The 70409-nt window shown below is 37.1% G+C and overlaps 5 protein-coding genes across 7 annotated transcripts; 3 read left to right on the top strand and 2 right to left on the bottom strand.

Annotated features, from left to right (window-relative positions):
- Positions 1–609: 609 nt before the first annotated feature.
- On the bottom strand, positions 610–5477 carry LOC132307933 (uncharacterized). 3 transcript variants are annotated; one of them, XM_059805831.1, is made up of 3 exons: positions 4916–5477; positions 4483–4644; positions 610–3818 (listed from the first exon to the last, which is right to left on the bottom strand). In XM_059805831.1, exon 3 carries the CDS (start codon positions 3796–3798, stop codon positions 757–759), a length of 3042 nt encoding a protein of 1013 aa, XP_059661814.1. In that variant the 5' UTR covers positions 3799–3818; positions 4483–4644; positions 4916–5477; the 3' UTR covers positions 610–756. The 3 variants fall into 3 exon arrangements, with proteins under 3 accessions (XP_059661814.1, XP_059661816.1, XP_059661815.1); XM_059805833.1 differs by having other exon boundaries at positions 4483–4579; XM_059805832.1 differs by lacking the exon at positions 4916–5477 and adding an exon at positions 4794–4898.
- A 19122-nt stretch (positions 5478–24599) lies between these two features.
- LOC132307930 (puromycin-sensitive aminopeptidase-like) lies at positions 24600–33889 on the top strand. Its single transcript, XM_059805830.1, has 28 exons — positions 24600–24715; positions 24815–24890; positions 25166–25242; positions 25532–25645; positions 25734–25808; positions 25904–26011; positions 26094–26306; positions 26408–26469; positions 26590–26617; positions 26702–26788; positions 26895–26920; positions 27210–27273; positions 27365–27445; positions 27655–27702; positions 27803–27844; positions 28144–28314; positions 28405–28514; positions 28600–28680; positions 28772–28955; positions 30317–30465; positions 30584–30722; positions 30812–30958; positions 31087–31168; positions 31250–31425; positions 33016–33126; positions 33305–33421; positions 33509–33580; positions 33730–33889. The coding sequence occupies exons 1-28, from the start codon at positions 24653–24655 to the stop codon at positions 33808–33810; spliced, it is 2784 nt and encodes a 927-aa protein (XP_059661813.1). The 5' UTR covers positions 24600–24652; the 3' UTR covers positions 33811–33889.
- Positions 33890–35817: 1928 nt separating this feature from the next.
- On the top strand, positions 35818–45896 carry LOC132307929 (puromycin-sensitive aminopeptidase-like). The gene is made up of 33 exons (XM_059805829.1): positions 35818–36089; positions 36780–36860; positions 36997–37041; positions 37186–37326; positions 37426–37501; positions 37675–37751; positions 38048–38161; positions 38249–38323; positions 38419–38526; positions 38605–38817; positions 38927–38988; positions 39076–39103; positions 39188–39274; positions 39381–39406; positions 39688–39751; positions 39845–39925; positions 40127–40174; positions 40275–40293; positions 40491–40495; positions 40605–40616; positions 40713–40769; positions 40872–40981; positions 41080–41160; positions 41288–41471; positions 42420–42568; positions 42690–42828; positions 42914–43060; positions 43201–43282; positions 43361–43536; positions 44973–45083; positions 45207–45323; positions 45412–45483; positions 45670–45896. Exons 1-33 carry the CDS (start codon positions 36012–36014, stop codon positions 45748–45750), a joined length of 2946 nt encoding a protein of 981 aa, XP_059661812.1. The 5' UTR covers positions 35818–36011; the 3' UTR covers positions 45751–45896.
- Positions 45897–50356: 4460 nt separating this feature from the next.
- Positions 50357–58877, top strand: LOC132307928 (puromycin-sensitive aminopeptidase-like). The gene is made up of 29 exons (XM_059805828.1): positions 50357–50494; positions 50594–50669; positions 50918–50994; positions 51283–51396; positions 51487–51561; positions 51656–51763; positions 51846–52058; positions 52168–52229; positions 52352–52379; positions 52464–52550; positions 52657–52682; positions 53105–53168; positions 53256–53336; positions 53594–53641; positions 53735–53753; positions 53953–53957; positions 54178–54234; positions 54338–54447; positions 54544–54624; positions 54714–54897; positions 56340–56488; positions 56635–56773; positions 56856–57002; positions 57128–57209; positions 57292–57467; positions 57894–58004; positions 58119–58235; positions 58325–58396; positions 58660–58877. The coding sequence occupies exons 1-29, from the start codon at positions 50432–50434 to the stop codon at positions 58738–58740; spliced, it is 2652 nt and encodes an 883-aa protein (XP_059661811.1). The 5' UTR covers positions 50357–50431; the 3' UTR covers positions 58741–58877.
- A 4904-nt stretch (positions 58878–63781) lies between these two features.
- Positions 63782–64835, bottom strand: LOC132309842 (F-box/kelch-repeat protein At3g06240-like). Its single transcript, XM_059808106.1, has 2 exons — positions 64494–64835; positions 63782–64195 (listed from the first exon to the last, which is right to left on the bottom strand). Exons 1-2 carry the CDS (start codon positions 64833–64835, stop codon positions 63782–63784), a joined length of 756 nt encoding a protein of 251 aa, XP_059664089.1.
- Positions 64836–70409: the final 5574 nt, after the last annotated feature.

Here is a 70409-nt window from a genome sequence, read left to right as displayed (position 1 = left end):
ATATCACACGAATGAAATGGATTTTATACACCGTTGTTGATCCAATACTGCCCGAGTTAGATGTAATTAGGCACAGAGGCCTCACGTTTGTATAAAGCACTTGATGATAGATAAGTCATCTGGAATTAATAAACTAAACATAATGACATTAGACCTTCGATATTGAAAATTCAAAATTACCTGCTTGTCCAGCTCTGCTTCTGAAATTGAATGGGAAGAAGTTTTTACAATTGGTTACTGCAACAACTGCTCCTAAAGGAAGCAGGAATTGTATAGATGAAAGCTTCAAAAAGGGAGCATAGTCCAGATATTTACAGAACGCGAGTTAATAAAACTTGATGCAACTCCTCGATGTAATTCTGAACAACATTGCACCATATCAGTCTGTCGCGTGGGTTAAACTTCCACAGCGGGGTAACAAAAGGCTGCAAACTGTTTAAGATTGGTTTTCACTCAAATTATCCTAATATTTAGCAGAAAATCTTGAAAGAACCAATTGAATAGTGCGTCCAATATTTCAGATTCTACTAATATCATAATTAAAAGAGTTCACATATATGTGAGAGAGAATGCATGGATATCATATCTAAGTGAACAATGAAGGCATGATTCACATTATAATAGCAAACATAAACATTGAAATATGGAAGGATATCCCACTAATATCAAAACGGAACAAAAGAATTTTCTGAATGCAGTTTTATTCAGACCTTTGTATAATTCTAATGTAATCTCTGCTTACAAGAAATTTAGAATCTATGGTGAAGTATGAATTTGAACATTGGCGAGAAGTCTTGTGAGCTTGCTCAGAGTTTTGCGAGCAGATATGGTGTCTGGATGATCCTCTCCGGAGATGGAAGTTCTTATGAAAATAGCCTTCCTAATTAGATCATCCCCAATGTCGAACTGTCCCCCCCTTAACATTAGCTTAGCCCTAGTTTCCAGCAAAGTGGCTCTTGATAGTGCTAGCTCCTGCCAGAGGCAAGGATTCAACTGGGCATTTGTCTGGATGGGTTTCCAGCAAAGTGATTTATCCAACCACTTCTCAACTGGGGTGACAAATGCCTGATCTGCTGCTTCCAATGCATCAGTACATAGGCGAAGGAGTTCTAGAGCAGCACTGCACCTTGAGAATGTAACAAATGTCCTGATTGCGAGCGGTAAAATCGCTTCTTTGACAAGAAATAACAGTTCTGACACCTTCACCTCAACAACTACAGGGTCATTTCCAAATCCAAACAGCAAGAAACATGCTGCCCATGTATGTTCTGAATGCTGGGAAACAGACCCCCGACTAATGACAGCTTGAACCATGGCTCGTGCAACTCCAGTGGCTCCTCTCTTTCGGGCATAGAGTTTGATGAGCTCACAGAACTGGATATGACCTTCCTTTGTACAACTTCTTGCAATATTAAATCTTACCAACATTAAAGATGCTTCTGCTTCTGATTTCCTATTATATGATGACGTAAATCCACAAGTTAGGGAACGCAAAATCTTTTGCCATAACCGAGTACGTTTGTGCTTCACGGGTAACTTGTGAGCAGCCAGAGCTAATAGTGAGATTGGAATTGGTGCAGGTGCAAACCAACCAGTTGCCTGAACCATTCTGCTTGCTAAACTCCTAGGTCCATCCGCATGGTCAAATATTGAGAAACAAACTTCAAAGAGTTGCAGAAGGAAGTTATTTCTCCTCAGTAAATGACATTCCCTACCACTCCCTGTTAAGTCCCTCGAAGGCATTCGGTTAATGGTATCCAAGAGCCTACTTGGATTTATGGGAAGCTCAGATAAAATTGCTCCTACAATAGCAAGGCCTAGGGTTAGCCTTCCAAGTTTCTCCTCGATAACCCGGAGAGCATCAATTTCCACAATTGGGTAGTCTCTGATACTTCCCTGCATTAAAGACATCGCCTCTACCCCTGATAGGTAAGAAAGCTTTAAAGGCTCCAAATTCATTACACGAGAGAGGCGTGTTGATATAATAAAGTGGGTTTCTCCGCCAAATCGGGGAAGTAGATCCATTACGAGTTTATGATCCCACCAGTCCTTTTCAGTCTCTAAATTATCTATGACCACCAAAAATGGAACGTTTCTCATAAGCTCCTTCCGCACTTTAGCTATGGCTGCCTCTTCCAGCTCTTCAAAGCTCTTTATCCTGCTTTTCTCCAGGCCACTCTCAACTCCAACATCAACCTCCAAGAATGACCAGAGGTTCAAATAATTCTGGCGAATATATCTGCTTTCCCCTCCTACCCATAAGACCATCTTATATCTCTGGTGGAATCTGTATGCAAACTCGAGAAGCAGCTCTGTTTTGCCAATACCTGACTCTCCCGAAATGCAACCAATCCCCTTGCCGTACACAATTTTCATAGATCTTCTTCTCCTTCCATGCCTACCACCACTCTTTATCTTTAATGCCTGGTGCTGTGTCTGCGGAAATACAGTGCTTTGCATCTCAATCTCCTTTTCAGACTCCTTCCACACAACAGGTTCTTTTCCCTTCCTCTTGCCACTCTCCATCTGCCGTTCCCTTCGTCTTTCATCTACTGAACTGCTCCTACCCCAACCAATCGTCAAGTTCTTACGCCTGGGTCTGGCCTTGAGTTCAAAATAATCTCTTTCTGCTTCTCCACTAACATCACCAAAAAGCATAAATTCCAGCTCAGATAATTCCTTCTTCCTACCGACAAAATTCTCATTTCGAGGGAAAGGAAATTCATCTTTCTCCACCTCCTCCCTCCATTTTGTCAATCTATCCACAACACTTCTCCTCCCCAACCTCAATGCCAAAAGGGTGACAGCCCTCAATATGCAATCTCTCCACCTACCATCATGAGCTTCCAGTTTCCAATCATCAACGCGAGAGAGGATACTAACTGCATCTTTCCATTCCTTCTCCAACCCTCCATATAGAAGCCAGAGTTCTCCCCCATTCTTTTCCCAAAGTTCCCCCCTTCTCTCGACTATATCCCTGACAAGGCAATCGTCTCGACCCAAATCAAAGTATATTGGAACCAAATTCTTCTTGCTTGAGAAGAACCGCAGCTCCTCAATGGAATATGGATTCCTGAAGGACTTTTTGGTTAAGATAACAACTCCAAATGTGGCAGCATCCATAGCCCTCTCAACAATTTCATGTTTTCGAGAGTTCCGACAACGAGCTCTGTCTGTTACAAAGCAACTCACCCCTTGAACTTCCAACTCTGTTTGAAGCCAATTAGTAAATCTTAGCAACAAAGGTTTGCGACCATGGAAGCCTATGTACACATCGCAGCTCCTCAGTCTGCTAGAGGAAAGTGAAGTTGAACTAGGAGTAAATGAGGTTCCGTGGCTTCTCCCAGGTTTTTTCTGCTTTTCTCTGTGCCTCAAGTATTCATTGCCACGGCCATTACTACAACTATATAGAGTGCAATTAGAGATGTTAGTGGAGAAAGAAGCTTGATCAAACGTATGAAATTCGCTTGAAGTACTGGCCGCAGGGGCATGTGAAACATCTGACAATGTGAATTTGACATTTGTCAGAGATTCGAGGCCTGGATATCCTGAAGCGGAATTTAGGGGATTAATGCTTGTGTTAATTTTGTCACATGGAATATCGGCACGTGTCAATTGTTGACACTTTGGTGATCTTGGAGAGAAGAAGGGTGACTGATTTGCCGAAAAGAATGCAGACGAAGAAGACGACAAATTTCTCAAAGTCGTGCTGGGTAATGACCCAAACCTCGCGCTGTCTTCTCTGAGATCCATATTCATAAGACCATTCTCTTCTGCGAGACATGAAATCCCATGCATTCACTATACGAGAAGCATCTCTGAAAATGGAGAGGATGGTATTAGGCCTTTAGTCAGTGATAGAACCACTAAAATGCAAAATATCAATATATAATATAGGTGCAATAAAAGCATTAATATCTGTAATTATGTCTTCAAGTTAAGAAAATAGTATCAACATTCTAGTAAAATTAATAAATACAATCAGAAATTCTTTTGGAGAAAAAATCAACTCCAAATGCTACAAGCAAGGAGAACACAGAAGTGGGCAGCCTCAAGAATTAAGTAATTGCTTAATACTTCATACATATTCTATATCTGTATGAACAGAAGTACAAGAAAATTTTAAAAAAATAATAATACACAAAGTAAAAACAAAAAAAGTTTCTTTTTGGCACTAAAAATGCAAAAAATCGAAAGGGAAGATCACAAAATATCTACCCAGTATCCAAAAAGGGTATAAAATGCTAATGACATGACAACAGTTTGAATTTCAACCTTATCTCATCGATGTAAAACCATTCAAACATACCCTACATCTAAAAACAAAGAAGCCATCAATGAAGCTTGAAATTTCGGGCATTATAGATCTAAAGAAACACTTAAGTAACAAAAAAAAAAAAAAGCTTTAAATCAACAAAGGCACTTCCAAATGAAACAGAATATATCATAGGTTCCATAAGAATTCAGATCTGAAATACTTACTTGCTGCCAAATCATGAATTTAGTCTCAAAGATTCCATCTTTTTTCATCAAATCAAGCCAACCCACTTTCTCAAAAATGAATTATAAGCCAAAGAATCTGTAACCATGAACAACCCAAATCTCTGAGTACGCTCTACAATCAACAAAACTAACTTTAGCAACCTGCCAATACAAAAATGAATTTAATAAAGATTAATATTTAGATGGACCCAAAAACGCAGAAAAGTAAATTTGAACTATATACATAGATGAGGAATTAACAATGAGAGTCACAACCCTCGATAAGGAAGTGAAAAAGAATTCAAATTTACCAATAACAGATTGATAGATTTGAGAGAGACCCATTTTTGAAAAGTGAGACAAAAAGAGTAAGACTTGATTGAAAAATCAACTGCGTGAATGAATGGAAAGTAAAAAGAAGAAAAGGGCTTACCTTTTCAGAAATTTTGAAAAGGTTTCAGACCCTCGAGCTGTTTTCTCTGAGTCCACCACACTCAATCAAGTCGTGGAAATACTGAAACCTCACAAAAAGTCTCGATTGATGGGAGTGACACTAAAACGGTTAAATCTATAACTTTTTGATGAGAGTGATGGTAAACAATTGACCCTTTTCTTCTTCTTCTTCTTCTTCTTCTTCTTCCTTCTTTTCTTTTTCTTTTTCGATGGAGAAAATGAGAAGCAAAAAAAGAAGCACCTTTGGAGTCGAAGACTGTGGGACCCAAACACAAAGGACGGATCTGACGAGGATATGGTTGCCACTGTTATGGACTCCCTTTATATACACTATTATCACACACAAGAACAGCCTGTGTTTTCTCAAGCAATTGGATTGGGTTTTTCACACACACCCCCACCTATTTTGATGGTTGGTTTGTTCATGTTAGAAATATAGCAACGTTTGTACTATAAAAAATGCTAATTTGACCTAAAAGTCTTACTAAAATCAAGGGCATGGAAGCCCCGGCTGGCCTTTTTGCTAGCCATATTATACAAATATAAGTGTCACCAGAATTCTCTCATCAGAAGCTTGTATAATGAAAATTACTAACTTAAAGTAAAAGGCTGGCAAAATTAAGAGTATAGAAGTCATCGGCCAATTCATTTGGCCCACCGTATCGGTACTAATAGTATCATCCTTATACAATTATAACTGTCATTAGAGTTTTCTCGTCGGAATTTGACACTCTCTGTACAACAAAAATACTAATTTAACTTAAAAGACTAGCCGAAATCAAGGGAGACTATGAGTTCGAAGATGTAAATTTACATGATATCACTATCTGTAACTTTTTTACAGTACGATGTTTTGTAACATGAATGTACAATTTTACTAGTCATGATATAAAACTTGTAATATGGTATGAGATGATATATCATGTGGGATAGTAAAATTGAACAAGAGCATTTGGATTATCTCTGGTGATCATGAATTCAAACCCTGAAAGATACCAGTCTGTCACCAAGAAGTGATAGAGGGTAATTATCTCCATCACAGGTACCACTCTCATCATTGCATTCGTTGCAGTACATTATGATATTTTATCATTTCATGGGATAGTTTTAATTTATTGATTGGTACCTTCATTGTTATGACTAATGTGTTGCCCCTCTCTCTCAGGCACAAATGTAAATTGGTTGCACTTTACTTTGAAATGAAATTCCCATTTTGGTTTTTATTTAATTTTGGTTAAGTACAATATTAAAGGGTGATTTTATGAAAATTCGTAATTACAGTATCAGGAACAATCGCGGTGTAATGAATTTCGACAAAAATCGATATAAATTAACCGAATCGATTAATTCATGAAAATGAGTAACGATATCGAATCCTTCAAAAATAATTACGAATCCGATAGAATGAATTATGACAAAAATTAATTGAACCACTCTTAAGCCAAGTCTTGGGTCTCTTGGCAATCATTTTCAAAATCAATTTAAAAAATGTTATATATATATATATATATATATATATGTATTCGAGATCTAGTTGTTGATTAGAATAGATTATGATACCAGATGCGATATATGCTAGGTAGCTAGCATTGAGTTCATGGTTTTTAAAAATAGAAGACAATTTTCATTTTCAAGTGATTTCGAATTTTCATTACTCTAATTAATGACTTAGTCCAGAGGACACAGCTAACATTCTTTTCCATTTTCAAATGAAAGCAAAATAGCATTTAATGCTTGAGGTTGTGTATTCAAAATGGTGGGTGTCCATCCCGTTTAAAAGCTATTGAAAGTCACAGCCTCTCTCTACTCATTCAATGGTTTTAGTGAGGTCCCCATAAGTTGAAAATAAATATAGATTAATTGTTAATAACATTTTTTTGTCACGACTTGTGGTACTACATAAATAATATTCGCTTTGTATATTTTTTGTATTTATAATTTTTAAAATGTTTTTACATAGTTAGAAAGTATTCACATATATATATATATATATATATATATGTCAACAATTTCTCTCCTGAGCAATATCCAAGCAATGTGGGAATTGAGAAGTCACATTTTCCGATTCAGTTGCTAAAAATGCAAATTTAAGTAAAAAGATAAAGTACATTGATCTTTACTGAATTTTGAGCAAAATATATACAGTAAGCCGTTTAGCGTTTATTATTTTAATCTCTCCTAAATCATTTGCCAATGTGTCGAAAGTGATTTTGATTTTTGAATATAAAAAGTCAATAATACCTCAAAATTTAGTGACTTTTTACATCTGAGATTACTTTTAAACAAGCTAAACAGTACCAAACAGATTTAGAAAAAATCATAGTAATGTTATAAACGTTAAATAACCTACTGATGTGTAATTTACTTAAAATCTTAGAAGAGGGTTTGGTCAAGCCACGAGTATGATTGTGTTTTTTAAAAATGAATAGTTAAATTTTATACTAGTAAAATTATTAAAAAAAATATTGTCAAAGTTGGAAATTATTTGTTGAGATGGTTTGTGAAAAGGTTCAAAGAATAAAGTAAAACAATGTTTACTGTAGCCAAATATGATTTGGGGGACAACAGAGGTCAAGTTGATCTGACTGCACTACTGAAGAACAAACACAATTCTTCTGCATCTGAATTTCAAACAGCATCTCTCTCTCTCTCTCTCTCTCTCTCTCTCTCTCTCTATATAGAAATCATTGATGTAATGAGATAACAACCCTTTCTCTCCAAAGGAAGTGTTCAGTTGACTTGAGTGATCTTGAATTTGGCTCTTTCAATATCAGTCCAAAACACTCTTTTGGTACTACTTGTGACCACATGCTTGCATGTGAAACCCACTCATATATATGTGGATGGCTCTGATTTGCTCACACAAATTCATCCAATGGCTAATACTGTGGCGAGAGATCAGAGAGATGGATATGAGTGGAAAACAATCCTACAACTACCCTATAAAAATGTCCTACAAACTTGTAGACAATTTGAGAGTACAAGTTTGTAAAGCATAAATAAGTATAAAGTTCTTTTCTTTTTCCAATGTTTGATAGCTGTTCAAATGACAAAAATAAAAAAATAAAAAAAAAAAGAATAAAAATTTAGTATTGTTTTATTTTCTTCTGGACCCACAACAATTAAATATGTGAATGTCTATATTTTGCATCTAAGGTGGGTCCTTAAGGAAAAGAAATGTCACACCATATATATAAACCACTTGTCCACTTTTGAGCAACATGCCTGTCTATATAATATATATTCTAAATTGGGCATTGTTAATATGTTATCAATTAATCTCAAATTAAGTACATGTTGGGCTACAAACCAACAAAGAAACCAAGTAGCTTTAGTGGTCTAACCCCCATATGCAGGTTTCAATGAGTATATTTATGTGTGTGTGTGTGTGTGTGTGTGTGTGTAGAGAGAGAGAGAGAGAGAGAGAGAGAGTAGGGCACCAAGTGCATGCACTGGAATCCACCTGGAAAGTGTAGGTTGAAGGTCATACTAGTGCACTGTTTCATTACTTACTCATCATGAGGCCCATAATCAGGAAATTGCCTAGGGTTGCTTTTTGGTTTGTTTAACAAAATATTGTTGGCAAACCCAATAAATAATCAAAATTAAGGGCCAACTTAACAGCTCTGTTATCAATCCTAAACAAGGTTTAATTATATAACTCATATGTTTTTTCTAATTATAATAATTTAGGAACAAATTTAGACTTCTGTATATCATAAATCTTATCACCTATCCCACCAAATACACACACACACACACACTAAACAACTTCAAAATATATTAGTAATTGTTATCTTCACTTACTGAGAACTGTAAAATTTAACAGAAACTGACATGAGGATTTAAACTATGTGTGTGTATTAGTGTATACCATACAAATATAGCAGTAGTTAACTTTGGCATGTGTATTAAAAATATTTTAAGTATATGAACGTGCAACTATGCCTTAAATATCATATTAAAATTGGCCGAAGGCCAAGTGCTAAGTCCTCTGATGGCTTTAGAAAATATTTTAATTCAACAAAACTCCATAATTGATAATTTATTATTGCAAAATTTAGTGTAAATAAAAGCCTGTGTGTGAGCAAGCAGATGCCTCAAAAGATACACCTAGAGACTTTTGGGTCATTTAAAAGTATAGCATGCCCCCCTTAAAATGTTATAATAACAAAAGTAAATAATTAATATGGAATGTACCTTAGGAAGGTGCAAGAGGTTCTGTCATATTTTTATACTGGACGAGTTATAAGTGCATAGTCCCATATCGTTTTAGTAAGGGAAATATGAAGTGTTTATATGTAATGATGTTATCTCCAATTAATACGAGATCTTTTGGGGTAAAGTTCAAGAGTAAAATTGTGCGGGCTCAAGTTTAAAGGTATATGACAATATCTTATTGTGTGATGGAGTGGGTATAAAAGCCTGACCTAGCCGGAAGTGTTACAAATGTTATCAAAGCGTGTGCCCACGAAAACGTCGCATGCTAATAAGTTGAACTCCTTTACGTTATTAACGGATCAGTGATCTAGCGGTATTAGATCTTTACTTTTCAAAGGAAAGTCAATGGTTCAAACCTTCATGGAAGCATGTTTGTGTGAGTATCAACTAAAAAAAAAACTTTTTTTACTTCTCAAGACACTGATCTGAAACAATTTATTTTTTTTTGAATGGATCTGAAACAATTTATTTGTTTCTATACAAAGTAGAAAAACATAAACTTATCTTATTACACTGGCCAAATGAGAAGTCAATGAAATGGTTATATCATAAGATCTATTAATGGTAGGATGTTTCAGCTACTAAGTAAAAATAACATAAAAAAAAAAAAAAAAAAGCAACTGAAACAATCAACAACCTGTTTGAATTTTTTAACACTTAAAACCTTTAAAATAACCATACTGTATAAGGAGATAAGATGTTAATGTTGACAGTGTGATAGACTATTGTAACAAGGGTTATTTATCCCACATCAAAATTGAATGAGAAAGTGATTGGATATAAATGGGTGGGTATGCAGCACGACTGAAGATGCAAGAATTCGTTTCTTCTTTCTTTCTCTCTCTCTAGAATTCTTCCAAAAAATTCCACCATTCTTATCCACCTGTAATGGTTTATTTATAGACCATTGCAATTATTATTGTTAACTGATTACATTGGGCCTATATTCAAAAGTTTTCTTCCTTCTGGGCCTGATCTTCCAATGGGCTTGATCTTCCTCGGTGGATCCTCCAGGTTCGGCCCATTCCGGGGTGCTTTGGCATGGGTCATACTTCAATTGTTCGACTCGATCCCGTTCCAGCAAACTATATCCGGCCCATGCCACTTGCTGCATCCTCAACTGCCCCCATAATTACCCCTTATTGATTAGGGGGTAATTATTAGAGGTTGCTAATGATAATCTGACGGCTCGAGAAGATCGCGTGGGAGAATGGACGGTTAGATTTAGGGGTCGGCGTTTCGAGATTCAAAAAACTCATCGCTTTCCTAACTCCTCGGCCCTTGGGCTCACCTTGTCTTTATAAGCTTCATAGATGTTCCATCGATCCTCTTTACCGTTTCCATCTCACTTTCTGTTGTTCAAATCCTCTCCGGCGATCTCTTGCAAAAGATCCTCCTTCCAGTGGCCTTGCAGTACTTTTTGCCGTTCTCACTCTCTGATGTTAGTTTCATTTGCATTTTTCTTTTGGAAGACTTCTTTTTCCTCCTCGAAATCTTCATTCATTCTCACCATGACAGTAGATCTAGACGTTATTCGCCTGAAACTTCACCTCCCTGACGATGTAGAAATTAGAAATTGCCCCCGAGAGGTGAATATTAGAACCGGTGCTGGCCTTCTTCCCGGCGAGGTCCTGTTTTCACTCCTCCATCTTAATCTCCTTAGGTTTCCTTTGGATCCCTTCTTTTGCTATGTTTTCAACAAGCTAAATCTTTCCCCTTTGCAAGTAAACCCAAATCCTTAGGATTTTGTCTGTTATACTACTCCTGATTCGTGACAGAGGTCTGGATCTGGACATCGTAGATCTTCTCCTCTGTTACAAGGTTAGCAAGATCAGAATTGATGAACCGTTTTACCACTTTTTCCCCATTGAGAAGAGGTCCATCTGCACGGATAAAATCAAATCCGAGAAGGGTTGGAGGAAAAATATAATTGGGGTTAGGGGAGCCTGGTTCTCTCCAGCTGCGGAGGATTTCCCTATCCCGAGCACTTTTGGAGAGTGCTCTATCTCTTTTTACAAGAAATATAAAAACTATAAGAGTGACTGTCCTTGCGAGATTTGCATTCCTCGTTTTTGTACTTTCTTGTGCCATTCCTTATGCATTCCTTGTGATGATTTGAGCTACGGTGTGTGCAGGGATAGGGATAACTACCTGAAGCAGTACGTTCTGACCAACGTTCCCTCCTGCTCGGACCTCCTCACCTCAGACAATTTCCTCGATATCTCAGTCCTCGGCAAAACAATGAGCCAACTCCAGATCCCTTCCTTCGGCAGGAAGAAAACTGCCCCCAGGCCTGCTATCACCCTTGCATTAAATTCTTCACCAGCTTCAGCATCTTCCTTTGGACCCTTTCTGATACCACTCCTTCCACCGATCCATCCGTGACGGCTGCTGACCCGGTCACTAACACAGCAACCGCCAGTCCGAACGTTACCCCTTCTGTCAGCAATCCTCCTGGTTCTACTACTGCTTCCGCACGGGAAAAGGCAAGAGGAAAAAAACACCAACCTGATAGTGCCCTCAGCGTCGATGATGTTCCTTTGTCTCAGAGGGTTAGGCCCTCTGGGCCGAATGTGATATCCCTAGCGAGACCTCCTCAGACTAGGCCCCCTACCCCTTCTGGGCATGCCTCCGCTTCAGGAACGGCGCCATGGAACCCTCGCTTCATTCGAACAGATGGATCGTCTGTTAAACCGACCGAGACCACGTTCAAAGATGGTCAGACCGCAATGGCTTACTACAGGAGCATGTGGACTCCCAAGGACATTGAGGTAGCTAAAGGTCTGTCTCAGAGGGAAGTGTTCAGCCGATTTCCCTTATCCGCCATGGAGGTAACTTCTACCCCTTAGTCAATAAGTCTTTACATAGTCTTTACACTTATTTTCTTCTAACCATCTGCTCGGCTTAACCAGTTGTCCTGTATATCTCTACAGACCCTGTACGGGATGATGGCTATGTAGAAACAAGTTGAGCTTGTGAATGCCAAGGTCCGTGCGCTTTCTGACAGCCTTAATGCAGCGAACAAAGAGAACGATGATTTGGCTGCTCAGAAGACCGGGTTGATGGTTCAGCTTGGTAAGATTGAAAAGGAGAGGGATTCGCTGAGGAAGGAGACTGATTCTCTTCAGGATGAGAGGAATGCATTGCAGCTCGAAAAGAGTGTCTGGCATACCGAGCGGGAATCCCTTAAGGCTAAAAAGGAAGAACTGCTACGCCTTCTGAGTGGTGAGCAATCTGCTCGGATGGCCTTTGAGAAAAGGGCCTTGGACGAGCGCAACGCTTTACTCGATACCATCAGTAGGGTAAACGGTGGTATGCTAGCTCTGCATGCTCGGTTTTCTAGAGTTGGAGCCCTCAGATATGCTCAGGGGTTCCGAGAGGGTTATGCCGATCGTGTTCCGGATGAGGGTCAGATCGGTTCTACCCCTGATAATGTTGACAAGGAACTGGATATTGACCCTCCTGGTGTTTATGCCGATCCAGACTCCACCGCTGCTGAGGGCATATTTGATGAATGCCAAGAGATTGCCTCTTCTCGGATCACTCCTACTCCTTCTGCTGCTCTGACTTTGGACATTCTTCCTCTGTCCACCTTGACTCCATCTGTTATTACTGCTGAAGATAACCCTCAGCAGAATGATTCTTCCAACGCTATTGAGGGTAGGACTCAACAGAACGATTCTGTCATTCACCTCGACTCTCCACCTCGTGAGAATGGTGATACCAACAATAATGAGGAGACAGCCCAGCACCATCAAGAGGTTGATGAGGCAAACGCCTCTTAGTTAGAACTTTTTTTTTTTTTTTTTTAATGTACTGACTTTTGTATATTCACCATCTTTACACCTCATCTTTTTTGTAACTCTTTGAACTTTATTAATGAGATGGTCGACTTCTGATCAAGCTCTTTATGTAAACTCTTTTTTTTTTTTTGGCAAATGTTTGGCGTTCGGCTCATAGTGCCAGCTGCCACTTACTTTGCTCAGGCGCCTGGCGCTCGGCTAGAATGCCACTTGCCACTTGGCCCTCTCTTTTTTTCTTTTTTTTTTTTCTTAGCAAGTGTTTGGCGTTCGGCTCATAGTGCCAGCTGCCACTTACTTTGCTCAGGCGCCTGGCGCTCGGCTAGAATGCCACTTGCCACTTGGCCCTCTTTTTCTTTTTTTTCTTAGCAAGTGTTTGGCGTTCGGCTCATAGTGCCAGCTGCCATTTACTTTGCTCAGGCGCCTAGCGCTCGGCTAGAATGCCACTTGCCACTTTTCCCTCTCTTTTTTTTTTTTTTTTTTTTAGTAAGTGTTTAGCGTTCGGCTTATAGTGCCAGCTGCCACTTACTTTGCTCAGGCGTCTGGCGCTCGGCTAGAATGCCACTTGGCCCTCTTTTTTTTCTTAGCAAGTATTTGGCGTTCAGCTCATAGTGCCAGCTGCCACTTACTTTGCTCAACTTTTTAAAGAGGAGTATAATCTTTATAAATCTCAGAAACTTGTACATTCGACTGTGTTCAATTGAAAATGAACAAAATTCAGTATTGAATCTCAACTTTTTATTGATAATACCTCTTCAGAGAAGTAGCATTCCAAGGCTTGTTAACCAGCCTTCCGGCCATGGTTTCTAAGGTATATGCCCCCTTTCCTATGGCTTCTGTAATTCTGTATGGGTCTTCCCATGGTGGCATCATCTTTTTGACTATCCCCACCTTCTTTTTCAGAACCAGATCACCTGGTCTAAAGTCTCTGTGCTTTACTTTCTTGTTATGGCTGTTCGCAAACGTCTGCTGGTAGGATGCGAGCCTTACCGTTGCTGCATCTCTTTTTTCTTCCAGCAAATCGAGGTTAAATCTTAACATACTGTCATTATGCTCACGGTTCCATGCCAAACTTCGAACAGTCGGAACTAAGTGCTTGACTGGTATAACTGCCTCGGTACCATACGCCATGGTAAATGGGCTTTCTCCGGTCGGTCGTCTTGGGGTCGTTCTGTAGGCCCATAGGACGTTCGGCAATTCATTTAACCACCTTCCTTTCTTTTCTTCTAGCTTCTTCTTGATACAAGTAAAGATTGTTCTATTTGTAATTTCTGCCTGTCCATTGGCCTGTGGGTGACTTACAGCCGCCAGCTTTTGATTAATTCCATATTCCTCCAACAGCTCTCTTACTTGCTTACTGTTAAGGTTGGTCCCATTATCCATGACGATTGACCTCGGAACACCAAACCGGCAAATAATATTACTCCAAATGAATCGTCTCACATGAGTTTGAGTAACGCTCGGATATGGCTCTGCTTCCACCTACTTAGTAAAGTAATCTATAGCCAGCAGCACATACTTGTTCTGAGCTCTGGCAGTTGGTAGAAGACCAACTACATCCATCCCCCACTGTGCGAAAGGCCATGGTGTGGCCATTACGTGCAAGTCTTCAGGTGGTTGGTGAATCAGTGGTCCGAACCTTTGGCACTTATCGCACCTTCTGGACAATTCTTCTGAGTCTCGCGACATGTTAGGCCAGAAGTACCCTTGCGCCATTGTTTTGTGAGCTAAAGATCTCCTCCCTGAGTGGTTTCCACATACACCTTCATGAATAGCTCGTAGTATTTGCCGAGCTTCTGTGAGGGTAACACACTTTAAGTACGGTCCGGAAAAAGATCTTCTGTACAACTGGTTATGCACTACGGCGTACTTCGCAGCATTCGCTTTGATTTTCCTAGCCTCATCTCTTTGCTCAAGCAGAGTACCATCTCGGATGTAAGTTATGATCGGATCAATCCAACTTGGCTCATATGGAATAACATTCACTTGCCAAGGATCCGAGCCTGAAGGTTCTTCGAAAATGGATGGCTGGTTTAATATTCCTACTGGAATCACCCTTGCCAATGTTTCTCCAGAACCCGAGGCACTACATGCTAGCCGGTCGGCATCTTCATTATACTCCCTTGGAATTTGAATGAATTCAATTTTTTCAAAGTTTTTGGCCTCCCGCATAATAGCAGAACGATATGCTTCCATCGTTTCATCCTTGGTTTCATACTCACCCCTCATCTGCCGAACAATTAACTGTGAGTCACTAAAAATATTCAAATTTTTGACCTTAAGCTCCTTGGCAAGCTTAATTCCTGCCAGCAACGCTTCATACTCTGCCTCATTCTTCGTGGCTCCGAATTCAAGCCGAAGCGCTTGGCTTAAGGCTATACCTTCTGGCGTCTGCAGTTTGATCCCAATGCCTGCACCCATCTAATTTGAGGATCCATCATCGAAGAGTTTCCATAAGCAACCACGAAGATCCTCCTTCACCGCTTGCCCTTTAACTGCTGTTCTAGGTTCGTATGTGATATCAAATGAGCTTAACTCTATGGCTCACTTCGTCATTCTTCCTGAGATATCTGGTTTGTGCAGGATTATTCTGATAGGGAAAGTGGTTAGAACGATGATAGAATGGGATTCAAAATAATGCCTGAGCTTTCTTTTCGCATGCACTAGCGAGAGTATCACCCGCTCTGCTTTTGAATAACGTCTTTCAGCCTCAGTCATTATCTTGCTAACATAGAACACTGGATATTGCTTCCTTTCTGCGTAGCGGATCAGAACGCCACTTGTCGCGATGCTGGATACTCCGAGATATAAAAACAGCTTTTCTCCCGATTCTGGAGCTGACAGTACCGGAAGGTTCAGCATATACTTTTTCAGAGCAGTTAACGCTAGGCGTTGTTCATCCCCCCAAACCTGCCTGTCGTGACTTCGTATTGTGTTAAAAAATGGTTTGCATCGATCTGACAATTTGGAAATGAACCGGCTCAGTGCAGCAATCCGTCCCGTAAGTGTTTGCACTTCTTTGACTGTCGTCGGCTCGGCATTCTTAGTCAGAGCATCTGCTTGGGCAGGGCTTGCCTCGATGCCTCTGAGATTAACCACGTGCCTTAGGAATTGGCCTGAACTTACATCGAATGAGCACTTGGTCGGATTGAGCTTCATTCCATATCGCCTCAACACATCGAACACGTCTCGCAGATGCTTCACATGATCAGCTTTCTTCTTACTTTTTACCACCATGTCATCAATGTAAGCTTCCACTGTCTTCCCTATTTGTTCCTTAAAAATTTTGCTAATAAGTCTTTGGTAAGTTGCTCCGGCGTTCTTCAGTCCGAATGGCATAACTTTGTAGCAATACATCCCGCGTTCGGTAACGAAAGAAGTTTTTTCTTCATCAGCGGGGTCCATGGGGATCTGATTATAACCTGAATAAGCATCTAAAAAGGTCAAGCGTTCATATCCAGTAGTTGCATCCACCATCTGATCAATCTTTGGCAGCGGGAAGCTATCCTTTGGACGGGCTTTGTTTAAATTGGTAAAATTAATGCATACGCGCCATTTCCCATTTTTCTTCGGCACAACGACCACATTCGATAACCAGTCAGGGTAGTACACTTCTCTTACAAACCCCGCATCAAGCAGCTTGTCAACCTCCTCGGCAATAATTCGATTGCGCTCGGGGGCAAATCGTCGCTGCTTCTGCTTTACAGGTTTTGCGTTGGGGTTAACGTTCAAGGAGTGACAAGATATAGAAGGATCGATCCCTGGCATGTCTAGGTGACTCCATGCAAACACATCTGCGTTTTGAGACAAAAAATCAATTAATTCCTGCTTTTCCTCCTCAACGAGTCGTTCCCCCACTCTGGTTGTCCGTTCCGGTCGGAACTGATCGATCTGCACATCAAACAGGGGTTCTTCAGTCAAGCCTACTGGCTCCTCCTCCCCACTCTGCTTGGAGGGAGGCTCCTGTAATTGATATCTCAGACTTGCTGAACGAATGGGAGCTTTCCCCTTTCCGGCATGTTTCAGTGTTACAGAATAACATTCTTTAGCTGCAACCTGGTCTCTATGAATGTCAATCACTTTGGTTCCGTCTGGCCCCAGACATCTCATTACCTGATGCAGAGTGGAAGGAACACCTTGAACTCTGTGGATCCACCATCTGCCCATCAGAAGATTGTAAGAGGGATGAATTTCAACAACCACAAAGGTTTCCATCAAAACCCTCTCGGCAGCATGTACCGCTACCTCCACCGTACCGACGGGCTCCACTCGCTTTCCATCAAACCCTAGTAGTGGATTCCCGGTGGATTTCAGCCGATCCTGTTTGATCTCGAGCAGATCGAATGTATCTCTTGGCATGATGTTCGCACTACTTCCAGGGTCAATTAGAACTCTGCGCACCAAGCATTTGGCCACTATCAAACTTACGACCAGCGGGTCCTCATGAGGGATCTGAACACGCAACAAGTTTGTTACGTCAAACTTTATATACGTTGATGCGCTCTGTTGGTGCAGAGTGTTTACACTGCCTATCATTCTCTTCATCCGTGGCTGGCGAAGGTGTGTTCGAAACAGTTCATCTGACTCCTCGGCAGGTTCTAGCCGACCGTGAATTGCATTGATTACTCGAACTGGTTGCGTGTTGTGAGAATTCGACTTCTGATTCTTCTTCACGTGCTCCATTGGTCGGTTCTGTTCCACCGCTGGTCCTTGAATATAACTTGCGAACTCCCCTCTGGCTATCAGCATCTCTACCTGTCTCCTTAGGTTCCTGCATTCGTCAGTCTGGTGTCCAAAATCAGAATGAAATGCACAGTGCTTAGACTGATCCCTCTGTTCGAGAGGTTGTCTGATTGGTAAAGGAGGTCGGAACTTATCTTTATTTTCTTGGTACAGTCTTACTAGGATAACTTTCAATGGAGTAACCAGCTCTTCCTCTCTGGGCCTCTTCTCAGATTTCCACGAGGAGCGTTGCGGCTGAACCTGTTTTTGCCTAATCTTTGCTTTGGTCTTTTCTTCCGTGGATATGACGGATGTCTTCCGAGCGTTTGCCGCATCTGCTTCTTCCAAGCGCACAAATCCATCGGCTCTTTTGTTAAGTTCATCCATAGTCTTCGGCGTGTTCACCACCAAGCTTGTGTGGAATGGGGTGCCACGGTTCATGGCCAGTATGAATGCTTGAACTGCCGTTGAAGGGTAACATTCAATAACCATGCTCTTGGTAAGGTTAAACCTGGTTAGGAAAGCCTGGAGGTGCTCATCAGCATGTTGCTTCATTATGAATAGGCTCGAAATATCTTTCGCTGGATGCTTGTTTCCATAGTATTGGCTTATGAACCGATCACACAAGCTTCGAAAACTATCCACTGAACCCCTCTGTGGTTCTTGAACCAATTCAGAGCTGGTCCGGCTAGACTCGTAGGAAAGCACTTGCACATCAAAGAGCCATTCTCAGTGTTTAGAGCCATTTTCAACTGGATGTGATACACGTGATCGATCGGATCGGTCGTTCAGTCAAACAAAATAAAAACGGGCATGAAAAATTTCCTCGGACTCGGAGCATTTAGAATCTCATCGGTGAACGGTGAATCAACCGTTCGAGCTGCTGAACGGAGTACTTCATTTTCCCTCTGGAACCCCGCGGTTGCTCTCTGGTCTACTGATCTCCTCTCTGAGCTGTGATAGTCGAACGTCGTCATGGAAGGTCGATAGGTCGGATCGAATGACCTGTCCTCAACAAAGTCTTTGCGCCATGGAGGCATAGCTTTGTGACGATTCAACTCTGTTGCTTCACCTCGGCTGAGCGTTTCTTGATGTGGATCAAAAGTCATTGCTTCGTTTCGCCTGATCTGCTCACGCCGTGGATCCATGTGAGTTGATCCTTCACGATCATCAATACGACGAAGATTTGGAAGCAAACCGTCTCGCTAGATTTCCTCGCGGTGAGGATCTACTAGATTGTTTCCAACCTCCTCACCGTGATGTGCTGCATTGGTACGTGCACCTTCTTTTCCTACCGGGAGTGGTCGTGGAATTACTGGAGCTTCTTGACGCTGCATTTCAGTCCTTAGATCCGCATTTTCTCTCCGGAGAGCTTCGATCATGTTCATCAACTCATCAAGTTTCACTTGCTGGACGTTCTCAACCGTATTGGAGTTGTCACCCCCTATCATGATTCCGGATCGAAGTAAAGGCATGAATTACGAACTCCGAAACAGATCTAAGCGTCACCGATGCAAACTCCGTTAGATCTGGGCTTAACTTCACCGAATCGTGATCACTGTTTGCTAGATCTGAACTTTTCTAGCTTTGAACTCACCGGATCTGACTGCAATTGAGCAAATCACAATTGCGTCATTCCGAAGCAAATGCCTCAGAATCCACAATAAGCAAGAATTCTCTCTGAACAAACTACAATCTCACTGATCTGGATTCAACTTCCAGAAATCACACTGTGTACTCACAAACTTGATTGAACTAATATGGTACTGATCGGGCTTGAATTGATCTTCTTCTCCGTTTCCCACAGACGGTGCCAATTGAAGATGCAAGAATTCGTTTCTTCTTTCTTTCTCTCTCTCTAGAATTCTTCCAAAAAATTCCCCCATTCTTATCCACCTGTAATGGTCTATTTATAGACAATTACAATTATTATTGTTAACTGATTACATTGGACCTATATTCAAAAGTTTTCTTCCTTCTGGGCCTGATCTTCCAATGGGCTTGATCTTCCTCGGTGGATCCTCCAGGTTCGGCCCATTCCGGGGTGCTTTGGCATGGGCCATACTTCAATTGTTCGACCCGATCCCGTTCCAGCGAACTATATCCAGCCCATGCCACTTGCTGCATCCTCAACTACCTAACAGTTCGAGCTTTTGGATAAATGGGCAAGTGCCCACCCGTTACAGTTGGTATATAAGCCAGACCCAATTCTTGATCCGGTGTCACGTCAAGCGCCCAACCTGGAAGGCGTTCGGGTGAGCATCCCAGGTAGGCAGGGTGGCCCGTGCGGTAACGCGGGCGTTGCGAGTTTGGGTGGGGGATAATGTATAAGGATCATTTGTTCCACATCAGAATTGGATGGAAAAGTGATTGGGTATAAATGGGTGAGAATGTAACACTACTTAATAATTCGAGTTTTGGGTAAATGGACAAGTGTCCACCCGTTTCAACTATACATATGATTAAATTTGAATTGCAACTAAAAATTGACAGTTTGAGTAAACAATTGAGACTTAATTACATCTTTAGTGTTTCAAAAGTAGAATGAGACTATGACAGTGATGGTCATGATAAAGAATTAAAAACAACCTTGTGTTTGTGGATTGTGTAAAGTCTCATGCTTTTGTTTTTTCACAGTAAGTTGATGATATATAACTTATTTTAATGTGAGATAGTATGGACATTATCAATGGCTTAGTTGGTAGAGCGTCTAACTCTTTGAATAGGTGTATTTGTGTTTGAATCCTCTCTCTCCTTATGTTGTCTTAGTTAGTAGAACGTCCAACTCTTCAAGTAGGTGCATCGGTGTTCAAATCCCCCTTCTCTCTAGGTTGCTGAGATCAAGAAGAAAAGAAAAAGAGATGGCATGGTTTGGTGTCATATTTGGACTGCAGTTGAACTTAAAGAGTTTAAGAGTTAGACAAAAATCAGTTTGTTTTATTTGGACTAGTTGATCTAATAATCAGATTTACTCACATGGAATTTGAGTGAGAATGGGCTAAACAAAAAATGGTGATCATAATCATGATCCCTTATATTATGTTTGGTTAGAGGGAATGATCGAGGAGGAATGGATGAGAGTAGGGATAAAAGTATTTTTTCGTGTTTGGTTAGAGAAAAGAGAAAAGAGGGAGGAAGCAATATGTGATGAAACATCTTTCATTGCTTTGTATTTTTTTATAGGACCAAAATTGAGAGGAATGGGATAGAGAAAAAGAGGATAGTTACTCTTATTTTTAACCTTCCAAATATTTGGAATGGATATCTAATAATCTAATTTTATATTAAGGTATATGGTTAAAAAATATAAAACCTACTTTCTTTGATTTCAAACCAAAAATAAAATAAAAAATTGACACTCTATTAATCCTTTTTACTATCCATTTCATCTAAGCAAAAGAAAATGAGGTTGACACATTCTCTTATTTGGGGGCTCATTCATCCCTTCCGCTTTCATTTTAATCAATTTTTTCATCACTCCTACCATACGGAACATTAATCTTGATGAAGGTACGCTTCAATAGCAAATATATAATACAACAAAAAAAAAAAAAAAAAAAAAAAAATTACCAACATCTTAAGCGGACACTTTTTGAGTTTGTTTAATTTGTCACTTAAAAAATTATACTTCAGAACTCAAAAATAAAAATATTATTTTCAAAAACCAATAAAAGATGATTCTTTAAAAATAGACATTTATTTATTTTTAAACTGAGTTTTTTCAGAAAAAGTAATGCTTCAAACTAGGCCAAGTCATAGGATGAGATTGGTTCAACAAGATCTTCACTCAGATGCGGCCCAATACTAAACCGGTAAATCAGCTGAGATAAATAATTATATGAGATAACTTCAAATTATATATATCCAGGACTCTCTATTAAATTATCTTCTCTTTCGAATACCTTTCCGTCGTTCCATCCTAGGTCTTCCAGAGGAACCTCTGTTTTGTCTGTGTCACTCTTCATCTTATCATCAAACACAAGGTAATTATTTTCCTTTTCTTTCTCTCTCACACACACACGTGCGTATGTATTTAATTTTTGTTTTTTTCTTTTTGTGAATCTCCTTTTCCATAATTTAAATTATCCTTATATTATATAAACCTTATGAAAACGCGTCACTGACTTCGACCATTTTATGGAGTTGGGTCCTGAAAATGAAACAAAAGTAGCGGAAATGAGAATGCTAAGGTGGATGATTGGAGTGACCAGAAGAAATAGGATCATTATTGACACCCATTATCCAGAAAATTAGATAGAGTATACTTAGATGGTTTGACCATATATATTGGAGTCCTGTATAAAGTAAGAGACTGAGAGGATGACCAAAAATAATATGGATGAGATCATTAAAAATGACTTAAAAAATTTTAAATATAGTAAGTGAAATGGCATGTAATTTGGGGAGGCAATTTGTGCCCTAAGGGTATTCTACGATGTCGATATGACCAGACTTGTTTATTAAACAGGTTAGGGGTGTTAACCTAGTTAATGACCTATTTACCAAATTAGACATTATATTATTTAGATTTTTTATAATACTCAAAAAAAAAAAAAAAAAATACATTAGCTAAAGACCTAATGCATATTTTTGTTAGGATTCATGTTGAAGTGACCTAATTGTCCATAACAATTGGGTCTAAACGGGTAATGAGGAGATACACGAGCGATATTAACACAATTATGAAACTTTTAGTTAAACGGATTACACGTGTTGAACTCCTTGATCCTAACACAACATGATTAATTAAACGGGTTAATCATGTCGACCCGTTTATGACCCAAACCCATTTAAGGTAAACCCAAACCCGTTTATCTCATGTCGCGATTTAGTTGTTTTGGTGGGTCGTGTCGAATTTTGCCACCCCTACATGTAATAGAAATGATTGGAGAAAGAGAATTCATGTGGCCGACCCATTCATATGGTATTAAAACAAGGATGATGACAACAATGAGTCCTTTACTTTGGAAGTAGTCATAGATGGTCTCGACTCACATTGCTTATTAGACTTTTTAATTTTAGAAATCAGAAGCCTTTTGAACTAGTAATAATCACTAGTAGCCTATTTAGGATTTGTGTAATGATGGCTCGGTTGATTCTGCCATTCAAAGGTTCAGGTTTACCCAAGACATCTTCTACTGTGATTATCCAATCCCATTTATGTGATTTTTTTATTATTCGGTTGATTCCTGAAGTAAATGAATAGATGTAAATATTTTAATGCTCTAACTGGTTGGGTTTGAAGTAACTGTTTTGATCTAAGAAGTATGGACACGGACACGGACATTATACGATACGGATACACCGACACGCCAAATTCTAAAAAAAGTAGGTTACAGACACGACATGGACACAACTAATATAAATATAAATTTTCATTTAATATATCTATTGATTAATACAATTATAGAACTTTAATTTATAATTTTTCTACTAAAGTTACATAAATTAGAAGGTGAAGCTATTCAAATATCAAAAAATAAAATATTATATTATATACGATATTACTATCCTATATTGTCACCGTAGTTATTTTTTGTTCATATTACATAATGTGAGATGTGTTTAACGTCAATTATTTATGTATTTAGTTTTAAAAACGAGGTTGGACACTTTGATGTACGTTCATAATGCTGTTTCTAGGACTGTCATATGTTTGTTTTATATAAGAGGAAAAGTGCGGGATATGTTGTCGAGTGACCAAGTTTTCGAGATGTGTTGACCAAATGTGCAAAATAAAAATAAAAAATATTTTTCTTATGCGCAAAAGACCTCTGGAAAGCTTAGTAAATTATGGAAATGGCCATGAAGTGTCAGAGACGTGTCCAGGTTAAATTATGGATATGGCCACAAAGTGACCATGGAGTGTGGGTGTCCAACACGGACACGGCACCTCATAGAAGAGTGTGCCTCTTAGTTTTGATTTCTTGACTTTTCTTCTGCTATGCAAGTTGTATTTAACGATCAAATGAAGCATAAGGGTTCAATATTTGATGCTAATATAAATGCATTGATTGTCACTATATCTGTTGTATGTTGTTTTGGACTGTACAAGTGTTTTTCATGTTTGTTTTTCCTTCATAAGATTGGTTTTATCTCTTTCTGGGATTGTTTAGTGTTTCTTAGGATTTTAGATGCTGTTGGATTAAGATTATTTTGAGTTCACAGTACTTTCTAGCATTTCAATGCAAATTTGATTTCAAAAGCTATAGAAATACTTACAATATGATAAACAAATGATGCTTTAAATTATCGCATGGAAGCTTTAGACACTGATTCTTTTTCTTTTTTTCATTAGACAGATTTTCTCACTGCAGATTACTATTGTCTAGTTTTTAACTTTTTAAATAGAACTATGTGCTAGTATTTCCCCTACCCCGGTCTATGTATTTGCTTTTGGGGAATCGTTTTTTACACATGCACACCTTCTTTTCTCACTCTGCTGCTTTACGATCTGGGACTGTTTTCAATTGGTAATGTGGCTGTTTGATCAATTTGAGGTACAAAATTTGACAGGCAACTCTCATAGTGGTTTCTTTTTGTCCTGTTGCAGCTTCTGGCCACTTGTTGCATTAGTTCCATCAGGAATTCAGCAAAGAATCTCTCTAGATATAGGCAATACTTTGATGTAGAGGTTTGTACTTTTCATGAAGCTTTTACTAGCAAGGCTTTTGATGTGTTATTGTGTTTTTACATTTGTTTTAGTCATTTACAAGCTTTGGAATTTGAATGAGTTTTGCTAAAATCTCATGATCTATTCCTATTACCAGGTTACCCGCTGGAGCACTTATCGGTTTCCATATTTTTCATTGCCTGTAAGATGTTATAGTTAATTCTTCATTACCCTCAGAAGTTCACATTATGCTGCTTCTGTTGATATTTTTTTATTGATTATGTGGACTCTTCATCCTATTTCAGAGGGCCAAGCAATTCAGTGGGAATATACATTACCAAAGCAAGTTGAAGAATCCAAAATGGACACTCCAAAAGAAATCTTCCTAAAAGATTACAGGATACCCGATTATTACTTTGATGCGGTATATAAACACTTATTTGAATTAGAATATACATTGTTTATAAGTTTGGAATAGTGGCATTGGCTTGTATTCTAATGTACATACGGAATTATTACTCAGGTGGACTTGAAAATTTCACTTGGAGAGGAGAACACAATTGTCTCTTCCAAAATAACTGTCTTCCCTAGGGTTGAAAGTGAGATATTGCTTCCTTTTTTGGCCTTTTGTGTTCTATAAAATATATTATATTATTTGGTGTGTTATGTGTTTTTTTTCCATATTCTGGGGTAATTTCCATTTCACTGCACAAATTTATTAGGCACACTCCAAAAATTTCACTTATTTTTATTCTACAAAAATATCAAGTCGCTGTTGATATACTGCTTTTCTGTCCAGGTGTCATTCCTGAGTTTGAATTCTAAGTAATCCGTTGGTAGGTTCTTTCCGTAACTAACTTATATTATGGAATAGGTTGTTCTTCTCCACTAGTACTGGATGGGAAAGATCTGAAGCTGGTTTCAATCAAGGTCAACAGCAAGGAACTAAAGGTATGTTCTCTGTACAGTACCTTATCCAAAGTTTCTGTTTGAATGTTTCAACTGATACCTGTATACATCATTCACCAAAATGGTTGCCAGTGCTTATTTCCAACTTTCTAGTAGAGATGCATTTATTGGTTATGCTTCTCCCTATTTTCATTGCCATACCAACTTATATATGCAACTCAAATCAATTACCATGTATATACCTTGTCAAAGTATATGGAACTTTTTTGAGTTCAAAGTTTACAAGGTCAACTTTACGTTTCCCAACTGCATTATATTTTATATGCTTCAGGAGGAGGATTTCAACTTGGACTCACGCCATCTGACTCTCCAATCACCACCAAATGGTAGATTTACATTGGAAATTGTGACTGAGATATACCCACATAAGAACACATCATTGGAGGTGGAAACATCCTTTTGTTATTCATATTATCTTATTGTGCTGTATGACTCTTTTCTTTCCTTACAAACAACAAAAATTCCTACTGCAGGGGCTTTACAAGTCGTCGGGGAATTTCTCTACACAATGTGAAGCAGAGGGTTTCAGGAAAATTACATTCTATCAGGTTATTAGTTGGAGCAGTGATTAATTGTGGATCATCATTTTGGGAGATGTTAATCTGCTATGCACTTAGTTGATGATTTCAATTTAAATTATCAGGATCGTCCAGATATTATGGCAACATATACTTGTCGAATTGAAGCTGATAAGTTGTTGTACCCAGTGTTGTTGTCTAATGGAAATCTAATAGAGAAAGGAGACCTTGAGGTGAATTTCACTTAATTGTTCATCAAATAGATGTTTGTCATGCTATATTACTACTACTGTTTCTAATTTCGTTCCACTTCAGGATGGCAGACATTATGTTCTTTGGGAGGATCCCTTCAAGAAACCTTGTTATCTGTTTGCTATAGTTGCTGGACAGTTGGAGAGCAGAGATGACACTTTTACCACTTGTTCAGGCCGTAAGGTGTCCCTGAGAATCTGGACCTCTGCACAGGACCTACCTAAGACTGCTCATGCCATGTATTCTCTTAAGGCTGCAATGAAATGGGATGAAGATGTCAGTATCACTTTTCAGCTGTCCTTTGGATGTGGAATTTAGTTTACCTCATTAGCTTTACTAATAATTAATTCTCTCTCTCTCGTTGCCTTTTCAATCAGGTTTTTGGTCTTGAGTATGACCTGGATCTCTTCAATATTGTGGCTGTTCCGGATTTTAACATGCAAGTTGCAAAATACATTACACTTCTCACACATTACCTTCTTAGGGTGACCAGAATTTTGATGTTTTGTGGTTTCTTTTTTTAAGCCGCTGAACCCCCTTTTCCCCTTCTATTTGCCAGGGGAGCCATGGAAAACAAAAGCCTGAATGTATGCTTCCCCAGATATATTAACTCATTACTTGAAAACTTCTGTTTCATCTTTCTAAGAATTTGCTTAATTGACATTTGACAGATTTTCAATTCGTCACTCGTCTTGGCATCTCCAGAAACTGCTAGTGATGCAGATTATGCTGCAATTTTGGATGTTGTTGGTCATGAGGTAGGTCATTTATCTCGTAAAGGGCGTGAAATTTGGACATTACTTTTTCTTAGTGTTGATGAATTCAATTTATAATGATTTGGCTTCATTTTTTGTTATATTGCAGTATTTTCACAATTGGACAGGCAACAGGTGTGCTTATATCCTTAAGTACTTGCTTCAAGTACTAAAACATGTTCTTTGGATAATACTTTTTATCTTGATGTTCCCCAGTTCTCCGATTGTGTGCCTGCACTTCTCTGATTCATGATAAATTGTCATTATATCATTTTGTGTGTGTGTGTGTGTGTGTGTATGTCTTGTAACTCTCACGATCTGTTTATGGGGATTGAAATATGTATCTTTCTTGAGGTGTTCTTTGATTTGTTTTACTGGACTTGACAAAGCTCCTGTTAGGATTAACAGCTACTAATTAGTGCAGAGTTACATGTCGTGACTGGTTCCAGCTTAGTCTAAAAGAAGGTCTTACTGTTTTCCGTGATCAGGTGCAAGCACATTTTTAGTTTCCAAGTGACAATTGCAAACCACCAGAAGTTCTAGTCTCACTTGGCTTTCTCGTTTCTAATGCTTTGGCAGGAATTTTCATCTGACATGGGGAGCCGCACTGTAATACGGATCGCTGATGTTAAGAGTCTTCGAAATTATCAGTTTCCAGAGGTTTCTTCTCTCTCTTTCTCTCTCTCTCGTGTGTGTGTGTGTTGTGGGGGAGGGGAGGAGTACGGGGTGAGTGGGTTGGTTAGAAAATCACATTTCTAATACCGTAGAAGGACTACTTTGAGTGTCCATGAGTGTGCAATTAATGTTTTGGTTTATGGAGTGGGTTTAACATGCTGCATCGAAGTGTTGATGTACTCCTGATTTTCTAGGATTCTGGTCCCATGGCTCATCCAGTACGGCCACATTCTTACATCAAGGTTTGATGTCTTTTCCTTTGTTTAAGGATTCCTTTAGCAAATTATTAGTGTGCTCATTACTCAGTGCCTACCCTGACATTGTTGCCAACATTGTTTACAGATGGACAACTTCTATACAGGCAAAATTTATGTTCTTAGACTTGTAAAGATTGGCTTTCTGTTATCTGATATCACTCAAATTACATGTCTTATTTTGGCGACTTGGGGATGCTTTTGCTTTTAACTGGGCATCTACAAATGTTTGGCTGGCTGTTGTGTTAAATGGTGGGATATTATGGCTAATTTGAGACTTCTGCTACCTCATCTTGCAGCGACGGTATGTTCTGACAGTTGCTCTTTGCATTTTTGTACTCTGTTTCTTTTGAAAAAGATATCTAACTGTTGTTTCTTTGATTTCTCTTGTATCATCCTCTTGTTTATAGATTTATAATAAGGTATGAGACTCTGATCTCTTTGTTCTATTCTCTCTCTCTCTCTCTCTCTATATATATATATATATATTGTGTATATGTGAGTAAACAAGGACCATTGTTAACCCCTTATTCTTCTTATCAGGGACCTGAAGTTGTTAGGATGTACAAAACCTTACTGGGAAGTCAAGGATTCAGAAAAGTATGGATGGGGATGTGTCCTGAGACTGATGATTATTTCTTTCAACGCCTCATCTTCATGATTTCAATAAACTTATTGTTCACGTTTCAGGGGATGGATTTATATTTTAAAAGACATGATGGGCAAGCTGTCACATGTGAAGATTTCTTTGCTGCCATGCGAGATGCAAATGATGCAGATCTTTCTAATTTCTTGTTGTGGTATGTCACTGGCTTTTACTACTTTTGTAGTGAGTTTTAACTTTTTATGATGCTATACTTTTTTCTGAAAAATAATAATAAACAGGTATTCCCAAGCTGGGACTCCTCTGGTGAAAGTTACTTCATCCTACAATGCTGAAGCTCGTACTTATTCTTTAGTGTTTAGGTACAAGCTCTCAAGATTTGTTGCAATGTTTTCTGCCTTTTTGGCTAATGCCTTTTTCATAACCCTTGTGTTTAATTGGGGATTTTCTCAGTCAAGAGGTGCCACCAACCCCAGGGCAGCCCGTGAAAGAACCCATGTTCATTCCTGTGGCTGTAGGTCTGCTGGACTCAAGTGGTAGCGACATTCCTCTCACTTGTGTTCATCATGATGGGAAGTTGGAGTCCGTTGCTAGCAATAATCAACCTGTCTACACTACAGTTCTTAGAGTAACAAAGGTTTGTTCAGAATCCCCAAGAATTCATGCTTGCTCCTACTGCACCTCTTTATGCTGTCTGCCCATGATCTAGGACTTAGTAATGGTACCTGTTTCAGGCATAGGCTTTACATTCTTTTCCAGCATCGGAATTCCTTTAATCTTGGGGCCAAATGTCTAATGGGTAGTTATATCGTATACTATTTAATATATTTTAATCAGGCACATGAATCTTGAGCTACAGCTTGGTTTGGTTGGGCTCAACACGAGAAGCTGCTTAAACCCATACGGTTGATCATCGGTTGAAATCAACCCGAACAATTCTGCCCTAGCTCTGGCCACTCCTAGACATGGCTGAGATTCATGTAGCTTTATGACCAATTTTCCTTAAATCATGAGATGATCCATTGTAACAAGTGTGACCCAAGTCTTCTGGGATATTCATCACCTTGTAGACCTTTTTCTCTGTACTATTGTATAAGCAAGTGCTATATATATTGGCTTGGTCACTAGGAAGCATGAGCAATGGTTGTTAATCAAGCAATGGACTCTCTAGAGATGATATTCGGGCTTTTGCAAGATAGCACCAAGAATGATTGACTGCTCTGGCACGAAGCAAGTCGACGGCCGAATCGGTTTAGGATTGATTCCCATAAGTCGGTGTGAAGTCCAGACCAATCTGATGATAATGTTTTTCTTCTTTTTGTGGGATGACCCAAATGGGTTTTGTTGGCAATCGTTGTCGTGTGTCTAGGCTTCAGTTGATGTGCAAAAGAAGAGATGAAAAATAATAGTTTCTAAGGTTTGAGTATGTTTTTTTTTTATAGGTAAGGTTTGAGTATGTTGAATGTTATGATTCTTAGAAATAAGTTGGTGTATTGAATGAGTACATGCAGTAGCAGAAAATAAAAAGGTTACGCCTGAAATAGTGGAGAAAGATGAGCAAAGAAGAGACCTTATTGAATCCCAGAAGATTTGGCATAATCTGAACACAAAAACATTAAGGTCCTTCTCTACCCGATTCTAGTTTGCTGACCCCAATACTGAAATCAAATAAAGTCAGTCATTTCTGTAGTTGAGCAATGGACAAATTCTTTGCTTCGTAACCAAATTTCTCATGAATGATGAGAAAATATAATTAAAATATTGCTATCAAAATCTTTAATGGCCGTATTTGTTAAATATCAAGCACCAAAAGAAGATTAAAACATTCTTTCAATGAAATATATAGAGAATCTCTTCTACCTTATGATATTAGTTTCAGTAAACAAGATGCAGATTGCTATTAATAGCCTAGGTTCCACTCTAATCATTGACGAATAGGTTAATGGTTTTCCCACTCGTATCTTCAATACCAACTGAGTTTTTGTTGGTATTAAGCAGAAAGAAGAAGAATTTGTATTCGCTGATATATCTGAGCGGCCGATTCCATCTCTATTACGGGGATATAGTGCTCCTATCCGTCTCAACTCTGATCTCACTGAGAGCGATCTGTATTTCCTCCTTGCTCACGATTCAGATGAGTTTAACCGGTATGCATTTACCATAGCAATCATTTCTTTTCTGTTCTGCAATTAATTAATGGACTGATATTTAACAGATATACCCTTTTTTCCTGTATGTGTCTTTTTTCTTTTTTGTGGCTTTTAGCTGGGAGGCAGGGCAGGTGCTGGCAAGGAAGCTGATGCTGAGCCTAGTGGCTGATTTCCAACAAAACAAGCCATTGGTTCTAAATCCACAGTTCTTGCATGGGGTCAAAAGCATGCTCTGTGACTCAAGCTTGGATAAAGTAATAGTGACAAGTGTTTTTTCTTTTATATTTTTATTGCAAAGAGAAGTGAATGTGCTAATCAACTTAATATGCTAATTATTATATAGGAATTCCTTGCAAAGGCAATAACTCTGCCTGGTGAAGGGGAGATCATGGACATGATGGAAGTTGCAGATCCTGATGCTGTTCACGCTGTCCGGTCTTTCATCAGAAAGCAGCTGGCTTCTGAGCTGAAAGAAGAATTTCTCAGCACGGTATGCATATTTCAAGAAGACAAGAACTTGTATAAATATTAGATTCTCACTTTTCTAGTTATTTATTTATTTTTAATATTTTACTTAAGTTATCCCTGGAGATTTAACTTGGGTTCCAAACGTCACAGGTCAAACACAACAGAAGCTCAGAGCAGTATGAATTTAACCATACCAATATGGCAAGGCGTGCTTTAAAGAATATCGCCCTTGGTCTGTGTTGTTAGAACTCTACATTGTTAGATTGGTGTAGTAAAGCTTAATTAACTAATTGTATCTTTGTTTTTTGTATAGGATATCTTGCGTCACTTGAAGATCCAGAACTCACCGAGTTGGCATTGCGTGAATATAAAACTGCCACTAATATGACCGACCAATTTTCAGCTCTAGCAACCATAGCCCAGAACCCTGGTAAAACCCGTGATGAGGTTCTGGTTGACTTCTATAGCAAGTGGCAAAATGACTTCCTGGTAAACCTCTGCTATAACAGTTCTTACGTCACCTGAATGAAAATTTGAATGTGCTATGAAAGTGCCTTACAGAGCTGAGCTCTTGGTAAACCTCTGCTTTAATAGTTCTTACATCACTTGGGGAAGAGATTTTCCCTTTATTGTTTAATTTTTTTCCGTACATATTAAAGTGCTTGTAAAGCATAGTTGAGCTTTTGGGCTTGCTTTTGCTTTTCCTGTTTGTCTGAAAAATGTGACTTTTAATGTGAGATCTTTATGTACATTGACCTTATTTAGTTGTCAGCATACATTGAATCATCAAATTTGCTTGTGTTTTTCTAAACTGACGATTAGCATCAAGTTAGCAGGTTACTTAGAAGATGAGTTATGCACTTATTAGCTTTAAGGCATGTTTGGAGGCAACTTTTAAGGAAGAAAGGCTTATTATAACTTTTACGATGAAATTTAAGTTTTTCTCAAGTTCCGATTGACAATAGGATGTTTTGAACCCTTGACCATACCCCTCCATTTTAACATATCTTAAAGCTTCATCTTGGGGCTTGGGGACATGGTTTGGGGAGTGGGTGGGTTAGGTTGTAAGGTTATGTTGTGGGGTTAATTTATCTTGTTGAATTTGAATGACTGCACCCCTTCACACCCACCAAGACCCCAAACCCAACCCAATAATCCTTCCCTCCATGCATGAGAAATTCTTTTTAATTTAAGTTGCTACTGGATGCTCTGTTTAGAAGTCATTCTTACCGCCAGTTACCGGACTTCTGTTCCATTTATAAAACTCTGATCCTAGTGCAGTGGTCTCTAGTAGCTACCTTGTAAAGGCAGCTTAGCTTAAGTGCTGCATAATTATCAATAGGATTCATAACATAAAAAGCTAACAAATCCTCACTTACAAATGAACTAGCTTTTCATTTTCAATTTCTTTTTGGTCCCATCAATCTTATAACATACAAACCCCCAACATGCGTGCACACACACACATACATATTTTTATCAGGCAAACCAAAAAATCTAGTAATGCTAGGGGGAGGGGAAAACTAATGTTAACGTGGGTAGAGTTTGGAAGGAAGGATATGATAACAATTGGTTTGACTGATGCTATGGCCTTGGATAGAGAGGAATGGAAATTAGAATTCATGTAGCTGACCCCAAGTAGTTGGGGAAACGGCTTTGTTGAGTTTGAGGCAAACCAATAATCTGCATCATACTAGTATTAAGTTACCATCAGGTATAGCTGTTTGTCATCTATAAACTTTTATTGATTCAAACATGAAGTAGAATTCTTCTTCTTTTATTGTTTCTTGACACTTTTTTGATAGATAACAATGGTGTGAAAAGCATTTCTCTCCTAGTATTAATTTGATTTTAGCCGATGTTTATGCCTTTTAATTTTCATGTACTTGGAAACTTTGTGCACATTGTTTCTTAATGGATTTTTATTGCCTGTTGATATTGACATGTTTGTGGTAAAAAAATAAATAAAAAATTTAGAGCCCCCCAAACAAAAGAAAAAAAAAAAAAGAAAAGAAAAGGAAAGAATGTCAGAGCTTCTTGGCTATTCTTGAGAAATAATTTTGTTGTCATCCTCTTCAGGTTGTAAATAAATGGTTTGCCCTTCAAGCTGGGTCTGACATTTCTGGTAATCTTGAGAATGTTAAGAACCTCCTAAAGCATCCAGCATTTGACTTGCGTAATCCAAACAAGGTACGCGATCTCTTTCTCTTTCACACACAAATGGAAATGTGAGTGCATGTGCTCGTGCATACACATGGTGTGTGTGCTTGCACTCACGCACACTCTTATAGTTAAACTACTCCCTTTCCACATGGATGTTACATTTTACTTTATAACTATATTGAACTCGACTCCAAATGTGCAACAGGTAGATTCACTTATCGGAGCCTTTTGTGGATGTCATGTGAATTTCCATGCGAAAGATGGGTCAGGCTACAGATTCTTGGGAGAAATGGTGGTGCAGCTTGATAAACTGAACCCTCAGGTCTGTTGAGAAGTCTCTTACATCAATTGATTCTCTCATCTTTCCTTGCATCTCATTCATAATTGAATCTCTCTTCGTGGATTGCAGGTGGCTTCCCGCTTGGTGTCATCCTTCAGTAGATGGAGGCGCTACGATGAAACCCGGCAAAGCCTCGCGAAGGTATTAAGTTGTTGCCACAATTGTTCCATATTTGTGATGGTTGATTTATATATATATATATATATATATATATATATATATATATATATATCATATTCTTGTTTCCATATTCTGCACACTCTAAACTAACACTTAATTGTTTCTATCAGGCACAGCTGGAGATGATCATGTCAACCAATGGACTTTCAGAAAATGTGTTTGAGATTGCCTCAAAAAGCTTAGCTGCTTAAATATTTTAAATATTTTCCCTTCTACTTGATGCAAGTTGCCATGTGTGTGTGTGTGTGTGTTGTGTGTGTGGTTGGGGTTGTGGTGGGGGGGAGATGGGGGGGGGGGCAATAAATTTTGTGAAGGGTTCATTTAGTTAAATAAATGGATTTGAAATCAAGAAATTTGAGTTTAGATAGAAGGTTGGTTGTCGAAGTTGGATTTTAAAATTCAAATGGGGTTGCAATAGATGTATAGGAGAAATATTTTATTAAGAAAACAACTTGAATTCTTCATGTTAGTTTTTGGATGGAACTTATATAAAATGTGTATATATATATATATATATATATATAAAAGGTTATGTGAACCAATTTGAAATGTTATTACCAATGGAATGATATGATCTCCCATTTTCAAATAGGAGAATCTTGAGATATTATGAATGCATTAAATTATGAGTTCCTATAACTACATTAAATTAAAATTAAAGAAGTCTTATTTTTATTTATAGAAAGATATTTGTGTAGACCAGTATTTCTTTATAAGTATAAGGGAGAAAGTGGAGAGAGTTCAAGTCTCCATAAAGTATCCAATAATTTTTCCTAATAAAATAAAATGTTGATATATGAGCTCTTTTGATGTGTGATATCATGGTTAGCTGTCATATTTGGACTGCAGCTGAACTTGGAGTGAGTAATGACAGTTTGTCTCATTCGGATCAGTTGAACAATCAGGTTTGCTCATGTGGAGTTTGAGATAGGACTAAACCAAAAATGTTGATCAGGTCAATTGGTCATGTCCGCACTTCACACCCATATGCTATGAAAATAACAAGCACTTTTGTCCGAATCATATTATCCATGCCTCACCTGTCAGCACATGTGGTCCTGCGTCGAATGATTATGAAGTAAATTTTTTTTTAATTTTTTTATTTATGGTTGAATTGAATTGTTTCAATCACGTAATTTCTGAATTAAAAAATTATGTTTTCGAAAGTAAATTAACGACATATAAATTAATTACAATTATAATTGAGTTTTCAGAATCAAACTGAGTTTTGTAAAAAAATTTATTTTAAAATTATTTTCAAAATTACAACCCACTGTTACCAAGTCCTGAGATGGGACTGGTTCATACTCACTTTTGAACCTCAAACCCAAGCACACCACTGTTAGAGTATTTCTAATGGGCTCTCAAATTCAAAATATAACATGTGGATGAAAATAAGGTACTATAATGGCCTCTCATATTTTGAGATTCTCAAATATAACAGCTTTCAAATAGTCTCCCAAACTCAAAATATAACAAGTGGAAGAAAACAGACACTCCAACGGATTCTCTCAAAAGATCTCACATATTTTGAGATTATCAAAGTTGATAAAATGAAAATAAGGCACTTCAATAGGCTCTTAAAACATGAAACGATTGTTATGTCAAAAAAATAATATTTTGAATGAAATGCACCATTGTAGTGCAAAAATATAGTATTTGTGGCTCCTCTCATAATATAAATTTAGTATGTAAATATAATATTTTGCATTGAAGATACTCTTATACCAAGTTTGGGTCCATTCACTCAAATACGGCCCAATAATAAACCAGCAAATCCGCTCACATACAGTAAGAAATTGGATAATTATTGGCCCAAACTCCAAAGAACTTCAATGATATATTGATATATATAAATATATAAATATATATATATATATATTCAGTAATGTATAAGTGTATAACACATTAACACAGTATATATAATATCTATATCCTTAAATAAATTATCTTCTCTTGGTGGGTATTTCATTTGTTCCATCCTAGGTCTTGGAGAGATCCTCGGTTTCCTCTGCGTCTCTCTTCATCCGATCATCAAACAAAAGGTAAACACGCTACGGTCAACTTATCTTCAACTCTATTTTCATTTTCTCATATATATATATTTATTTATTTTCATTTTCCTTTTTGTGAATTTTGTTGTCCATAATTTAAATTATCCATATCTTATATAAAGATTATGAAAACGCTCACTGACTCCGCAACACTCTTTATGTGTTCCCTGATGAAGGGTTTTTGGTTTCAGTTTGTGAACATCTTTGGGTTTTGACCATCTGGATCATTTTTCTTATTTTTATTTATCAAAATATAAAAACCCTTTTGGGTGTTTCTATTAATTTTGATTTTTGAACTAGTAATAATCACTAGCAGCCTATTTAGGATTTGTGTTTTGATGGCTCGGTTGATTCTGCCGTGCAAAGGTTCGGGTTTATCGAAGACGTGTCTCTTGGGTTTGATCTCCTCTGCTCCTGTGATTACCCAATCTCATTTATTTTAATTTTTTGATTATCTGGTTGATTCATTAATTATCCAAATAAGTGTAAATGTTTGAATTTGGATATTTTGAGTTTTCTTCTGTTCTACGAGTTTTATCTTACAGTCAAATGGAGCATAAGGGCTCTACTTGTTAATGATTTGACTGTCATTGTGTCTGTTGTATGTTGTTTTGGACTGCACAATCATTTTTTATGTTTGTTTTTTCTTCGTAAGATTGGTTTTATCTCTTTCTGGGATTGTTTAGTCCTTAGGATTTTAGATGTTGTTGGATTAGATTATTTTGAGTTCATAATAGCATTTCAGGGCAAATTTTGCTTTCAACAGCTATAGAAATACTCACAATATGATAAACAAATGGTGCTTTAAATTACCGCATTAGAGCTTTAAACTCCAATTCTTTTTTTTCTTTTTTTTTCACTAGCTAGTGTTTTCTCACTGCAGATTACCATTGTCTAGTTTTTAGCATTTTAAAGAGAACTATGTGCTTTTTCCCCCATCTCGGTCAATGTATTAACTTCTCTCTCTCCCACACACACCATCTTTTCCCACTCTGCTGTTTTACGGCTTTGGACCATTTTTAATTGGTAATTTGGCTGTTTGATCAATTTGAGGTAAAGAATTTGACTGGCAGCTCTCAGAGTGGTTTCTTTTTGTCCTATTGCAGCTTCAAGCCACTTGTCACATTAGTTCCATCGGGAATTCAGCAAAGAATCTTGCTAGATATAGGCAGTACCTTAATTTAGAGGTTTGTAATTTCCACGAGGAAGCTTTTACTAGCAAGGCTTTTGATGTGTTGTGCTTTTATATCTCTTTTAGTCATTTACAAGATTTGGAATTTGAGTAAATATTGCTAAAATCTCATCATCTATTCCTATGACAAGGTTACCCGAGGGAGCAATTATCGATTTCCATATTTTTCATTGCCTGTAAGATGTTATAACTAATTCTTCATTACCCTCAGAAGTTCACATTATGCTGTTTCTGTTGATATATATATATATATGTATATATATATATGTATATATATGTATACGTATTATTTATTATGTGAACTATTCATCCTATTTCAGAGGGCCAAGCAAGTCAGCAGGAGGCTAATTTGTTCAGTTGCAACAGACACATTATCAAAACAAGTTGAAGAATCCAAAATGGGCACTCCAAAAGAAATCTTCCTAAAAGATTACAAGATGCCTGATTATTACTTCGATGCGGTATATAAGCACTTATTCGAATTAGAATGTGCATTGTTTATAAGTTTGGATTAGTGGTATTGGCTTGTATTCTAATGCACATTTGTAATTATTACCCAGATGGATTTGAAATTTTCACTTGGTGAGGAGAAAACAATTGTCTGTTCCAAAATAACTGTCTTCCCTAGAGTCGAAGGTGATATTGCTTCCTTTTTTGGCCTTTTTTGCTCTAATACTTCAAAAGTTTCACTTATTTTATTCTGCAAAAATAATCAAATCGATATTGATATATTGCTTTTCTGTCCAGGTTCCATTCCTGAGTATGAATTCTAAGTTATCTTTTGGTAACTAACTTGTATTATGGAACAGGTTCTTCTTCTCCACTGGTGCTGGATGGGCAAGATATGAAGTTGGTTTCAGTCAAGGTCAACAGCAAGGAACTGAAGGTATGTACCCTGTTCTGAACCCTACCAAAGCTTCTGTGTGAATATTTCACCTGGTACCACTACCCGTATACCCCATTCTCCAAAATGGTTGCTAGTGCTTATTTCTTACTTTCTAGGAGAGATGTTTTTATTGGTTATGCTTCTCCCTATTTTCATTGCCCGACAAACTTACATATGCAACTTAAATTAAACACCAAGGATATATACCTTGTCAAAGTATATGCAACTTTTTTGAGTTCAAATTTTACAAGGTAAACTTTGCATTTCCTAACTGCCTTATATTTAATATGCTTCAGGAGGAGGATTTTTACTTGGACTCACGCCATCTGACTCTCCGATCACCACCAAGTGGTAGATTTACTTTGGAAATTGTGACTGAGATACTCCCACATATGAACACATCATTGGAGGTGGAAACATGCCTTTGTTATTCATAATATTTTCTTGTGCTGTATGACTCCTTTCTGTCGTGAAACAACAATAAATTCTTACTGCAGGGGCTTTACAAGTCGTCAGGGAATTTCTGTACACAATGTGAAGCGGAGGGATTCAGAAAAATTACATTCTATCAGGTTCATTATTTGGAGCAGTGATTAATTGTGGTTGTTCATTTTGGGAGATGTTAATTGCTCTGCACGTAGTTGATGATTTCAATTTACATTATCAGGATCGTCCTGATATTATGGCAAAATATACTTGTCGCATTGAAGCTGATAAGTTGTTGTACCCAGTATTGTTGTCTAATGGAAATCTCATAGAGCAAGGAGACCTTGAGGTGAATTTCAATTAATTTTTCATCAAATAGATGTTGGTAATATTACAACAACTTTTTAATAATTTTGTTCCACTTCAGGATGGCAGACATTATGTGCTTTGGGAGGATCCCTTCAAGAAACCTTGCTATCTGTTTGCTTTAGTTGCTGGACAGTTGGAGAGCAGAGATGACACTTTTATCACTCGTTCAGGCCGTAAGGTGTCCTTGAGAATCTGGACCCCTGCACAGGACCTACCCAAGACTGTTCATGCCATGTATTCTCTTAAGGCTGCAATGAAATGGGATGAAGATGTGGGTATCACTTTTCAGCAGTCCTTTGGATGTTGTATTTAGTCCACCTCATTTGCTTCACTGATAATTAATACTCTCTTTCTCTGTCTCACGTTGCCTTTTCAATCAGGTTTTTGGTCTCGAGTATGACCTGGATCTCTTCAATATTGTGGCTGTTCCGGATTTTAACATGTAAGTTGCAAATACATCACACTTCTCATGCATTACCTGTTTAGGGTGACCGGCATTTTGATGTTTTCCCTTCTGTTTGATTGCCAGGGGAGCCATGGAAAACAAAAGCTTGAATGTATGCTTCCCCAAATATTTTATCTCATTACTTGACAACTTCTGTTTCATCTTTCTAAGAATTTGCTTAACCGACTTTTGACAGATTTTCAATTCCAAACTTGTCTTGGCATCTCCAGAAACTGCTAGTGATGCAGATTATGCTGCAATTTTGGGAGTTATTGGTCACGAGGTAGGTCATTTATTTTGTAAAGGGAATGAAGTTTGGTCATTCTTTTTTCTCAGTGTTGATGAATTCAATATATAATGACTTGGCTTCCGTTTTTGTTATATTGCAGTATTTTCACAATTGGACAGGCAACAGGTCTGCTTATATCCTTAAATCCTTGCTTGAAGTACTGAAACATGTTATTTGGATAATACTTTTTATCTTGGATGTTCCCCAGTTTTCCAATTGTGTGCCTGCACCTCTCTGATTCTTAATAAATTATCATTATATGATTTTTTTTTTTTTTTGGGTGTGTGTGTGTGTGAATTGTAACACTGGGAATTGCAATATTTATCTTTCTTGAGGTGTTCTTTCATGTAAATTTGAATTTCTGGACTTGACAAAGCTACTAATAAGTTAAGCTGAAATTCCTGCAGGGTAACATGTCGTGACTGGTTCCAGCTTAGTCTAAAGGAAGGTCTTACTGTTTTCCGTGATCAGGTGCAGGCACATATTTAGTTACCAAGTGATATAATTGCAAACTGCCGGAAGTTCTAGTCTTACTTGGCTTTCTCATTTCTAATGCTTTGGCAGGAATTTTCATCTGACATGGGGAGCCGTCCTGTAAAACGGATCGCTGATGTTTCGAGGCTTCGAAATTATCAATTTCCACAGGTTTTTATTTTTATTCTTATTTTTTAAATCACATTTATTTTTATTTTTATATTTAGTGTAGTTGGGTAGGGGAGGGGGCTTGGGTGAGTGGGTGGTTTGGAAAATCAAATTAGTTACTAGAGCTGGAAAACTGAGCACTACTTTGATTGAATGGTTTAACATGCTGCATCGAAGTGTTGATATATACTCCTGATTTTCTAGGATGCTGGTCCCATGGCTCATCCGGTACGGCCGCATTCTTACATCAAGGTCTGAAGTCTTTTCCTTCGTTTAAGGAATCATTTAGTAAGTTATTAGTGTCCTCATTATTCAGTACCGACCCTGACATTGTTGCTAACTCTATTTACAGATGGACAACTTCTATACAGGCAAGTTTGTTATTTGAGTTGTAAAGATTGGCTTTCTGTTCTCTATTATTTGATATCGCTCAAGTTTGCATGTCTTATTTTTGTGACTTGGGGATGTTTTTACTTTTAACTGGGTATCTACAAATGTTTGGCTGGCTGTTGTGCTAAAATGTTGGATATTATGGCTAATTTGGGACTTCTTCTACTTCATCTTGCAGTGACGGTATGTTCTAACAGTTAGTCTTTGTGTACTTGTATCTCTCTGTTTCTTTTGAAAAAGATATCTAACTGGTGTCTCTTTGATTTCTCTTGTATCATGCTCTTGTTTACAGGTTTATGAAAAGGTATGGGACTCTGATATATTTGTTCTATTCTCTCTCCCTATATATCGTATGTGTGTGTAAACAAGGACCAATGTTTTCCATTATCCTTCTTATCAGGGAGCTGAAGTTGTTAGGATGTACAAAACCTTACTGGGGAGTCAAGGATTCAGAAAAGTAAGGACGGGAATGTGTCTAAGCCCGAGACTAATGATTATTTCTTTCCATGTGAGGCTGCTTCATCTTCATGAATTCAATAATGTATTGTTCACATTTCAGGGAATGGACTTATATTTTAAAAGACATGATGGGCAAGCTGTCACATGTGAAGATTTCTATGCTGCTATGCGAGACGCAAATGATGCAGAATTTTCTAATTTCCTGTTGTGGTATGTCACTGGCTTTTCTACTTTTGTAGTGAATTCACACTTCTTATGATGCTATACATTTTACGATGCTATACTTTTTACTGAAACATAATATACAGGTATTCCCAAGCTGGGACACCTCTGGTCAAAGTTACTTCTTCCTACAATGCTGAAGCTCATACTTATTCTTTAATGTTTAGGTATATGTTCTCAAGATTTGTTGCAATGTTTTCTACTTTCTTGGCTAATGCCATTTTTGAAAACTTGCGTTTCATTACTTATCCAAAAATAATAATAATAACTTGTGTTTAATTGGCATTTTCTCAGTCAAGAAGTGCCCCCAACCCCAGGGCAGCCCATGAAAGAACCCATGTTCATTCCTGTGGCTGTAGGTCTGCTGGACTCAGGTGGCAAGGACATTCCTCTTACCTCTGTTTATCATGATGGGAAGTTGAAGTCCGTTTCTTGCAATGATCAGCCTGCCTACACTACAGTTCTTAGACTAACAAAGGTTAGTTCAGAATCCCCAAGAAATTTTGCTTGCTCCTACTGCACCTTTTTATGTTTTGTGTCCTTGATCTGGAACTTGGTAGAAGAACCTGTTTGAGGCATGGGCTTTACTTTATTTTCCAGCATCCATATTCCTTTAGTCTTTCAGGCCAGATGTCTAATGGTTAGTTATATCTTATACTATTTAACATATGTTAATCAAGCACATGAATCTTGAGCTACAGGTTGGGCGGCTCCAACTCGAGGCTTGGTTGGGGTCAGCACGAGCAGCTGCTTATAACTTTAAGGTTGAACATGGGTTGAAAGCAACGCGACCAATTCTGCCCTAGTTGTGGCCACTCCTTGACATAGCAGAGATTCATGTAGCTTTATGACCTATCTTCCTTAGATCATGAATTATCTCAAGAATCAAAATAATCTAAGGTTTTGGTACTTTCAGTTTCCCACTTGTCATAATCGGAACACGGGAACATCGAGGTCCATCTTTACCCGATTCTAGTTTGCGGGCCCCAATACTGAAATGAAATAAATTCACTCATTTTTGTAGTTGAACAAGGAACAAGTACTTTGCCTCCTAACCAAATTTCTCATGCATGGTGAGAAAATATAATTAAATATTGCTATCATTATCTTAACGACCATATTTGTTAAACATCAGGCACCAAAAGAGGAGGAAAACATACTTTCAATGAACTGTTAGTTGAAAAGACTTGCCCAGGGTACTCTTAAAACAAAGTGGAAAGATGCCATATTTATGTTGTCCAAGCACCCCCAATATTTTATATTCAATATATAGAGAATCTCTTCTACCTTATGATATTAGATTCAGTAAACAATATGCAGATTGCTATTAATGGCCTAGGTTCCACTCTAATAATTAATGAAAAAGGTTAATGGTTTTCCTGCTCTTATCTTCATTACCAACTGAATTTGTGTTGGTATTAAGCAGAAAGAAGAAGAATTTGTATTCTCTGATATATCTGAGCGGCCGATTCCATCTCTATTACGGGGATACAGCGCTCCTGTCCGTCTCGACTCTGATCTTACTGAGAGCGATCTGTCTTTCCTCCTCGCTCATGATTCAGATGAGTTTAACCGGTATGCATTTATCATAGCATTCAGTTTCTTTTCTATAAAGCAACTAAGTAAGATGGATATTAAACAGATAAACCCTTTTTTTCTGTAATTTTTATTTATTTTTTTTTTTTTTGGGCTTTAGCTGGGAGGCAGGGCAAGTGCTGGCAAGGAAGCTGATGCTGAGCCTAGTGGCTGATTTCCAACAAAACAAGCCATTGGTTCTAAATCCACAGTTCTTGCATGGGGTCAAAAGCATACTCAGTGACTCAAGCTTGGATAAAGTAATAGTGACAAGTGTTTTTACTTATTTTTCCTGCAAAGAGAAGTGATTGTGCCAATCAAATTAATCTGCTATTTATTATATAGGAATTCCTTGCAAAAGCAATAACTCTGCCTGGTGAAGGGGAGATCATGGACATGATGGAAGTTGCAGATCCTGATGCTGTTCATGCGGTCCGATCATTCATCAGAAAGCAGCTTGCTTCTGAGTTGAAAGAAGATTTTTTCAGCACGGTATGCATATTTCAAGAACTTATATAAAATATTAGAAACTATAACAATTACACACACACACACACACACACACACACACATATATATATATATTGCTTAATTTATCGCCAGGGATTTAACTTGGTTTGCATACTTAACAGGTCAAAAACAACAGAAGCTCGGAGCTGTATGAGTTTAACCATACCAATATGGCAAGGCGTGCTTTAAAGAATATTGCCCTTGGTCTGTGTTATTAGAACTCTACTTTGTAAGCTTGGTGTAGAGCTTAGTTAACTAATTATATCTTTGTTTTTTGTATAGGATACCTTGCGTCACTTGAAGAACCAGAACTCACTGAGCTGGCATTGCATGAATATAAAACTGCCACTAATATGACTGACCAATTTGCAGCTCTAGCAGCCATAGCCCAGAACCCTGGTAAAACCCGTGATGAGGTTCTGGCTGACTTTTATAGCAAGTGGCAAAATGACTTCTTGGTAAACCTCTGCTTTACTAGTTCTTACATCACTTGAATGTGTGCCATTGGGGAGGTGATTGCCCTTTATTGTTGGAAATTCTTTCGTAAATATTAAAGTGCTTGTTGTAAAGCATAATTGAACTCTTTGGCTTGCTTTTGCTGTTCATGTTTGTATGAAAAAAAAAGTGATTTTTAATGTGAAATCTGTAAAGTATATTGACCTTCTTTAATTGCATTTGTATCATTGAAGTTTCATGTGTTTGTCTTAACTGATGCTTAGCCTCAAGTTAGCAGGTTACTTAGAAGATGGATTATGCACTTATTTGCTTCCAGCAAGGCATGTTTGGAGGCAACTTTTAAGGAAGGAAAGCTTATTATAACTTCTACAATGAACTTCTATAGTTTTTCTCTAGTTCTGATTGACAATAGGAAGACTTGAACCCTTAACCCTGTCCCTCCCTTTTAACATATGTTGCACATCATCTTGTGTGCTTGGGTGGGTGGGTTAGGTTGGAAGGTTATTTTGAGGTGTTAAATTTGAATGACTGACCCCCCACAACCCAACAATCCCTCCCTCCATGCGTTAGAAATTCTTTTTAATTGAAGTTGCTGCTGGATGCTCTGTTTAAAAGTCAATTCTTACATGAGTTCTGTTCCATTTATGAAACCCTGATCCCAGAGCATTGAAATCCTTTGTCTTCTGTTCTTGTCTTTTTTTCTTATAATGTTAGAGGAAGGGGAATACTAAAGTTGACGTGGGTAGAGTTAGGAAGGATATGATGATGTGGTTGACCTTAGAGCGGAATGGAAAATTAGGATTCATTTAGCGGACCCCAAGTAGGAAATTGCTTTGTTGAGTTTGAGTGTGAGGCAAACCAATAATCTGCTTCATAGTAGTATTAAATTACCGTCGGTCTATTATCTATCAACAGTTTAAAGTGATGCTTCTTTTATTTTTTCTTTACGCTTTTTTGGTAGGTAACAAGGGTGTGAAAAGCATTTCTGTCGTATACTGATTTGGTTTTAGACAGTGTTGATGCCTTTTAATTTTCATGCACACATGTACTTGCAAACTTTGTGCACATTGTTCTTAATTGATTTTAGTTACCTGTTACTTATCAAAAAAAATAATAATAATTTGATTTTAGTGACCTGCATATTGACATGTTTGTGGTAAAAAAAATTCTTGCCCTCACCCCCCAAGACCAAAAAAAAAAAAAAACAATGTTAAGAACCTCCTATTGACATGCTTCATGTCTATTCTTTTTTTTTTTCTTAGTTGGTACTCACACACACGTCTCCATGGAGGCTTGAACCCCTTACCTCCCAAAGGGAGGTAAGGGCTTGATACATTTTTCTTCCTATTCAAGAAAAGACCTAGGCCCTGTCTATTCTTGCAATAGTAATTTTAGATTCTTCCATTTGGAGAAGTAATTTTGTTGTCACCCTCTTCAGGTTGTGAATAAATGGTTTGCCCTTCAAGCTATGTCTGACATTCCTGGTAATGTTGAGAATGTTAAGAACCTCCTAAACCATCCAGCATTTGACCTGCGTAATCCAAACAAGGTACTCTCTCTCTCTCTCTCACACACACACACACAGAGTTATAGTTAATCCACTCCCTTTCTGCATGTATGTTCATTTTAGTTTATAAAGTTATATTGAATCTCGATTTCAAATGTGCAACAGGTATATTCACTTATCGGAGGCTTTTGTGGATCTCCTGTGAATTTCCACGCAAAAGATGGGTCAGGCTACAGATTCTTGGGAGAATTAGTGGTGCAGCTCGATAAACTGAACCCTCAGGTCTGTTAGATAAGAAAGTCTCTCACATGAATTGATTCTTGTTTTTCCTTGCATCTCAATCATAATTGAATCTCTTCTTGGATTGCAGGTGGCTTCCCGCATGGTGTCAGCCTTCTCTAGATGGAGGCGCTATGATGAAACCCGGCAAAGCCTCGCCAAGGTATTAATTATGTTGCCACAATTGTTCTATATTTGTTTTTTTGTTTGTGTGTGTTCTTATTATTTGTGCATTATCCTTTTTATAGGATGTTATTATAATATTCAAATGCCAAATTACTCTCAAGAAAGAGTAATCTTGTTTCCATATTCTGCACCCTCTAAACTAACACTTCATGGCTTCTATCAGGCACAGCTGGAGATGATCATGTCAGCCAATGGACTCTCGGAAAATGTGTTTGAGATAGCCTCCAAAAGCTTAGCTGCTTAAATATTTTCCCTTCTGTTTGAAGCGAGTTGTCATATATATATGTATATGTATGTTATGGCTTGTGTCATGGGATCACAATAAAATGACTTTTGCGTTTGGCAAACTGGAAGAATGTTTTATTATAAAAAGACCATTTTTCATTTGAAGTGCCAATTTATGAGTAATGTAGTTGAGAATGCTACTGTGTTTGGAGTTTGGGAACTCTGACTTGATGGTTATTGCTGAGGTACAAGCTTTGAGTTAATTGTTGCTTGTAACTAATTAAGGGTTCATTTGGATAAATATATAGATTTGAAATCAAAGAATTTGAATTCACATAGAATGTTTTGGTTATTGAAGTTGTTTTTTAAAACTCTCCTTCTCAATAGCCATGAGATGATCATCTCAGGGTGTTATGATAGCGGTTTAGGAGATTTTTATATTTATTACAAAGCAACTTGAATCTTTTTAGGTAACCAGGGAAAAAAAAAAGAAGAAAAAGGGGCCTTATGGGTATGAATTTAGAATAAATTTTCATGCCTCGTCATTTGAAATTTACATATGGAAAATGATAGGGACAGAGAATGGTAATTCCCAATGTGGTTTTGCCACTTGAGACTCTTTAAACAGGGCAAAAAATGTTGGTTGAATATTCACCATCACTGTAGGTTTATGCATGTATATACATATTTTTATATATGGAGGTTCTCCATCCCCGGGCCAATTTGAATATTATGTAGAACTTAATTTTGAATTAGTAGGCTCTAATTTGACTCTAAAATTTTATTGTGAATAATCTTTTCACAGAGAGAGAAAAGGTCGAGTAAATTTTCAGGAGCGAGAATGAATAATATTTAAGTCCCTAATTGTAGAAAGAGGTAATTTTTTTTTATAGTGTGAATTTCAGACCCAGTTTTAGATAGAGAAAATAAAGAAATTTTAAGGAAGAGAGAGAGAAAGTGAAGGGTCTTGGATTGAAGATAAGGTTGAATATTGAGGATATATATATATATTTATTGAACAATTTTTTATTATTATTATTTTTATTTATTTATGTTGAAAACTGTCTAAATAGATTGCTTTTAACACATTCCATTCGGGATTTTTATTGGGTTTCCTGTAACTACTCATTTGAATACAAGCTATATTGCTTCCACAATGAAAAATAAATCTGGAACCTTGTAGCTTTTTTTACAGTATGATCAATATATGATTTTCGTGTGTTACCTTATGGCCAATATTACTTTTTGGAGGGAACTATAAAATTTATTTTTATATTTTTTCATTTTTTCGGGGTTGTGTGAATCCATATTGAAACAAAAAAGTTCTAACCTGCATATAATCGATTCTTGGGTTAGTCAGACTAATCCCTCGTAATAAATAATAATGCTAAAATATAGAGCAGAATTTAGCAAAGAGTTGGAAGAGAATCACATGGCCAGACAAAGTTGGGACGTGGGCTTAAATCATTTATTATTACAAATACATTTTTATCAAGTTAATTCAATTATTCTTTGGAAAAAAAAAAAAAAAATGTCAATTGATCTAACATAGAGTGAAACATGAGCTGGGAGGCCTTGTTGCAATAGTAAAATTATTCCATTTATAACTTGGATGTCACGATTTCAAAATAGCCTAATGTCAAATTGTCTCTTCCAAATACTGCCTCGAAGCAAAGTAATAATTTTTTATATCAATAGCACTTAAATGACTTTCATTGTACTAGATATCAATCTCAAATTCTTAGAAATCTCCGAGGATGCTCTTGATTGTAAATGCAAAGATAAAAATTACATCTATCGACATGCATTAAACTCTTCTTAATTCCGTAACAGCAGAAGTCTCGTGACTGAATTAGCGCCTTACATTTGACCGACAACTAAAAGGACAAAAAATTTCATCGTTCCTCTTATAATGATATTAATAACATTAATCCTTTCATTTTCAACGTTTTTATATTATTGTTATATAATTATAGATTAGTCTTCTTCTTCACTCTTTCTATAAAACATTGTAGATATGAGTTGCACTAATTATCTTTTTAATGGGGCCGAAGGTTATACATCAAAGAAATCTAATGGGACATCTTTCTTTGGACGGAGTGACTGCAATAAGGCCCACCCTCATTGTCACTGTCACTGTCAAACTCATGGAGGAGTCAAACTCATCCAGTTTTTTCAATTCCCATTTTCTTCATTATAAGACTTAAAAATCTCCATTCAATGCGGGCATATAATTTGGCCATGTCGGCAAAGGTGGATGTATTTCTTCTTCTTCTTCTTCTTCGATGTTTTTAATACATGGAGTAACTCATGAACGAGCAATGGCAATGTTTCATGGATGAGTGTGTTCGGGAGAAACGCTGTCTGAGTTTCACTGCTGAGAAAGAAAACTCAGTGACCGTTGCAACGGTTACATTTTGATTTGAAATAAAGCCATAATCTCACTCCCGAGTTGGAAACCGTGTTGATGGTCTGCTAATTCAGGAGTACAAGTAGAACCGATCACATGCTTGAAGAAATGCGTAGGAGAAACCCTTTGGCATTAGATGAGGAAGATATTTGCTACGGCTTTTGATAAAGAATAATAATAGATTAGATAACTATTGTCCCCAAAGAACTTCAATGATGTATATATAGAATTTTTCTTTATTTAGTCATTGTATAAATGTATATTTATGAATTGTTAATTTTAGCATCATCTATAACTTTATATAAATTTTTCTTTCTCTTGGGGGCTCCTTTCAGTTGTTCCTCCATCCTGGGTCTTCGAGGGATCCTCTGTTCCCTCTGGGTCTCTCTTCATCTCATCATCGAACAAAAGGTAAACATACAACACTCAATTTATCTTCGAACTCTATTTTCCTTTTCTTATATATATATATATATATATATATATATATATATATATGTATGTATGTATGTATGTATGTATTTTTAATTTTTATTGTCCTTTTTTTTTTTGTGAATTTTTTTGTCCATAGTTTAAATTATCCAAATCTTTTGTAAACCTTATGAAAATGCTCACGGACTTGGGATCACTCTTTATGTGTTCCCTAATGAAGGGTTTTTAGTTTCAGTTTGTGAAAGTCTTTGGGTTTTGACAATCTGGGTCATTTGTTTTTTTTTTTTGTAAAATCAAAATTTAGACCCTTTTGGGTGTTTTTATCAATTTTGATTTTTGAACTAGTGATAATCCCTAGTAACCTATTTAGGATTTGTGTAATGATGGCTCGGTTGATTCTGCATGCAAAGGTTCGGGTTTATCGAAGTTATGTCTCTTGGGTTTGATCTCATCTGCTCCCAAACCCATTTATTTGATTTTTTTTATTATCTGGTTGATTCCTGAAGTATATGAAAATATGTAAAATAGTAAATATTTGAATGCTCTACCTGGTTGGGTTTGAAGCAACTGTTTCAATATTTTGAGTTTTCTTCTATTTTGCTAGTTGTATTTTATTTTGATATGAAATTTTTTTTTTTTCCGATAAGGTCTGCAAGTTGTATTTTACAGTCAAATGGAGCAGGGTTCATTATTTGTTGCTGATATAAATGCTTTGATTGTCATTATATGTGTTGTATGTTGTTTTGGACTTCACAAGTATCTTTTAAGTTCGTTTTTTCTTCGTAAGACTAGTTTTATTCACTTTCTGGGATTGTTTGGTGCTTGCTAGGATTTTAGATGCTGTTGGATTAGTTTATTTTGATTTCATAGTAGCATTTCAATGCAAATTATGCTGTCAAAAGCTACAGAAATAGTTACGATATGATAAACAAATGATGCTTTATTTTACATTTCAATGCAAATTATGCTGTCAAAAGCTACAGAAATAGTTATGATATGATAAACAAATGATGCTTTAAATTATCACATAAGAGCTTTAGAATCCAATTCTTTTTTTTTTTCTTTTTTTTTTTTTTTTTTTTTTTTTTCCATTAGCCAGTGTTTTCTCACTACAGATTACAATTGTCCAGTTTTAAACTTTTTAAACAGAACTATGTGCTATTCCCCCACCTTGGTTTATATATTAAATTTCAAGAAATCTTCTTTTTAACAATTAATTATCAACTAAATCAGGATTCATTTGAATAATAATGAAACACCCTCTCTCTTTCTCACACATTCTTTTCTCACTCTGCTGTTTTACGGTTTGGGAATGTTTTCAATTGGTAATTTGGCTGTTTAATCAATTTGAGGTACAGGATTTGACAGGCAACTCTCATAGTGGTTTCTTTTTGCCCTATTGCAGCTTCAGGCCACTTGTCGCGTTAGTTCCATTGAGAATTCAGCAAAGAATCTCTTTTGTACTTTTTTTTTCTTCTGAATACAGGTTTGTACTTTCCATGAGAAAGCTTTTACTACCAAGGCTTTTGATACACAGTGCTTTTACATCTCTTTTAGTCATTTACAAGCTTTGGAATTTGAATAAATATTGCTAAAATCTCATCATCTATTCCTATGACTAGGTTACCTGTAGGAGCAATTATTGATTTTCATATTTTTCATTGCCTATAAGGCTATAAGATTGTATGATTAATTCTTCATTGCCCTCAGAAGTTCACATTATGCTGCTTCTGTTGATAATTTTTTCTACTGATTATGTGGACTCTTCATCCTATTTCAGAGGGCCAAACAAGTCAGCTGGAAGCTAATTTGTTCAGTTGCAACCGACACATTACCAAAGCAAGTTGAAGAATCCAAAATGGACACTCCAAAAGAAATCTTCCTAAAAGATTACAAGATGCCTGATTATTACTTCGATGCGGTATATAAGCACTTCTTTCAATTAGAATATACATTGTTTATAAGTTTGGATTAATGGCATTGGCTTGTATTCTAATGCGCATATGGAATTATTACTCAGGTGGATTTGAAATTTTCACTTGGTGAGGAGAAAACAACTGTCTCTTCCAAAATAACTGTCTTCCCTAGAGTTGAAGGTTATATTGCTTCCATTTTTGGCCTTTTGTGCTCTTGAAAATATATAATATTATTTGCTGGAGTAATGTGTTCTTCAGTATTCTGCAATGCACAATTTTTTTACAAACTCCAAAAGTTTCACTTATTTTATTCTGCAAAAAAAATCAAATTGATATATTGCTTTTCTGTCCATGTTCCATTCCCAAGTTTGAACTCTAATTACTCTTTTGGAATGTTATTTCCGTAACTATCTTATATTATGGAACAGATTCTTCTTCTCCACTGGTACTCGATGGGCAAGATCTGAAGCTGGTTTCAGTCAAGGTCAACAGCAAGGAACTGAAGGTGTGTACTCTGTACAGTACCCTACCCAAAGCTTCTGTTTGAATATTTCACCTTTACCCGTATACATCATTCACCAAAATGGTTGCCGGTGCTTAATTCCAACTTTCTAGGAGTGATGCTTTTATTAGATATGCTTCTCCCTATTTTCATTGCCTTACCAACTTGCATATGTAACTTAAATTAAATACCATGGATATACCTTGTCAAAGTGCATGCAAATTTTTTATGTTCAAATTTTACAAGGTCAACTTTGCATTTCCTAACTGCATTATATTTAATATGCTTCAGGCAGAGGATTTTTACTTGGACTCACGTCATCTGACTCTCCGATCACCACCAAGTGGTAGATTTACTTTGGAAATTGTGACTGAGATATACCCACATATGAACACATCATTGGAGGTGGAAACATGGGCCTTTGTCATTCATAATATCTTCTTGTGCTGTATGACTCTTTTCTGTCTTTACAACAACAAAAAATTCTTACTGCAGGGGCTTTACAAGTCGTCCGGGAATTTCTGTACACAATGTGAAGCAGAGGGATTCAGAAAAATTACATTCTATCAGGTTCATTATTTGGAGCAGTTATAAGTTGTGGTTGTTCATTTTGGGAGATGTTATTGCTCTGCACTTAGGTAATGATATCGATTTACATTATCAGGATCGTCCTGATATTCTGGCAAAATATAGTTGTCGCATTGAAGCTGATAAGTTGTTGTACCCAGTATTGTTGTCTAATGGAAATCTCATAGAGCAAGGAGACCTTGAGGTGAACTTCACTTAATTGTTCATCAAATAGATGTTTGTTGTGCGATAGTACTACAACTATTTTAAATTTTGTTTCACTTCAGGATGGCAGACATTATGCTCTTTGGGAGGACCCCTTCAAGAAACCTTCCTATCTTTTTGCTTTAGTTGCTGGACAGTTGGAGAGCAGAGATGACACTTTTATCACTCGTTCAGGCCGTAAGGTGTCCCTGAGAGTCTGGACCCCTGCACAGGACCTACCCAAGACTGTTCATGCCATGTATTCTGTTAAGGCTGCAATGAAATGGGATGAAGATGTTGGTATCACTTTTCAGCAGTCCTTTGGATGTTGTATTTAGTATACCTCATTAGCTTTACAAATAAATAATGCTCCCTCCCTCTCCCTCTCGTTGCCTTTTCAATCAGGTTTTTGGTCTTGAGTATGATCTGGATCTCTTCAATATTGTGGCTGTTCCGGATTTTAACATGTAATTTGTAAAATACATTACACTTATCATGCATTACCTTTTTAGGGTGACCGGCATTTTAATGATTTGTGGTTTCCTTTTCAAAGCTGCTGACCCCGCTTTTTCCCTTATATGATTGCCAGGGGAGCCATGGAAAACAAAAGCTTGAATGTATGCGTCCCCAAATATATTAATTCTTTACTTGACAACTGCTGTTTCATCTTTCTAAGAATTTGCTTAATTGACTTTTGACAGATTTTCAATTCCAGACTTGTGTTGGCATCTCCAGAAACTGCTAACGATGCAGATTATGCTGCAATTTTGGGAGTTATTGGTCATGAGGTATGTCTTTTATTTTGTAGAGGGAATAAAGTTTGGACATTCCTTTTTCTTAGTGTTGATGAATTCAATTTATAGTGATTTGGCTTCACTTTCTGTTATATTGCAGTATTTTCACAATTGGACAGGCAACAGGTCTGCTTATATCCTTAAATCCTTGCTTGAAGTACTAAAACATGTTATTATCTTGATGCTAGGTTTTCGAATTGTGTGCCTGCTCCTCTCTGATTCTTAATAAATTATCATCATATCATTTTATTTTCCTGGGTGTGTGCGTGTAGGAATTGTAACACTAATGTATTGAAATATGTATCTTTCTTGAGGTGTTCTTTGATGTAAATTTTGAAGTTCTGCTTATATCCTTAAATCCTTGCTTGATGTACTAAAACATGTTAATAAATTATCATCATATCATTTTATTTTCCTGGGTGTGTGCGTGTAGGAATTGTAACACTATGGTATTGAAATATGTATCTTTCTTGAGGTGTTCTTTGATGTAAATTTTGAAGTTCTGGACTTGACAAAGGTACTAATAAGTTAAGCTGAAATTCCTTCAGGGTAACATGTCGTGACTGGTTCCAGCTTAGTCTAAAGGAAGGTCTTACTGTTTTCCGTGATCAGGTGCAGACATATTTTTAATTACCAAGTGATAATTGCAAACCGCCAGAAATTCGAGTCTCACTTGGCTTTCTTCTAATGCTTTGGCAGGAATTTTCATCTGACATGGGGAGCCGCACTGTAAAACGGATCGCTGATGTTTCGGGGCTTCGAAATTTTCAATTTCCACAGGTTTCTTTTTTTTTTTTTACAAAATTTTAAAATCACATTTTTTTATTATAAAAGTATTGAGGGGTAGGGGAGGGGGCTGGGATAGTGGGTGGCTTAAAAAATCACATTAATTACTAGTACTAGAAAACTAAGGACTACTTTGAGTGTCCATGAGTGAACACTCATGCCTCGTCATCTGAGTGTGCAATTAATGTTTTGGTTTATGGAATGGGTTTAACATGCTGCATCGAAGTGTTGATATACTCCTGATATTCTAGGATGCTGGTCCCATGGCTCATCCAGTACGGCCACATTCTTACATCAAGGTCTGAAGTCTCTAAGGAGGAATCCTTTAGTAAGTTATTAGTGTCCTCATTACTCAGTGCTTACCCTGACATTGTTGCTAACTTTATTTACAGATGGACAACTTCTATACAGGCAAGTTTATGTTATTTGAGTTGTAAAGATTGGCTTTCTGTTCTCTGTTATTTGATATCGCTCAAGTTTACATGTCTTATTTTGGTGACTTGTGGATGTTTTTTCTTTTAACTGGGCATCTACAAATGTTTGGCTGGCTGTTGTGCTAAAATGTTGGATATTATGGCTAATATGGGATGATTTCTACTTCATCTTGTAGTGACGGTATGTACTAACAGTTAGTCTTTGCGTAGTTGTATCTCTGTTTCTTTTGAAAAAGATATCTAACTGGTGTCTCTTTGATCTCTCTTGTATCATACTCTTGTTTACAGGTCTATAATAAGGTATGAGACTCTGATATCTTTGTTCTATTCTCTCTCTCTCTATATATATAGTATATGTGTGAAAACAAGGACCATTGTTAACCCCTAATCCTTCTTATCAGGGAGCTGAAGTTGTTAGGATGTACAAAACCTTACTGGGGAGTCTAGGATTCAGAAAAGTAAGGACGGGAATGTGTCAAAGCCTGAGACTGATGATTATTTCTTCCCATGTGAGGCTGCTTCATCTTCGTGGAATCAATTAATGTATTGTTCACATTTCAGGGAATGGATTTATATTTTAAAAGACATGATGGGCAAGCTGTAACATGTGAAGATTTCTATGCTGCCATGCGAGATGCAAATGACACAGATTTTTCTAATTTCCTGTTGTGGTGTGTCACTGGATTTTCTACTTTTGTAGTGAATTCTCACTTTTTATGATGCTATACCCTTTACGGCTATAATTTTTACTGAAAAATAATATACAGGTATTCCCAAGCTGGGACACCCCTGGTGAAAGTTACTTCTTTCTACAATGCTGAAGCTCGCACTTATTCTTTAATGTTTAGGTATGAGTTCTCAAGATTTGTTGCAATGTTTTCTGCTATTTAGCTAAAGCCATTTTGAATAACTTGTGTTTAATTGGGCATTTTCTCAGTCAAGAGGTGCCACTAACCCCAGGGCAGCCCATGAAAGAACCCATGTTCATTCCTGTGGCTGTGGGTCTGCTAGACTCAGGTGGCAGGGACATTCCTCTCACCTCTGTTTATCATGATGGAAAGTTGGAGTCCGTTGCTAGCAATGATCAGCCTGCCTACACTACAGTTCTTAGAGTGACAATGGTAAAAGAACCTTGTTATGCATGTCTCAAATTATAGTCTTATTAGGTTTCTGTTTTAGAGTTCTATTTCATTAGGTAATTTATTGTTAGACAAGTTTTGGGCTCCAAAGATTTGTAATCCTTGTCCAACAAGGAATTAGGTTTGGAGCTCTATAAATAGAGACCAGTGTTTTATGTCGAGGTTTGAATGAACAAAGTTGTGAGAGTAGAAGAGTGTGTGTAATCATCATATTTTGAATAGAAAAGTTAGTCGTTCTTCGTTTGTTGACATAGGCAAAAGTGGATAAGATAAATTCGAAGGCGGTGAATGTTATTCGATTGGCCTTGATAGATGAAGTTGTGTATGATGTAGGAATTGTAATTCTTGTCCAACAAGGAATTGGGTTCTGAGCTCTATAAATAGAGACCCATGTTATGAGTTGAGGTGTGAGTGAACGAAGTTGTGAGAGAGTTGAGTTGAGAGAGTAGAAGAGTGTGTGTCCATGTTATGAGTTGAGGTGTGAGTGAACGAAGTTGTGAGAGAGTTGAGTTGAGAGAGTAGAAGAGTGTGTGTCATCCTCATATTTTGAATAGAAAAGTTAGCCGTTCTTTGTCCGTGGACGTAGGCAGTTTGCCGAACCACGTAAAATCTCTGTGTTGTTGGTTTGTGTTGTTTCTTCTTTCTTCCTATTGTGTGAGTGTGTGCGTAGTGATTCACAACAAACCTGTTTCAGGCATAGGCTTTACTTTCTTTTCCAGCACATGAATCTTGAGCTACAGCTTGGGTGGCTCCAACTTGAGGTTTAGTTGGGGTCGGCATGGGGAGCTGCTTATACCTTTAAGGTTGAATATGGGTTGAAAGCAACCCGACCAATTTTGCCCTAGCTGTGGCCACTCCTAGACATGGCAGAGATTCATGTTCTTTATGACCAATATTCCTTAGATCATGAAATGTCTCAATAACAAAAATAATCTAAGGTTGTGTACTTTCAGTTCCCCACTTGGCATAATCTGAACACAGGAACCTTAAGGTCCTTCTGTACCTGATTCTAGTTTTCTTGCCCCAATACTGAAATGACATAAATTCACTTATTTCTGTAGTTGACACAGGGAACAAGTTCTTTGCCTCCTAACCAAATTTCTCATGAATGATGAGAAAATATAATTTAAATATTGCTATTAAGATAGGCCATATTTGTTAAACATCAAGCACCAAAAGACGAGGAAAACATACTTTCAATGAAGTGTTAGATGAAAAGACTTGCCCAAAGTGGAAAGATGCCATATTTATGTGCTCCAAACACCCCCAATTTTTAAATTCTCTTCTACCTTGTGATATTAGTTTCAGTAAACATGATGTATATTGCTATTAATGGCGCCTAGGTTCGACTCTAATAATTAACGAAGAGGTGTTTTCCTGCTCTTATCTTCAATACCAGCTGAATTTGTTTTGGTATTAAGCAGAAAGAAGAAGAATTTGTATTCTCTGATATACCTGAGCAGCCAATTCCATCTCTATTACGGGGATACAGTGCTCCTGTCCGTCTAGACTCTGATCTCACTGAGAGCGATCTGTCTTTCCTCCTTGCTCATGATTCAGATGAGTTTAACCGGTATGCATTTACCATAGCATTCAGTTCTTTTCTATTCTGCAATTAGTAATGGACGGATATTTAACAGAAAGGAAACAACCCCCTCACCACCCCCCCACCCCCCCCCCCCCCCCCCCCCCCTTCTTCCTTTTTTTTTTTGGCTTTAGCTGGGAGGCAGGGCAGGTGCTGGCAAGGAAGCTGATGCTGAGCCTAGTGGCTGATTTCCAACAAAACAAGCCATTGGTTCTAAATCGACAGTTCTTCCATGGGGTCAAAAGCATACTCTGTGACTCAAGCTTGGATAAAGTAATGGTGACAAATGTTTTTACAAATATTTTTTTTGCAAACAAGGTATTCGAATCAACTTAGTATTCTATTCAATATATAGGAATTCCTTGCAAAGGCAATAACTCTGCCTGGTGAAGGGGAGATCATGGACATGATGGAAGTTGCAGATCCTGATGCTGTTCATGCTGTCCGATCTTTTATCATAAAGCAGCTTGCTTCTGAGCTGAAAGAAGATTTGCTCAGCACGGTATTCATATTTCTAGAACATGTATAAAATATTAGATACTATAACAATATATATATATGTGTGTGTGTGTGTGTGTGTTGCTTAATTTATCGCTGGGGATTTAACTTGGTTTGTATACTTCACAGGTCAAAAACAACAGAAGCTCAGAGCAGTATGTGTTTAACCATACCAACATGGCAAGGCGTGCTTTAAAGAATATTGCCCTTGGTCTGTGTTATTAGAACTCTATTTTTGTAATGTTGGTGTACTAAAGCCTAGTGACTTAATTATATCTTTGTTTTTTGAATAGGATACCTTGCATCACTTGAAGATCCAGAATTCACCGAGCTCGCATTGCATGAATATAAAACTGCCACTAATATGACCGAACAATTTGCAGCTCTAGCAGCCATAGCCCAGAACCCTGGTAAAACCCGTGATGAGGTTCTGGCTGACTTCTATAGCAAGTGGCAAAATGACTTCTTGGTAAGCCTCTGCTTCATGGTAGTATTAAATTACCATTGGTTGTAGCTATCTATTATCAATCAACTTTTATTGATTCCAGTTTGATGTAATTCTTCTTTTATTGTTTCTTTACATTTTTCTGGTAGGTAACAAGGTTGTAGAAAACCTCTCTCTAGTCATATACTGATTTGGTTTTAGACAATGTTGATGCCTTTTAATTTTCATGCACAGATGTACTTGCCAACTTTGTGCACATAGTTCTTAATTGATTTTTATTACCTGTTGATATTGACATGTTTGGTAAAAAAAATTATTGGCACCCAACAAACCCCCCAAAATAATAATAATAATAATGTCATACTGGCATGCATGCTTCATGGCTATTCTTGCAATATACCTTTTAGATTCTTCCATTTGGAGAAGTAATTTTGTTGTCATCCTCTTTAGGTTGTGAATAAATGGTTTTCCCTTCAAGCTATGTCTGACATTCCTGGTAATGTTGAGAATGTTAAAAACCTCCTAAACCATCCAGCATTTGACCTGCGTAATCCAAACAAGGTACTCTCTCTCTCTCTCTCTCACACACACACAGAGTGAAACCACTCCTTTTCCGCATGGATGCTCCATTTTAGTTTAAAGTTACATTGAATCTCGATTTCAAATGTGCAACAGGTATATTCACTTATTGGAGGCTTTTGTGGATCTCCTGTGAATTTCCATGCAAAAGATGGGTCAGGCTACAAATTCGTGGCAGAATTAGTGGTGCAGCTTGATAAACTGAACCCTAGGGTCTGTTAGATAAGAAGTCTCTGGCCTCAATTGATTCTCATCTTTCCTTGCATTTCAACCATAATCGAAGCTCTCTTCTTCGATTGCAGGTGGCTTCCCGCATGGTGTCAGCCTTCTCTAGATGGAGGCGCTATGATGAAACCCGGCAAAGCCTCTCAAAGGTATTAAGTTGTTGCCACAATTGTTATATTTTTGGTTGTTCACTTTCATGTGTTTCATTTTTTCTTTCACCCTACTTACAGTATTGGTCTTTGCAAGGTGGTACTTTCTTAAGAACCTAGTGTTCTTAGTATTAGTGTGTTACCCTTAAAGGATATTATAATATCCAAATTCCAAATTAGTCTCAAGAAAGAATATATATATCATATTCTTGTTTCCATATTCTGCACCCTCTAAACTAACAACACTTCATGGCTTCTTTCAGGCACAGCTGGAGACGATCATGTCAACCAATGGACTTTCGGAAAATGTGTTTGAGATTGCCTCGAAAAGCTTAGCTGCTTAAATATTTTCCCTTCTACCTGAAGCGAATTGTCACACACACACACACACAGGCATGTATCATGGGATCACAATAAATTGTGTTTGGGGCTTCACAAACTAAAGAAGTTTTTATTATAAAATTACCATTTTTCATTTACAGTGCCAATTTATGTAATGTAGTTGGGAAAGGATACTGTGATTTGGTCCGCTATCCCCATCATGATCCCCCTACCCCAAAGGGAAAGGTCCTTCCCTTTTGGTCCTGTTGTGGGCGAGGAGGGATTCGAACCCCTGACACGTGGGTCGTAGCCATGTGTTCTAATCCTCTGAGCTACAGGCCCCACCCCGTCTCTAGTACTTTGATAATTACTGCTAGGGTACATGCTAGACCTAATTGTTGCTGCTGCCTGTGAATGAGTGAGCTGAGAACACAATTTAGGGTTCATTTGGATAAATTAGAAGATTTGAAATCAAAGAATTTGAGTTTACACAGAAGGTTGGTTATTGTAGTTGGATTTTAAAATTCAAGGTGACCTTACAATAGAGGTACAAGAGAAATCTTTTATTACAAATCAACTTGAATATTTTCGAAATGAATTTCAAATAACTTTATCACGTCTTGATCTTGTTATTTATCGTTTGAGAACCGATCTAAAATATCATTGAACATGTTGAGTTTCTTTTCTTGTTATCTCCAACAAAATTTAATAAATATTTTAATAGTATTGATAAACATTTATAGCATACAAAATTGGCCAATTTTAATAGTGTGAATGTATCACTTCTATGGTACACATTGACAATTGTTAAATATAATGTAATGCCACTACAAAATTTAATAAATATTTTAAATTTGGACAATACTTATCAATGATGCAAACACATCAACGCAATGATGAATAAAAAGTGAAGTGAATGAAAAGAGAAGTGATTTTCTATCAAACATTTAGTTAGCGTGAAAATTTATTCAGGAAAATTGTATGAAAATATTAGTTTGTTAGTTTGTACAAAATAATCAGCCGCCCCAACTTTCTCTTCCAACTCTCTCTAACTTTCTCTCTCTAACAGGCAGCTTCGTCTTCTTCACTCTGCCTCCCGCTCCCTTCCATGGGAGTGGGGAGATGAAGGCCGTCTCCCGCGGCTGCAATAAACTCACTGTGTTTCAATAAATGTGTTCCGTGGGTATTTTTTTATGTAGTTTTTTTGTTTTCTTCGGTTAGATCTGTTCACGCTCGGTTCATTTTCGAATCCCATGGGTGGATCTGTTATTTTCTCCGACTAAATCTCTGGTCTATGTCGTTTTTGGTTTTTCCCACCTCGATTTAATCTTTTTTCTCCTTGATTTGATCTTATGCGGGGTTTCTTGGTTGTTGGAGCGCTTTGTAATTGTACTTTTGGATCGGTTGCCGTGATGATGGTCAGACCTTTCGGTCTCTCCTATTTGCTACATTCTCCCATGGTGGTTCCGTTTGCAGATGTTGGGCTCTGTTTCCTCCACAAATCTGGAGTCTGTTCTTCATTTATTTGTTTTGCTTCAAGATTTGTATGCCTTTTCTGGTTTGGTTTTATGCCTCTGTACTGCCATCTTGGCTTTAAGCCTTTGTGCCTTTGAATGACCAAAAAAAAAAAAAAATAAAGACTTGGGGGCTCGTGGAGTCATGGGCTTTCCAACCAGAGAACACAAAAAAACAAAATATATGTTATTCTTTGTATATATAATAGAGGGGTATATATATTGCAAGAGAACATGTTTAGAGAGAACTTGCCTTCTAGAAGTTTACTAAAATAGAAATTGTTAGAAAACTTGGCTCTTTGAAACTCAATAGAAAAGAAAGAAGTTAGTTGTTTTACATGATTGAATTGTTGGATAAAATAGAAACTTCAAATAAAAAGAAGCACTGTTCACGAGAAAATATTATTTCCTCGTATTTTGTGTAAGAAAAGTTTTGGAGGAAACTAGTCTAATGCGGGAAACCATATTTTCTATTACCATTCTTTTTTCATTGAAAAATTTAAAAATTCTCTTTCATTTCTTTTCTAGTTGATTCCATCTAACCAAACGAAGCCTTAAATTTTTTGAATGAAATTGTTTCGTCAATCATCAACAGATGTTTTTGACTGAACAGGTATGATCACTGGTTGGTTGTGGGATGAAAAGATACAATTCAAAACCAACAGACATAACATATTCAATGTGAACCACTGCAACCTATTACAGTGGTTGTGTCTTGTAATGAAAGAGACACATATAAATGGTTGTCTAATGATAAAGAGACACAACCAATCCGAAAATGCACTTTTAATTTCTACAAATACCCTCTTTGGCTGCCATTTGCAATTTGTTCAATTCATTTTCTTCTCTCTCCCTCTCTAGACTTGAATCCAACCCAAGTGGGTTCAAACCATAGATCAAGTGGTCCGAGACACTTTGATCCTAATCCAATTTCATCGAACCATATTAAGATTGGTCTGAACCATTTGGTTCTGATTGCACCCAATTCAGCATTTATATAGTATATATGCATTTTTGAGTCAGAGAGAGTATTATACGTAGGAGGTTCGCCGTATCCACGAGTTTTTAGTATTGCTACTGGTAGATGTAGACCGTTGTATCCTGAGAGACAAGCGCTATAGAGTCCGTCAGTACCATGCTGGACTTAAATTGTCTTAAGACATAGTATCCAATACTAGTATGGTTTATATATTCTTTATTTATTATTATTATTTTATTACTTTAATTTACATATTTAATTAAATATCAAGTTACATATTTAATTAATTATTTATTTTTTAATATATTATTAATTATCTCATTACATATAAGCATAAGGTTACTTATATCTTAAATATCATTTGAAGCCACAATCTTTAAGACATATTTATTATATGAATAAGACCGATACCGAACCATAGTTTACCAAAACTTGTGCAAAATATTATGGGTATATCTACATAGATAGACATGGTCTTTTAAAAAGCATGGGTGAGGCAAAAGAATAAAAGCAAAATTGCATATGCAGGCATATTGTTAGTATGTGTGTGTGGAGAGATATAAAGAAAACAAACTATAATTATAACTCATACAGAAATTTACATAGTCGGTTAGCTGAAAATCAAACCCTACAAATGCAACTGCACAAATTGAGGAGGACGTTAATCAAACTAAATAAATTAAAGAAGAACAAGAAGCAGCAGCAGCAGCAGCAGCAGCTTCTTTTGCCCAATTACGTTATGAAGTCTAAATTTTGCAACAACTGTTATAAAATAATAATAATAATAATAAATAAATAAATAAATAAATAAAAAGTTTGAAAAATAACCCAAAAAATGGAATAAATAAATAAATAAAACAGAATTAGAGAGAGCAAACCCTAGAAAAACATGATAATCGTTACATAAAAAGGGCTCAAACTTACCTCAGCGAGACAAGATTTACAGATTGTAACAATGAGAAACAAACACAGGCACAGTACCCGCTACTGTAAAGCCTGAGTACCCCAATAATAAAGGGTATGGTTGCAATCCAGTTCCAATTTTTACGAATTCAGACAACTGGTTTTCCAATGTGAGTCCAGTCCAAATTTTAAGGTTGCAGTTTCGATTTCAGTCATAATTTATAATCCATGAAATTTCATTAGTGTTAAATATAGTGGTAGCTCATCTTCAAACCAAAATATATGGAAATCAATGTCCATTTACAACGATATGCAGACAAATTTGAAATCTGAAATTCAACATTCTCCCAAATTCAAAAACAAAATTCTATTAGTACATTATAAAGAGAGTTTATTATTAGAAAAGACCCATAGTCGAGGAGGTAAAAGAATGAATGTTTGGACCAAAATGCTCTTATTGCTGTTTTATTTAAATCTTAATTCATCCGAACTATAAAAATTCATATCTCACAAAGTGTACATCAAAAATTTGTAAATAATATATGCATGAAAAGCTTATGAAATGGGGATTCCAGAAATATAAGATTTGTGCAACAAGTCTCTTTGAGAGAAATAGACAATTTAAGATTTCAAGAAAACTTCTATCACATTTTGGGGTATGCAGCATTTTGAAGTTCCTCCAGTTGGTGTGTAAGATGAGTCATGGCGAAGTTATTATCCAGGATAATAGAGTCAAACTATCTGCATTACCTGCACTTGAGGTTCTGTTTTCACTGGGTTGTATGTTAGTGTACTTGGGATTGAACGTGTGAATGCCTTAAACTTGATTGCAGAGGTTGCTGTAAAAGGTAAAACCGCAAACCAGGGGTTTAGATTTCTAGCTGTTAGGCGCAGAGTGATGTAGAGATGTAAGAATTTAACGGGAGAGAAAATATAGGATCCAGAGTTACGTATGTCTGAAGAAATGAGTTGAGGGAAAATTTGTCATTTCATACACGGGGTAAAAGGGGGCAGATGCTAGAAACTCTTGCTAAAGTGCTAATGGTGCTGTGCAGAAAGGATACAGTGAGCAATGATTTAAGTGGTAAAAATTGATTTCACCGAAAAGGAAAAGAGGTGGAAGAGGTTGATGTGATAAGATTGGATTGAGCTCTTAAGGAAGATTGATTCTGTTTTACTTAATATTTGAATATGATAGCTTTGATACGAAAATATGTTCTAAAATAGAGCAATGATTGTTGTTACTTAAATGCTTGAAAATTGAACTTCTTTATTGCCTTCAAGCTACTCAACTACAACTAATAACCTTCCCACGATTTTTTCTTATACAGTTGTGCTTTGGAAGCTGGAACCTTGAGGTTCGAGAGAGAGTTCCCACTTAAGAGGCATTGTTTAAACCATACATGAATGAATAAGAGTATATATAATAATTTCTTGCATGTTAAAAAAGGAAGGAGAAAAAGAGAAAAAAAGTAGTGAACACAAGAAAAAAAAAAAAAAGATAATGCAATTTGAAGGAGTAAAATGCCGCCATCATGGGTGATAAAAACTTACGGACAGATAAATAGCTGCTATGTTATGATGACATGGTTCATGAGCGGTGATAGGAGAGTATCTACATAGCTGATTGCATTAGCATTAACAAACGGGGCATCGGTGACGAGGTCCCTAGAAGTTCCCTCTTGTGTTGTATAAAACAAACTTCTCGAAGTCTATCAAACAGGTATCTTCTTCTTCATCATTCCTCCTCCTCAAGGTAGTCAATGGCTGTAACATATGGAAATAATATGGAAGTTTAATGTGGAGTTTAGCCCAATACTGGTTCACCCCATATTCCCTCATAGCCCAGCAGAATGCATTATCACCACCACATGCTACTATACAAAGGCATCCATCAAACACCCCTAGTTCCACTGCATCATTAAAACTGGTGATGGAAGCCGCAGCAGGCAAAGGAATGGTCCAAAGTTTCTCATCCTCCAATCGAAAAACAGCAATCTCTGATGGCTTGTCGTCTGAACCCTCCAAACAAACCCAATGAATGGCTCCATTCAGCTGCGCCCCCTTCGATATAACACCATACTTCGTAAAGTCATGAACAATTTCTCAGGGAATACACATACATGCCATTGCCGCGGCTTATTTTCAGCAGTTTGTAAGCATCAGAACAATGGTCATACACAAATCCAACTACGCCACCGCGGGGATGATCCCCGCAATCCCGTATCAGCTTGGACTCCCTCGTCGACGGATTGAATACACATATCAATCCAAACTCGTTCACCATGCATATCAACCCATGACAGGAACCAATGATTTCCCACGCATGATGAGTACTAGGATTATTAATGTTCTTAAATAAAAAATCAATCTTTGATACTGCAACATCAATGTCGTCGTCGTCATTATCTGATGACCCCCCGAAGCTTACCGTATAGACACGAAGAGGGCAGAAGGGAGTGGCTACCAGTATCCGCTGTGTTTGGATGTTGGAATTCGTGGTGAGTGATTGATTGAGGTGGGCTTTGATGAAGTGGGGATCAGAGATCAGAGAGCGCCATCGCTTTGACACGCACTTGAATCGTAACAGAGCCTTCACCGGCAGTTTTGAGAGTATTTCAACAATAAGATGTTGGGTAAGGTATGGCGCTCTAGGCATGGCTTCGCATGGCTCCTGATTTCTTCTTTTAATTTCTGCCGCCATCTTCATCTTCATCGCCATGGCTTTGCCTCGATTCCTTCTGGATCTATTCATATTTGGCAACCGACTTCTCTTCATGATAACATATATGCCAATTACTTCTTCAGGTCAAGTAATTGCTTGAATCTCAACCAACACACATGAAATCGGCAGTCAACTAGGCCCTGCTTCTTATAATTATCTCCTCTGTTTCTTATAATTAGGCGCAGGGTTCCGAGTAACACATATTTTTTGTTTTTTCAGAAGCTTTAATCAGTAGTAGTGAAATTGGGCTTTCCACCCGAGGGCCTTCTCCAAAGGTAGGTTATTCGTGTAGTTTGTAGTACCGCTTTTCTTTAAGCGATCGAGCGATGTGTGTACAAGTGAACATAGATTGGACTGGATGGGCTCGACTTTTAAGTTAAAAATATAAAGTCGGGCCTGGTCTTTTATTTAAATGGATTGGCTGAGCTTTGGGTTGCAATTTGGGCGGGCTAACCCAACTCAACCCAACCCCAACCCCAATCCAGAAATTTTGAAATTGAGGCTTAAAATTTACAAATCAGGTTCATGTTCAGGTTAGATTTTGTCAAAACCCAGACATATTCAGGTTGGGTTCGGGCTTAACCCGAACCCAACCCAAAACCCAATTTTTTTTAAAAGAAAACCTATTTTGCGTAGCCAAAAACCCCTTAATAGACTTCAAAGGCCAAAAGTATTTCACCCAGTTCTCGTAAGTGTCGTAAGTATTATAAATTTGTCCAAATCAGTTTATATTAAAAGCAGCAAGTATTACAATATAGACTTCTCAAGAAAGTTGAAACCAAATCTAATGACAGAAGCATTCACTACAAACAACACAATATATATATTGTTTATGATTTCTACCCACTAGAAAACAATTGCTTCACCCACAAAATGAAAGATCTGAAAAAGAAAAAGAAAAAAAGAACAATGTGACAATATCCTGGTAAAATGACTCTACAATATAACTTGAAAATGACTCTACTATATCGTGTTTGTATTTGTATTCATGCTTCACTTCATATTCTATTGCTAGCTTTCCAATCAATTACTGGTTCTTTCAATATTTATTATTGAAGTTACTCTTCGATCCTAAAGCTAAGAATCAAAGCAAAGCAAAGTACTAGTAAAATGAAAAACAAGAACGCTATATAAATATCTAGTACACAAATCCATTCACTTTACATTCCATGGTGTTAATAGGAGGAGGTAGATAGTGTGAAAGATTAATGCAATCCCATTATATTTGAGGAGTCAATTTTACATGTGTACTGTTGGAAACAGGGGCATTAAAAACATAAACTTTGGAAGAGATTTTGAATAGATTCCGCTAAGAATTTTTTGCGGATCTATAGACGAGCGCATTCTTCTCTGCAAGGAGATGAACGTGGTATATTTTCTTTCTCAAATCCTTTTCCGGGTGAATGAGAAATTAGTTCCAAAGTAAAGTGTTTGATAAAGCTTAAATGGGTTTGCAAAATATGGGAAATGTTTGTCCTACATCGAAATATTATTAAAACCAATTTAAGTTTAAATAAACCTAGTATGGGATTTGGGTTTGGGCCTAAGGGTACCCAAGTTTTTAAGAGGGGGAGGACCTAGTCAAGCTTGGGTCCGAACCAACTACCACACGCGCGTGTTGCCCGACCTAACCCAGTCCGGTCCGGTCAGAGCTTGGGCTGGGGTAGGGCGGGGCTTGATTGTGAAATATGTTTAATTTTTTATTAAACGAAATTGGGCTTGTGTGATTGGATTTTAATTTTATTTTGCTGGGCTTATTAAGATCGCTGAATTGGGCCTGTTTGCTAGGCTTCATAATGGATTAAAACAGTTTTGATATTAAATTTAAATTAAAACCATAAAACAGTTTTTTTATGAACCAATGGTTGCAACTTTTTGCAAAATAAACCAACTGCAGTTTTTCCTGAACCATTGTGAACCAATGGTTGCACCCATTCGAAAAGGCACCATCTAGCCTATAAATACCCCCCTTGGGTTCATTCCAAATTACACCAAAATTCAGAGAATTCTTCTGTTCTTCTAAATTTTCTTCTTCTTCCTTCTCTCAATAGTATTTGAGTTCGAGCCTTAGTCAGTCACTTCGAATCCGAGTTCGAGTCAGAGAGTACTACACTAAGCCGATTCGCCTATTCCTTTGGTTTGCAGTGCTACTACAGAAAGAAGACAAGTCGTTGTATCTTGGGAGATAGACGTCATTGAGTCCGTTAGGAGCATAGCGGGGCGAATCTGTCTTAAGGACATATAATCAAATTCTAGCCTCAACTTTTAATCAGGTTCATTTATAGTTTTATTTGATTATATTAAACTATATATTATAAGAAATTACATATTTATAAATTATTATTTTATATTTACAGATAATATTTAAATAAATAATACTATAGTATATAGTATAATTAAACCATTTTTTGGACAACAATCTGAAAACAGAATCGAATTATACTATAGTTTAATTATTTAAATATTGTTGTTATTTTATTTCTGTAAATTTGACTGTGGTTTGTATATTTAATATATATTAGACAAATGGCAAGTAAAGTACTACTATACCCAATGTTCCCGTCAGTCATGGGGAGAAGCCCGAAAAATTCAATGGGGCGGAGTTTAAAAGGTGGCAACAGAAAATGATGTTCTACCTTACAACTAAATCTAAGCAAATATCTAACTGAGACTGCCCCAGTGCTAGATGAGGGTGAGACTGACATTACCAAGCTAGGAGTTGTTGATACATGGAAGTATAGAGACTTCCTATGAAGAACTACATCCTTAATGGATTGGACAACACTTTATATAATATATACAGTCCAATAAATATTGTTAAAGAGCTCTGGGAGTCACCAGACAAAAAGTATAAAATAGAAGATGTTGGATTGAAGAAGTTCGTGGTCGGACGATTTCTAGACTTCAAAATGATAAACTCCAAAACAGTCATGAGCCAAGTGCAGGAGCTCCAGCTGATCCTACATGATATACATGCTGAGAAGATGACATTGAGTGAATCCTTTCAAGTAACTTCAATCATTGAGAAACTGCCACCTATTTGGAAAGATTTTAAAAAATACTTGAAGTATAAGCGCAAGGAAATGGGGCTCGAAGACCTGATTGTCAGGCTAAGAATTGAAGAAGATAACTGCACATCTGAAAAGGAAGTCGGGAATTCTTTAATGGTGTCAAAGGCAAATGTAGTGGGAGCTGGACAGAAGAATAAGAAGAGGAAGTACTCTGGCGAAGGTCTCAGCCAAGGAAACTACAAGAGGTTCACTGGGAAGTGCTTCATATGCAGTAAGTTAGGACACCGAGCTAAAGACTGTCGTAACTGCAAAGCACAACACAACCCCAAGAAAAAGACCACTAAGGTGCATATTACTGAGGAAGATAATTTGATAGATAATGTATCAGAGCTAAATCTTTCAGCTGTGGTTTCTGAAATCAACCTGGTGAGCAATAATAGAGAATAGTGGGTGGACAAAAGAGCTACTCGTCATGTTTGCTCTGAAAAGAAGATGTTCACTACCTATGAAGCTATAGATAATGAAGAACAACTTTACATGGGAAACTCTTCTACTGCAAAGGTTGAAGGACACGGAAAGATCAAGCTACTAATGACCTTAGGGAAAGAGCTCATTCTTAATAATGTGCTGCATGTACCAAACATCGTGAAGAACTTGGTCTCTGGGTCACTTTTAAGCAAGAATGGGTTCAAGCTGGTCTTTATATCTGACAAGTTTATGTTGACTAAGAATGGGGTGTATGTGGGCAAAGGGCATCTAAGTAATTGACTATTTAAGTTCAATGTCATGACTGTTGTATCCAAAACTATTAATAATAATAATAAAGTTAATGCTTCTTCTGCTTATATGATTGAATCATCTGATGTGTGGCATGGTAGGTTATGACATGTTAATTATGATACGATTCATAAATTAATTAATATGGACTCTATACCTAAATTTAGTATTGATTTAAATAAAAAATGTCAAACATGTGTAGAAGTAAAATTGACTAGAACATCATTTCACTCTATAGAGCGAAGTACTGAACCTCTAGCATTAATTCACAGTGATACCTGTGACTTTAAATATGTGCCAATTAGAGGTGGGAAAAAGTATTTCATTACTTTTATTGATGATTGCACAAGATACTGTTATGTATACTTGTTAAGAAATAAAGATGAAGCATTGGAAATGTTTAAACATTACAAGAATGAGATTGAGAATCAACTTGGTAAAAAGATAAAGGTGTTTAGAAGTGATAAATACAAAGCACCATTCGCTGACATTTGCTCAGAACATGGTATTATTCACCAAACTATCGCTCCTTATTCACCTCAACAGAACGGTGTTACTGAACGCAAAAATCGTACCTTAAAAGAAATGATGAATGCTATGTTGATAAATTCTGGTTTAACCCAGAATTTGTGGGGGGAAGTTTTGCTCTCTGCTAATTATGTTCTCAACAAAATACCTTAAAAGAAAACAAATGTGACACCTTATGAATTATAAAAAGGTCAAAAACCTTCCTATAAATTCTTAAAAGTATGGGGGTGTTTAACTAAGGTTGCAATTCTTACTCCTAAGAAAGTTAAGATAGGACCAAAAACTTTTGATGGTATTTTCATAGGCTATGTACAGAATAGCAGTGCATATCGTTTTCTTGTGCATAAATCAGATATTCTTGACATTCATGTCAATACAATTATTGAGTCAAGGAATGTTTGTTTCTTTGAGGATATATTTCCTTGTAAAAATCATCTTCAAAGAAATCATGATATTGCTAATAGCAATATAAAAGAAAATATAGACCAAGAGTCTATAGATGATGAAAATAAGGAAGAACCTAGACATAACAAAAGAGCTAGAATGTCTAAGTCATTTGGTTCTGATTTTCTGATATATATATTGAAGAATAAGCCACAAAACTATAAGGAAGTTATGTCTTCTCCTGAAGCTCCTTTATGGAAAAAAGCCATAAATAGTGAAATTGAATCCATCATGCAAAATCATACTTGGGAGCTGGTGGATCTTCCTCCTGGTACTAAACCTTTAGGGTATAAGTAGATTTTCAAGAGGAAGATGAAGCCTCATGGTTCAATTGATAAATATAAAGCTCGACTTGTTACTAAGGGATACAGACAAAAGGAAGGCTTAGACTATTTTGATATATATTCATCAGTCACAAGAATAACATCCATTAGATTGTTACTAGCTATTGCAGCATTGCAAAATTTATAAATACATCAAATGGATGTGAAGACTGCATTCTTGAATGGTGAATTAGAGGAGGAAATCTATATGGAACAACCTAAAAGTTTTATAGTTCCAGGAAAAGAAAAGAAGGTGTGCAAGCTTGTAAAATCCTTATATGGATTGAAACAAGCACCTAAACAATGGCATCAAAAATTTGACAAAGTGATATTGTCAAATGGTTTTAAAATTAATGATTGTGATAAATGTATTTATGTGAAAAACACTCAAAATGGATATGTCATTGTGTGCCTATATATGGATGATATGTTAATAATGGGTAGTAATGATATTATAATCAAAACTACTAAAAAGATGTTGACCAAAA

The sequence above is a fragment of the Cornus florida genome, unplaced genomic scaffold (assembly GCF_030987335.1).
Source record: "Cornus florida cultivar Cherokee Brave unplaced genomic scaffold, ASM3098733v1 CherokeeBrave_3.0.0_Hap2_Chr05, whole genome shotgun sequence".
In the NCBI taxonomy this organism is placed as follows: Eukaryota; Viridiplantae; Streptophyta; class Magnoliopsida; order Cornales; family Cornaceae; genus Cornus; species Cornus florida.
Note: the sequence above shows the minus strand (reverse complement) of the source record. Positions and strands in the feature narration are given on the sequence as shown.

Bases quoted from the DNA above. Each gene is read 5' to 3' on its own strand.
- LOC132307933 (XM_059805831.1), bottom strand. From the start codon at position 3,798: ATGCATGGGATTTCATGTCTCGCAGAAGAGAATGGTCTTATGAATATG.
- LOC132307930 (XM_059805830.1), top strand. From the start codon at position 24,653: ATGGACACTCCAAAAGAAATCTTCCTAAAAGATTACAGGATACCCGAT. The intron at 28,315-28,404 runs GTATGGATGGGG...TTCACGTTTCAG, and splicing joins GAAGTCAAGGATTCAGAAAA to GGGATGGATTTATATTTTAA. The intron at 30,466-30,583 runs GTATGCATTTAC...TGTGGCTTTTAG, and splicing joins GATTCAGATGAGTTTAACCG to CTGGGAGGCAGGGCAGGTGC.
- LOC132307929 (XM_059805829.1), top strand. From the start codon at position 36,012: ATGGCTCGGTTGATTCTGCCGTGCAAAGGTTCGGGTTTATCGAAGACG. The intron at 37,042-37,185 runs GTAAGATGTTAT...ATCCTATTTCAG, and splicing joins TTCCATATTTTTCATTGCCT to AGGGCCAAGCAAGTCAGCAG. The intron at 39,275-39,380 runs GTAGGTCATTTA...GTTATATTGCAG, and splicing joins TGGGAGTTATTGGTCACGAG to TATTTTCACAATTGGACAGG.
- LOC132307928 (XM_059805828.1), top strand. From the start codon at position 50,432: ATGGACACTCCAAAAGAAATCTTCCTAAAAGATTACAAGATGCCTGAT. The intron at 50,995-51,282 runs GTGTGTACTCTG...AATATGCTTCAG, and splicing joins TCAACAGCAAGGAACTGAAG to GCAGAGGATTTTTACTTGGA. The intron at 58,397-58,659 runs GTATTAAGTTGT...GGCTTCTTTCAG, and splicing joins CCCGGCAAAGCCTCTCAAAG to GCACAGCTGGAGACGATCAT.
- LOC132309842 (XM_059808106.1), bottom strand. From the start codon at position 64,835: ATGGCGATGAAGATGAAGATGGCGGCAGAAATTAAAAGAAGAAATCAG. The intron at 64,196-64,493 runs GTATCAAAGATT...GACTTTACGAAG, and splicing joins ACGACGACATTGATGTTGCA to TATGGTGTTATATCGAAGGG.